This window comes from Dipteris shenzhenensis, chromosome 6 (assembly GCF_047967505.1).
Source record: "Dipteris shenzhenensis isolate YYH24624 ecotype China chromosome 6, Dip_SZ_1.0, whole genome shotgun sequence".
In the NCBI taxonomy this organism is placed as follows: domain Eukaryota; kingdom Viridiplantae; phylum Streptophyta; class Polypodiopsida; order Gleicheniales; family Dipteridaceae; genus Dipteris; species Dipteris shenzhenensis.
In genome coordinates, this window is record NC_141601.1 from 53359697 (window position 1) to 53431785 (window position 72089).

Genomic DNA, 72089 nt, shown 5'->3' on the forward strand with positions numbered 1-72089 from the left:
CCATCCCCTCACCACCAACCCTCTCTCCTACCTAGCTGGTCATGCTATTGAAGAGAAAACGATGTTTGTAAATCTCTATATATACCTTTGTAAGACTAGAATAAGTCCAATCATACAAATTTAGAAATTTTGTTATTCTAAAGATCAAAAATCTACAAAGGAAAAAAAAAAAAAAAAGAGAGAGAGAGAAAATGAAAGAGAAGAAAAAAGAGGTAAACAAAAACTTTTATGAAAAGCAAAAGGAAGACATACTAAGCAAGCAAAGCAACACTTATGTCGTCATCAGCGCCCAAGCATAAGCAGCTATACTGGGTTTCTAAAGACCCGCGGAGTCTCTTGGGCAAACCCAGTGCTTACTAATATACGTCAAATAAACAATAGAGAATGCAAACAAGAAATAAAGAAGAAACGAAGCAGGTGACTTAAGCAAAAATAAACAAGCAAGTCAAGAAACAAAAACTTCCAAAAAACTAGAAACTCTCTCTCTCTCTCTCTCTCTCTCTCTCTCTCTCTCTCTCTCTCTTATTTAAAACATAAAAAGTTAAATGGCACTTTACACTTATGTCTCGTTTCTGCAAAGAGGCAAAAATAAATTTCTAACTTAGAAAGCACAAGTATACTCAAACAAACTCTCTTTAGAAACTAAAAGAAAAACGGGCTATTCAGCTCCCCGCTTTTTGTTTTCAGCTTATGTTCAATCATTCTAAACAAGCCTAAGGCTGAAACACCATAGAAAAAAGACTTCATATCTAAGAATGTGTGAACTTTTTTCATTATTTTCCTTGGATTATACCTCTTGTGTAATAGTAAAGTGATCAAATTACTACATTGAGTGATAAAAGCCTCCTTAGTTGTACAAAGGCAGGAAAATCTATGGAATTGGGAAGAAATGACTCCATATTTTGCCAAATCAGAAATGTTTGAGTCAATGTGAGGCATTCTTATAATGTGTAAACCACTATATTCAGGTTGTTCACGTTTATCGTATATATCAACCTCTAATCCTATGGTAGATTGAGAAAGTCTAAGATCTAAGAAAATACAAGAATCCCCTCTTGAAGTGCAGTTCAGTTCACAAGAGTCACGAGGATAGATTCCTTCTCCAAAAGCTCTAGCGTCTTTGTACATAAAGTCTTGAAAGTTAGGAACATCTGGTACAAATAAATCATCTATAAAACGTCTAACTTGACTAAGCTTATGTAAAATGATAGGGCAGGTATTGATAGAAATAAGACGTTGCATAAACTCAAATTCATAAGTGAAAAGATAAAAGTTTGCTAAAAAGACAGCACAATTAGTGGCCATGGGGATTCCTATAACTTGTTGAAACAAAGAATCACCTATTGTGATGTAAAGATTATCTAAAAGAAAATCTATCCAAGAGCAAACATCTTCTACACTTACTTCCTTTATGTATCTTTTCTTTTTAGAACCTATGTCATGATCTTTATTTTTTAGCCACAAAAAGTCAAAGCATAAGGCTGTTTTCTCAACTTTTAGCACTTTGCATCTATCTTTGTCAAATCTCAGCTTGAAAACTTCAGCCACTAGCTTTTTAATTCTAAACTTCAGGTCTTCCAGCTCAAACATGTGTAAAGCGTCGTAAAATCATAGGTTTGAAGGAGAATAGGAGACTCTTTTTCCTGAATGCTTTGAGAGGAATTAAAAAATTTTACAACAGGAATCACTCCTACAGAGTCATTTAAAATCCATCTTGAGTTCGAGGGGACATCTGCCTCTTTAAATAAGTTCCTCCAAAGTTCATGGACACTAGGCAACATGGCTTTGAAGTAGTAGCTTAGCCATTTAGAGACATTCGTCAAAGTAGTCTCACAAGCAGCTGCAATAAATCTTGGCTTTTTTGGAGTTTTGTGAAACTTCCAAGCAGCACAAAGAAAAGGTATGCTTGGATTGCAAACAAACCCAGAAGACTTGCAAAAACTCTGATGTTTTGAGATCAAATCCTTTTGAGAAACTAAGGCAGGGGCGTAAGTTTTGGCATACGAGTTCACTTCTCTCAAAAGACATTCTAAGTAAAACTTTTTGCAAATAAAAACAAAGTTATTGGAACATTTGTCCACATAAGAAATGACAAAATTCCTATGGAATTTTCGAAGAAGAGTTTCATCTTCTTTAGAAAGATGGTTGCTTTTCTTCGAGCAAATAACCGAAGGGACTTCTTCTAGTTTCAAAGCAACTTTCTTCAAAATCTTCCCTTTCCATTCTGATAAGATATTTTTAACTTCTAAACATTCTTCTAATTGCAAAACAAACTTTGAGATTCCCTTATCGATAGCTTTTAAAAGGCAAGACTCTTTAAAAGAGTACAATCGAAATTTTGTGCCTTTCATGAAAAGATCTCTTAGGTTACTAGAAGGAAAAATTGAGGTATTAGTTGTGACTACATGTCCTAAATCAGCATCAATAAAGCTTTGGAATCTCTTACTTTTACAACAACAAGGTTCTTTAAGGATAGAAGATTTTGAATGCTCTGACAGCCTTTTACCTATCTCTCCATAGTTGAAAGCCTTCTGTCCTAAAGTTTTTACATACTTCCAAGCTACTACTGGATGCTTCCAAATTCTTCTCACAAAATGAGGGAGAGAATCCATTACTTCAGGAGACTTCAAAATGGGGTTTAAGCCTATCTTGTCAAGTGAAGGAGAAGTAAAAATACAAATCAAGAGTTCCTTATTTAGATAGACTTCTTTGCTTTGAAATGAAGCTTTTACTTTTAAGAAGCGATCCAACGAAGTTTTAAGTTGTATATAATGGAGCTTATTTAGATTCAAATCCTCAAAAGAGAAGTTTTCCAAGGTGTATTGAAGTTTAAAAAGAACTTTGACATTATATTTTTCAAAAAATTTCATTGAGAAAAGACCCAGTGACATTAATCTATCTAGGTAGAGTAGTCTTCTTTTATAGTCTCGAGAAGCAAAAACTCTTGGAACTGAGGAAGTGGCATGAATAGGACTAATAGAAATAGAAGTCTTGAGATGCTTGTTTCTAAGACGTCTTAGTTTATTAAGAATTCTTATGTTATTATTAGTATAATGAGTGCTAACTAATAAAGTCTTAAAGTTAGACCAATTAATGTTACCTTCCCCAAAATCATGAAGATTATTCATGTTTGACCTAGCTAAAAAGTTATACCTTTCTCTATATATGTTTCTTCTTACATTTTTGTTTTGATTTACCGTGCTAGACCCAACTAAATCACCTACCAAAGAGACAAGACCAAACTCTTTGCAAATAAAAACAAAGTTATTGGAACATTTGTCCACATAAGAAATGACAAAATTCCTATGGAATTTTCGAAGAAGAGTTTCATCTTCTTTAGAAAGATGGTTGCTTTTCTTTGAGCAAATAACCGAAGGGACTTCTTCTAGTTTCAAAGCAACTTTCTTCAAAATCTTCCCTTTCCATTCTGATAAGATATTTTTAACTCCTAAACATTCTTCTAATTGCAAAACAAACTTTGAGATTCCCTTATCGATAGCTTTTAAAAGGCAAGACTCTTTAAAAGAGTACAATCGAAATTTTGTGCCTTTCATGAAAAGATCTCTTAGGTTACTAGAAGGCAAAATTGAGGTATCAGTTGTGACTACATGTCCTAAATCAGCATCAATAAAGCTTTGGAATCTCTTACTTTTACAACAACAAGGTTCTTTAAGGATAGAAGATTTTGAATGCTCTGAAAGCCTTTTACCTATCTCTCCATAGTTGAAAGCCTTTTGTCCTAAAGTTTTTACATACTTCCAAGCTACTACTGGATGCTTCCGAATTCTTCTCACAAAATGAGGGAGAGAATCCATTACTTCAGGAGACTTCAAAATGGGGTTTAAGCCTATCTTGTCAAGTGAGGGAGAAGTAAAAATACAAATCAAGAGTTCCTTATTTAGATAGACTTCTTTGCTTTGAAATGAAGCTTTTACTTTTAAGAAGCGATCCAACGAAGTTTTAAGTTGTATATAATGGAGCTTATTTAGATTCAAATCCTCAAAAGAGAAGTTTTCCAAGGTGTATTGAAGTTTAAAAAGAACTTTGACATTATATTTTTCAAAAACTTTTATTGAAAAAAGACCCAGTGACATTAATCTATCTAGGTAGAGTAGTCTTCTTTTATAGTCTCGAGAAGCAAAAACTCTTGGAACTGAGGAAGTTAAAGGAACTAAAGGAGGAGGAAGTGGAGGAAGAGGAAGTGAGGGAGGCAACTCACGAACTACATGTGAGATTGCAGGAGAGCTAGGACAACCTCGTAACATAACTTTAGGTTTCCATGCGATGTAAGTGTATGACTATGTTGGTAATGATGAATGTTAAAGGGCTTGATATGAGTTCTCTACATCAAAGGGTTCTTTTTGGAGGTTCTTTTATTTTTACGAAGAGTTGATTTTCCTTCCAAATTAAAACCTCTTGGGAAGAAAGTGTGTAAAGTTCTCATCCAAAACAATTCACGAGGACGAGCAGCCTTGTAAAAGTCCTTGGCATTATTAAAATGGCCCTCTATGTGCTCAATGGGAAAGCAACGAAAAGATTCAAAACCAGACTTTGCCATTGCTGCATATAAGGGTTTTGAATTCTCAATTAAGGAATTCTTCCTGTAAACTTTTCTAGCTTCCCTAACATGTTCTTGAAAACGAATAAAAGCTGTCCTATAGGTTTGTCCTACATAAAGCATATTACTACTATGTATGTTATAGACAACATAAATTACTTGCGTGGCATGAATAGGACTAATAGAAATAGAAGTCTTGATATAATTATTTCTAAGACGTCTTAGTTTATTAAGAATTCTTATGTTATTATTAGTATAATGAGTGCTAACTAGTAAAGTCTTAAAGTTAGACCAATTAATGTTACCTTCCCCAAAATCATGAAGATTATTCATGTTTGACCTAGCTAAAAAGTTATACCTTTCCCTATATATGTTTCTTCTTACATTTTTGTTTTGATTTACCGTGCTAGACCCAACTAAATCACCTACCAAAGAGACAAGACCATCACTAGAATTTCCAATGTTGTTCGGTGAGGTCAAACGATCCAACATTCGGGAACTTGCTTGCACTCTCCCTGCCCATCCCAAGGCAGTTTCTCCCTTGCTATATCCCCTAACTCTAGCAGGAGCGAGACTAGTATTTAGGGGGGGGCTTGCTTGCACAGTCGTTACTCGTCCCAAGGTAACTCCTCCCTTACTACTACAAGGGAATGTCACAGGAGCCAGATGGCATCCCAGGAGATCGCAAGGTAACTCCTCCCTTACTACTACAAGGGAATGTCACAGGAGCCACATGTAAATCTCTAAACATTGAGATCCTTACTAGAGGAGTCTCAATAAAGCAAACAGCAAGGAATTCCACATTGCTTCCAAATCTTCTTGTGATACAAGGATAGGAATGATGATCTTGGATATAGTACCTCTACCATGTCAAGTACCACCACCTCGAGTAGTACCTCTAATAGTAGCTAAGGGTCCAAAGAAGCAGAGAGTAAAGAGTACACCAAGAAGCCTCACCATATGGACAATATTCAAGAATGAGGGGAGAATCTCTAAATGCAAGCACACTAGCAAGTTGAAAAAATGAGGAAGCACAAGGAAAGAGAAAAGAACAAAATTCAAGGTAGATAATAGGCCACGGCTAGCCATGTTCGAGTGCCCGTGGAGCCTCCACCAAAGGTGAAGAAGCATAACCGTGCAAAACTAGGCGCAAGGGCACTTAAAGAGATTAAAAAATTGGATTTAAGTACTGATAATTGGATCCCACGTGCTCCTTTCCAACACGTTGTACGTGAGATCACACAAAATTACACTTACCAAAATTGGAAAGAATATCACAGCGTCAAGATACAAGCCCCGATAGATAGAATATCATGATCAAGCAATTAGGTGCATACAAAATTCCCCATGCTTTCTACCCAACACACAAAGGAATCAAAATCCACTCGCTACTAAGGAATTGTGTGTTTAGCAATATTCACAGGACCTAGGTAGCCTACTAGTTAGTCCTCTCACCTCCTTGCCACTAGGCTGTAGCATTCCAGTTCCATCTTATCATGCACTGCAGTTGTGGGTAAGAGCATGCATCATGAAATGAGAGAGAGGTTCATTGATTGTAGCCTACACATTCTACTATGCACATTAAACACTACCAAGTATGATCAAATTTTCCATGCAGGGAACAATATACATACCTTCATAAGACCAGAATATATCCAATCTTACAAATCAATTTAAAATTTTATAGAAAGTATGAAGTGGTCCTTGAGTGGTAATGCATCATCAAAATGCAGATGCGAAAATCCAGCATTGCAAGCATGCGATGCTTTACGTGAAGGGTTCTTCTTCTTCCTGGCATAGACAAAACATAGTATGTAGCTTCACATTGCATTAACATAAAACAGGACTACAACAACCATGGCACTTCTGCTCACAAACATGTAATCTTCATAAACAAGCCCGTTCCCTCAAAACACCACTTCAGGAATCTTCTCAAAAGACCTACCAGAATCCTTATGTAGCACCGCTCCCCTTGCTGACGCCTGTTCCATACTGTGACATGGCCAAGGGATCCACAACTGTATATTCGTCAACAAGCCCCAAGCATCCTCCTACAACAGTCCCCTTGCAAAAAAACTTTCCTCCCCGTGTGTGTGTGTGTTACTCTCTCTTAAACACACTCGTTTTAACAGGAAAAAACCATAAGAGAACTGCTAGAACAGGTTACAGTAACCTTTTTTAGCCGCTAATTGGATCTTTTTGCAAAAGCACCCTCAATGGCATTTGCCTGGCATACAGGTTGAAGCAAGAATTGTCCACCTGCCTTGACATTTGCAAGACCTACAGCCTCTCTGGTGGCACACAACTCTTTGGAGCATGCAGACCTGCACTGGGCAAACAATATACATGCACCTGCTTGGGAAAATGGCCAAAACGGCCCATAAACAGGTTCAGGTTTGCGCTTGGCAGACCTTTGTGTTTTAGAGACGACTATGATGATGCTGAAAACAACATCCTGAGCACAATAGACGCACAGGTATTTCATCCTGACAGACAGATGCTAACACCAACCAGATTACTGGAGTAACAACACTATGCTTGCAAATTGTGACTAAGAAGAGGACAGACATATAAAAGCAAAATATGAATCACAACAGATCAAAGCAGTGATGTAACTTAAAATTTGAAAGTACGCATTGCCTCTGAAGCACAGAGAAGAGTCGACATATCTTTGCAGAAGGCAGCACGCACATAGCGTCTTCTGTAATCATACTTGTCAATGCCTCCAGTCAACATATGTAAGCCTGCAGCATCTTCAGAACTCTCACAATCCTGTCTCAAGTATTTTCCTGTTGCATGGAAGAACCCACATCCAGGTACCATAGCAATGCCGGCCGTCTCAATGAGTTCAGAAATATACTCCACCTGGATAAGTCCCAAACGAACACTACATCCTTAGACCTTCAGAAAAGTAAAAGTGGATCTCTACAATCTAAGGCCAAATCAAATCAGACAGAAATGAAGGGATATGTAATGTACATCGCTTTTTCCATATGTTTCTGGCAGTTCAGCAAAAACAAAAAATGATCCCTGAGGCCTGAACAGAATCTTAAGGCCAGCTTTATCAAGCATGGAACAGATGGTGTCTCGTCGTTTCTCATATTCCTGCAGAAGATGGGATCAACTGTAAGAGAATAAAATTTCCCAGGACCATGCAACCAATGACAGCAATATAGTTCACAAAGCATGGGCCCTTCTGAGAAAGCAAAACCAAGATAGCACCTGTCTTAAAACGTTGTAGTAATCAGCACAGCTTTGCAAGGCTGTTACAGCAGCCTCTTGAAATGGGGCAGGTGCAGAATCAGTTATCTTCACATGAATATTTTGAATTGCTGATGACAGGTTTGCTGGGGCAATGGCCCAGCCAACTCTCCAACCTATATTTGTTCTTAATCTGACATCAATAATTTCTCTTGGATTTTAAAATATTTTGCAAAGGCCAGCGAGAACAAGCAGGTTTGGAGTGGTATGCATAAATCTGCTCACAGAAAAAGATTACCCCAAAAGATGCAGTCTCAGTTTTGATAGAAACCTGTCACACTGTATGTCTTTGACAATGATGATGTGACAATTGTGCGCTCCAGCATTCCTGGGAAAGATGCAAGACTAATATGCTTAACTGATCCGAACGTGATGTGTTCATAAACCTGTCAGAAGCCATGTGAAATCAGATTTGGAGCTGTCCACAACGAAGACCAGCAAGAAAATGCAAGAGAGAGAAATAATTAACCACACCACTCCACAGAGAATACTAAAGTCTGAATTTTCTTATAAAACCTGAAACCTGTGGCATTTTGTTCATTTCCACACATAAAGCTTTCAAGCTCTGAACTCAATTCAACATGTGATTGTTAAAGTAGATCATGCTCACATTCCAACATTCCAGGCAACACTGTGTATACCTCTAAATGAATCCAGGAACTCAAATAGTGTCTTTTTAACCCCATAATAATCTGCCATCAGTCTGGCTGCCAATTTACTGTTATCCTTCTTCTGGCTTTTCTCCTCATCTTCCGAGGACTCTGCCTCTGACTCCGTCTGTGATAGATTCAACTCCAAAAAAGAGGTATCCTCTGTTTTCTTCTTCTTTTTCTTTCTATCCATCTTTCCCTATGCTGCTCGCATCCTTTCCAATCGAGCAGCCGATTCTACCACTTCATTTATATGATCCATATCCACCATTGCAGATGCATCTTCAAGATACCTTTGATCAGGTTGTCACATTGCTTTTGCAGGAGGAGAAGAGCCGTGCAAAATCGGCTGCCTCCTGAATGCAGATCAAGCCTTTGCCACTGACCATAAACATGAAGGCAAGGGGGGCAAGTACCACATCTTCTTCTAGCCAGGGTGATGGCAAGAAGAAAAAGATATTGCAGGAAGCCCGGACATGACATTTCAGGATCCAGAAAGCGCATTGCTTCAGAGAAGAGAAAAACCCACCACGACTTGTAGCTTGTTGGAAGTGAACACAGCCATGAGGCAGCAAATATTGCTCTTGATGATTGGACATTTGTTGTCACATGCCACTACGATCCATCAAGCATGGTGCAGCTTTCTCTGTGGTGGCTGATTCTATATCTGATTGGTATTTTGAAAGAGGTGCTTCCAAGCACATCACCTCCTACAAGAAACTATGTATGTCATTGGATGATTGACCTAAGGGGGGCATAGTTACACGTGCCAACAATGCATCTTATCTGGTGAGAGGCACTGGTCAAGTGGAAGTCACATCAGTCTCAGGTGATGTAGTCACTCTAGTGGGGGTTTTATATGTTCGGAGTATCCAGAAAAATCTGATTTCTATTTCAGCCATTCCTACAAATCGCTATAGAGTTATCTTTGATGGTTATCTTTGTGCCGTGTATGACTTCCAACATGATATCAATATTGTACTCACTAGAACACTTACCAAAGGGCTATATAATCTTGACTCTTATGAGATGTACACACATGTTAGCACTTAGTCTTGGCATGGCCTTGTAAGCTGCTTAGGACTACTCCTAGTTAACCAGTTGACTTTAGGGCCATATATTGGCCACTCTTGTACTTAATTCATTATACATTTGCAAGTACTTTCATTTCTTCTCAGCTGTTGTTTTCTCTCTTGCATTCCACTTCAATTCCATTGCTCCCTGCACCTAACAGTGGTATCAGAGCAATGTTCTTGACTCGTACATGCTTCCCCTGTGCTCAGTTTCAGCTCAGCTCCCCAACCAACAGCTTGTTTTTCCTGTTTAACAGCTCGTTTTTTGTGACAAAAGCTCATTTTTGTACTCCACTTGTAGATTCAGCTCCAACAACAGCTTTGCACAGTCCCACGACTATTCCCAGGCCATTTCTGCTGAGAACAACAGATGGAGCTCCAGCGGGTCAACAGTTGCTGGGAAAGAGCTCAGCTTGAGCTTGTGGCCTCGACAGCAAAAACTTGTTTTTGGAGCTAAAAAGCATTCCCATGACTGTCTTCTGAGGTTTTTCCGTTCCATTTCGAGTTTTTGGCTGTTTCTGACATGTCAATAGCTAGGTTAGTTTCTTGCTCACATTGACATGGATTTTCTGGCATTTGCATTGAAAATTGGGGCTTTTTTAAAGCCTTTTGGCTGCATACTGCAGCATTGAGCATTGGTTGACTACAGAAAATTTTGGGGCCTTTCTTCAATTTGCCCTCTTTTTAGCTCAATTTCTCATTTGCCCTCTTTTGGGTGCAATTTCCCACCCCAAATTTGTAGTGTATAGCACTCAGATTGCCTAAGTAAGGCTTTGTCCTTCAATTTCTCCCATCAAATTAACAAGAAATTTGGGCTTTTACTCCGTTGACTTGCATTGGCATTGGACTCTACTTTCACATACATTGTAGCAGTTTGTGCAGACATTTTGGTGCAGGACAGTTTTTGGGGACAATACTTTGCAGTTCGCTCAGTGTTTGGGCAGCCTCACTGGCATTTACAATTGCAGAGCTTTTGCTGTCATTTTTGGGTTGGCATTTGCAGATTTGCAATCAACTTTTGAGCAGCCAGCTCATTGCAGTGATAGCCTTGAGGCTTTTACATTTGCAGGGCATGACACTTTCTTTTTTGGGGATTTTCATTTGCAATGGCCAATATGGATTTGTTTGGCATGATTTCAGCTGAAGATAAACTTGACGGTACCAATTACCCCATGTGGTCGTACTTAGTGAGCCACTTCTTGGTACCCAATAATTTTTGGGGCATTGTATCTAGATCAAACACTAGACCTGTCTCTCAACCACAGGCACTTGTTGCCACCTCTGGCTCTACTACCATTGCTGCACCAGATTCTCTCACACTAGACCAGACCCGTTAGGATCAGAGGGATGCCCAGGCCCATGCTGTTAATTTCCATACAAGAGATTCATTATTCCTCGCATTGCTTATCTCACCAAAGTCAAGGATTTTCATGGGCAGCTTATTAATGTGGGTGAGATTGTCCCAAATGCACAGGTGATTCCCACGACACTTGATGGGCTCCATGTCTCATATCAGGTGTTTGCTATGACATTGAGATTGGTGGCTATGGGTAGCCCCAACCAATATTCCTTTCATCAACATGTTTACCTAGTTCTGCAGGAGAAGCAAAGTCGTCAAAACTGGGTTGCTGCTATTCTTGCCAGGCCTTTATCACGGATCATAGGCACAAAGGAAAAGGGGGGGAAATTGTTAGAATTATTGGTATATTCTAGGCAGTGGCCAATGTACTGTAATAAGTAGGTTAGGGGCACTTTTCCCTCATTGAGGTTTTTCCCCCTAACCACAATTAGATCCCTAACTACAGTTAGAGTGGATAGGATAAGGTTTTGTCACTTAGACAAAACCTCTCACTCTCTTGTACTTTCATACTCATCCATTCAGACGTTTTGCTCACTCTTGCATTATGCTCCCTCTTCTCTCACATTTGGTATTAGAGAAGGTTCTTCCTGCCCGTGCTTCAGCTGCTCCCGCATTCTATCTGTACAGCTCCCGTCGGAGCTCAGCTTCTGTACAACATGTCCATACCTACCCTCGTACAGCCCGTATAGTTTCGTACCATCGCCAGCCCGTTTGTACATTTGCAAGTCGCCGTACATCTGCAAATCGCCGTCTATACCAACTCGTTGTACATACGCTGACAGTTCCATATTGTCGTATCAGCTTCCGTACTATAGGCCATACACTGTACCTTGCCATACTGACAGTTCCGTACAGTTTGAAGGCGTCCATACTTCGAGCAATTTTTATTTGCAGGTGATCTTTGCAAGGCGCATTCTTGCAGACAGCCATTGTTTGGCTTAGTTTTCTCGAAGCACATTTGGGGCATCCTGCTTTGTTGCAGGCATTGTAGTCAGGTTGCAAAACCTGCTCCAAAAATTTGGGGCTTTTTGGTTTTGCTTGCAATCTTGTGGACAAAATTTGGGGCTTTTCAAATTTTGCAAATAATTGCAAAATTTGGGGCTTTTGGTTGAATTGCCCCCTTTCAAGTGCAATTTCTTGCACGAATTTGGGGCTTTTGCATTTTGGATGCAATTTGGCAGTGGAAAGATGATTGGGGAGCTTTGCAAGCAATTTTGGACTCAGTTTGAGTCATATTGCAGACATTTGCCACTTTTTGCACATATACTTTGCAGATTTTTGGGCATTTCCAGAGCATTGTGGTGCATTCCAAGCCTTTGATAGGCTGTGACAGTAATTGTCATTGTGGACAGAATTTTTGGCAGACTTTGGCTATGGGATTTTACTTGTCTAGTTTGCTGCATTTTTTAGTTTTTTGGCAGAAATGGCTCAGAACAAGCCCAATGAGGTGTTTGGAGTCCTCACACAGGAGAATAAGTTGGATGGTGACAACTACTCCTTGTGGAGTTTTCTGGTTCGCAACATCTTGGTTGGCACACATATTTGGGATTATGACATTGGATATGAGACAAGGCCAGAAACTATGGCTACACCTGTCACTCCTACAACTGGAGGCAGGGATAGAGATCAAAATGCAAGACAAGTGATTGGAGCAGCAGCTGTTACTCCAGTGGCTTCCACAACAGAGCAGAAAAGGTGGGATTCTAGGGATGCACCAGCTCTTTCAGTTATTTCCTTTTTGTCAAGAGGTTTACTATTCCTCACATTCGATCATGCAAGACCTCGAAGGTAGCTTGGGAGATTTTAGAGAGCATGTTTGCAGCAAGAAATGATGCCAAAGTTTCCTTCCTGAAGAGAGCTATTTCATATACATATGGATGAGGGAGATTGCAAGAAACGATGCCAGAGTTTCCTTCTTGAAGAGAGAGCTATTTCATACACATATGGATGAGGGAGATTCCAAATTTCCATGAATGCTCACCTCACAAAACTAGGGGATTTGAGGAAGCAGTTGTTGAATATAGATCAAGTTATTCCGGATTCAAAGATGATTACCACCACTCTGAATTCTCTTCCTGAGTCTTATCTCAGTTTTTACACGTCACGTAATTTGTCATTGAGGGGGGGCCACAATCCTCTCTTTCATGAGTTGATAGGACTCTTGTTACAAGAAGAGCAGACAAGAAAGAACATGGCAACAAGGGTTGGCGAGCAAGTTCAACCCACTGCTGCAATGCAGAATGCGGAGTTATGGCATGCCAGATATGGGCACATGAGCTATGGCAGCTTGATGACACTTCGGAAGCATGCTATGGTTGATGCATTGCCTCCTTTGGAGTCACCTCCTCCTCATGCATGTGAGGGAATCGGGATGCATCCTTGGCAAGATGCATAGATTTTCTTTTAAGAAGGATGGTGCAGTAAGAGCTATAGCTCATACACAATGATATTTGAGGTCTCATGAGGACACCTGCTTTTGGTGGTTATCTGTATTATGTTACATTCATAGATGACTACACCTATTATACTTGGGTCTATGGTTTGAAGAAAATATCAGATGTGTTTTTATATTTCAAACACTTTGTGGCCATGGTTGAAAATGAGACAGGACTCAAGGTGTAGACACTTCGCACTGATAGAGGGAGAGAGTATATGTCTCATGAATTTGAGGCATTTTCGAAGGAGAAAGGCATCACGCATCAGCTTACAATAGTTAGGCTTACACCTCAGCAAAATTGCAAAGCTGAGCGCAAAAATCGCACTCTCATGGAGATGGATAGATGCATGCTTACTAGTAAGAAGTTGCCACACAGATTTTGGCTCGAAGGTCTCATGTGTGCCAATTATGTTTTGAATTGGGATTCCACGAAGGCTTTAAAGACAATCACTCCCTATGAGGCTTGGCATGGAAGAAAGCCTTTAGTGGATCACTTCAGGGTTTTTGGTTATGTTGCATATGCCCACGTGCCTGTGGAGTTTCGACATAAGTCGTCAGATAAGGCAATTAAGTGTATCTTTGTTAGGTATAGTACACAAAGCAAAGGCTATTGTCTCTACAATCTTGCCTCTCGCAGATTTTTGTGGAGATGTTATTTTTTCAAAGAATTCAGCACACACATGCTGAATTTACTATTTCAGCTTATTCAGATGATGTATTTGAGGGGATGCTTCCTATAGCTTTGGTTCCCCAGTTGAAGCTCATGCTGAAAATCAGAATTTACAGCAACGTCCTCTTGATCCACATGCCCTGATTCAGCCACATGCTGATTTTGTTCCTCCACAGGGTGTGGATGAAGTTGTCAAGCAAGAGATTCAAGAGATACGTGCAGCCAAAATAGTTCCGAATTGGTTGCTACAAACTCTCAGGGAGAGTAGGCTTAAGGCACCTTTGCCTGGCAAGACTCGTAGTGCAGTAAGGCACGCAAGGGGGGCTCTTTTTGTTGAGACAGCATATGCAGGTACTCTTCTTGATGATGAAGAACCTGACTCTTTTAGAGAAGCCAAGGATAATGTGCTTTGGATGCATGCCATGCATAATGAATTGCAGTCCATTGAGAAAAATCAGACTTGGGATGTTATGGATTTGCCACCAAGGAAACATGCCATTGGTACCAAATGGGTTTTCAAAGTAAAAAGAAAGCCAGATGGGTCCATTGATAGGTACAAGGCACGGCAGGTTGCTAAAGGCTATGCACAAAAAAAGGGCATAGATTATGAGGAGACTTTTGCTCCTACATCCCGGATGACCACCATAACGTCAGTTGTTGCTATGGCTGCAAATTTTGTTTGAAATGTCCATCAGTTGGACATAAAAACAGCTTTCCTTAATGGCGACTTGCGGGGAGAGGTTTATGTCAAACAACCTCCTCGATTTAAACTTTCCAGCAATGCACTTCAAGTTTGCAAGCTGAATAAAGCTTTATATGGATTGAAACAGGCCCACGTGCATGGTATGCCAAGATTGATGCCTTCCTGGCAAGTAAGGGGTTACACAATAGTCCACAATCTGAGGGTACTCTTTTGAAATACACTCCCATGAGATGCCATTGTTCTCATCATGGGGGTACATTACCCCTCAAAGACAAAGTAAGAGAAGTGTGAAAATTCGGATAGAAATCTGGTAATGATGACAATGTCCTAGAAATCAGTTCCTTCTGAGGAATGACCATCTCTTTAGGAGCTACTCTTCAAAGTCGGAACTTGAGCTTTCAAATGAAACTTGAATTGTGGTATTGAAAGTTGGAAGTTGGAGGTTCAAAGTTCAATATTGAATATCGAAACTTACAAGTTGAATGTGTATCATGTATGCTGCTGAGGTCTAAACTGTCCAAACACTGTTTTGGATCTGTTCAACTTTATATCAGAATATCAAAATGTGCATCTATATGCATATATTTTGGGAAACCCAGGTACAACATTAGAGCATATATTTGACAACTTCACCATCTGGAAACTCCAAACATATTGAGCAATCACACATTCGGTAGTAACTGTGCATGATGGGCTTCAGCCTGAATGTTTCCCCTGCCTGCACTCTTCCATACAAGAACAGGACTAGCAGCCCCACATGTAGGACATGTGTATAGGTCTTTGCAAAAGCATGAGAAGCAGTTTTCAAAGACAAGACTAAGATAATGATGACAACCAGTCCGAACACTCAATACAACCTTAGAATTGGATAATTTGGTGAAACTGCCAAGGCAATTTGATAACTCTAACCCCAAAGAACCTTTTTTTCTTTTCTTTTTTTTTGGGGACATTACATTACTAAGATGATGGTTCTTCATTACGACTAATAGAGCTACACATCAAACACTGAGGTTTGATCCTTCTAGAGTGAATTTCATGTACATATGTATATATCTATGTAAGGGAAGAAGAAAAGAAAGGGAAAGAGACAAGCTAACAACAAGGCATATACAGGGAAGGAAAATGGCCTAGATGGACTGCAATTCCAAAACAAAAGAACAACAGATTTTCACATGCCCTAAAAATATAAAATCACTATCCAAGGATACATCAGTTGTTACCTCATCAGTTATGGCCAATAGGTCATGCTTATGGCAAATTGCTGCAATACCAGCAAGTTCCTGTCTGCTAAATACTTTGCCTGTAGGGTTGTGTGGGCTGCTCAAATAAATAATTAATTAATATCTGCCAATCCAATAAGCACTATCCGTCCTGTTGCATTGAGTAAATTACAATCAAAGATCCAGCAAACAGTTCTGCATGAGTTTAGATCTTCTAAATTGATAACTGAGATCCTGACACAAGATGATGAAGCAGATTGAAAGAACAAGTAACAAACACGAGGTGTTTGCATGAGGCCTTTGTAGATTGACATGTTATAACAGGGGTCTATTACTCTCCACCAAATTTTTGCATAGAAACTGAAGGCATTTTCTTGAAATTATGTCTTTGACACACTTGCCTCAATGAAGGAAACTTAAGCATATGTCTATTACATTTGTCTTCCGCAGGATTTATGTTGAATCTACAAAAGACGGAGAATTAAAACAAAAATATTATGGTACTTGGTACCTGTTTAAAATTATGGCCTTTGTGCGTGAACCAATACTTGCTTCAAGCTTATCTAGATTTAAACTCCAGCAGGGAGGCTCCATTGCTACGTAAACCTGTACAAGTCAAGGTTTCCTTACATCAACATACACACAATCAAAACCTAGCAAGTTTTGGAACAGGCGCTGGCCTTAATCAGGTCTTATGGCACTCACTGGAATCCCTCCTGCCAAAATGATGCAAGCCTCATATGTCTCATAGGCTGGGTCAAGTAGCAGCACCTCATCATTCTCGTCTACCACTAACCAATAAAAGACCACCACAGTCAAAGTCAGAAACTCATAGATACAAACTGCTTACAAAAGCTACCTAAGTCATAGCAGATTAGAAACAGTCGAAACATGAATCTATAATTTGAGTTGTCTTCAAAGGCACAAGAACAAACCAGCCAACACTGATGCAGCAAAAGCTTCTGACTGACCGCAACAAACTGTCACATTTAGAGGGTCAACTTGCACTCCCTGTGTCGCAAAGAAAACTTCTGCCACCATTTCACAAACAGCGGGTACATGCCTGAAACCCATACATATGCCATGAATTTCTAAAACTGAAAATGATACATGATAAAAATTGCAAACATCCATAAGCGGGAGATTAGTAGTCTTTACTACTAAAAACAACATCCAATGTAGACGAGCTATAAAGGTGCGCAGGAAGTAAACAGACTCAATTATGATCAGCTACTCCATTTTACAAACTGGTGTTGGCCTCTGCCTGCTCTCAGATTCCCAGAAACTAGTTGTCCATTTGTAGGTTTCCAAACAAAGGGAGCCAGGGCACGTTAAAGGCCATTTTTAAAAGCCAACTTATCATAGTGGGTAGGACATATAGTCCGGCCAGGTTGAAAGGAGGAATTGCCTACCCAGGTCACGCAGGAGACCACCATGCAGGCACCTTCACGGCTCCACCACCACCTGGCTTGTGTATGGGGAGTAGCCCCCCAATACTCCATGCACCTAACCTCCACTACAAGAGTGCACATGGATGCACATGGAGGTTGCAAGTTGTAGCCAATACTCCTGCACTGGGCAGTGGGAAGATTATGCCCAGTAAATAATGCAATGCCTAAAAATCATGTTGTCTCTAGTGCACATAAATATTACTGAGGTAGCTCACTAGATCATGCTCACGAAGTAGAATAGTCAAAACATGTAAAATATATTGCACAAATAAGGAAAACATGATACAAAATAAGGTGCACAACCTACCACCTGTGCAGCCTAAGTGTGGACTGTAGCCACTTCCATAGGGTACCTTCTACCTCCATAGAGAACCTCCAGCCTTGTCAACTGGCGTGCTCCAAGGAGCTTCAGTGGGCTGCCAAGATGATGCTCCTGTTAAAGTTAGGCAAGCTCTAGATAGTGGTAGTATTCTCCTGTAAAATATGTAGTCAGATGGAGGCAGTGCGAGGGCATAAGCCTGGGCATAGGCGTGGTTAGCCGCTGTGTTAAGGGCTGAGTTTAGGCGTGATTTAGGCCTGGTTTTGGGCCTGGTAAAGGCTCAGTTATAGCCAGGAACAGCAGCCAGATTTGGGCAAGAACCACCCTGACCAGGGTGGGGTCAACCCAACCTAACCAGGATTAGGTTAACCCAACCTGACCAGGTCGGATTGGGAGACCAGCCAACCCAAACCCAATTGGGTCAGGTCGGCCAGTCTGCAGGCTACTGCCTGTGAGAATGGTGCAGTGCAGAAGCATACATAAGAGAGAGAGAGAGAGAGAGAGAGAGAGAGAGAGAGAGAGAGAGATGAGGCAATGGTAAGTGTATATACAGCAGGGGAGTCACCCACATGAGTAGTAGTAGAAAGCTCTAGAAGATGTGTCCAGCAATGGAGGGGGAAGGGCCTTATATCGGCCTGCCATGTGGCCAATCCAGGGTCAAACAACCAACCAGATCGACCCAACCAGGTTTAGGCCCTAAAATTGCTTGGCCAGGTGGCCCTATAACCTAGGCCATGCAGCCCTCCCTATAGGCCTCTACTCAGAGGAATACCTAGCCTGAATCGGGTGGGCATGCCTACAAATCAGCCCTCACTGACTATGAGAAGCACATAACTCCAATACCCTCCCTGGAGCTCAAAGTGAGCATATAATCTGAAGAAACGAGTCTGCGAAGATGCAACCATGGACCCTCCAACACTGGCATACTAGATTCACCTTGGTGAGCACACCAAACAACTTGGATCATAAAACCAAAATGCCACCTCGAATTGAGAAGGAATCTCACTCCCCAAACCAGTCGCATTGAGTTCCTAGCAGGGTATAATGATCTGTGGTACAAACCACGACCTCTACGCTCCAGTGAACACATCACGTACAAGAACTCCGGACCTTGAATGCAGGTATACACCAGGTGCGTAGTCTCAGCACCACCAAGAAGTGAACCTTGAACTCATCCAGTCCATACCACAATGTTACCATGCCTGCCAGAATTTCAATTAATTAGGGCCAAAAGCAGCCGAACCTCCCACTCACATGCCCTCTCTGGCTGTGACCCGTGCGAGGACCTGAAGCTTGTGCTAGAGGGCTGGGGTAGTCTTTGCAACAACTGCCTTGGAACCACCAGACAAGGAAGAGAAGTCCAACTCTGAGTCCTAGTCCTTAGATTTCTTCTTGGGCCAACAATCTCTAGCCAAATGCCCTCCCTTAGTGCAATTATAACACTTGCTCCGCTTTTTCTTTTTCTTTTTTTTGGGCAGAAAAAGTGTGAATTTATGTGATAATCATAAGATTTGTACAAGATTGTCCCTATTGTTGGAAATATCATAGCCAAAGACTGTGTTGATGTGATGTATTGGTGTGTAGTACTAGGAGATCTAGTACTAGTCCTTGTGCGAGTCATGTGTGAGTGCCACCTGTCACTATGGGACTTATCCCATATGCACTTGGTGCAAGTGTGTGTGTAGCCTATATAAGGCTTGTACTTCACTGGTCTCATTTAGTAGTGTGATGAATGAATGAAAGCCTTCATGGATCCTACATTTGTCTACCATTTCTTCACTCCCTAGCTCTTTCTCTCTCACACACACACCATGTGTCTAACATGGTATCAGAGCAGGTTAACCCTGCCATAGCTGCCCTGCCACATCATCATCTCCCTAACCCTAATTCGTCTCTGGTTGCCTCCTCCTTGCTCCTACCCAATTAGGGTTTCTGCACAACCACCTCAGTCCTACCTCCGTTTCCAAACTGCCTACTACCTCTACAGCTCGCCTTCATTGCTGCCCTCATTTCGCCTTGGAGCTGAAGTCAGTGCAGTTCCTCTTTTGCCTGTTGGTCGGCACGCCATCCAATAGACGCCTGCACGTGTGGAAATTCGAGCCATTTTGGAGCTGTTTCATCCCCGTTTTTAGGGTTTGTAGGCTGTTGCAGCAGAAGTCGACCTTCAGTGAACATTTATTGCAGATTTTCGTCACTTTTGGAAGCATTTTCAACCAGTTTTGGAGCTGCTCTTGCATTTTTAATTGTTTTGGAGTTGCTGCTGCAGAATTGCCTTCAACACAATCATTTTCAGGCTGCTCCTAGCCTCTAACTCATCTAGAATACCTGATTCTTGGACTGGTGACCTGCTGGTGCATTTAAAAACTGCTATAAAAAGCAGAATGACATCATGACTGGAAAATTGCAGCAAGGTAACTATGCATCCTCTAGTAGACAGGGTGATGACAGAAATGAGCATTTGTTTATGGTGCAGCACATGACCAATTCTGTGACAAGTGCAGAAGAAAGCAATGATGTGTGGTATGTTGACTCAGGTATGTCAAACCACATGACAGGTCAAGCCAAATGGATGCAGGATGCAAGGAAAATAAAAAGACCAGGATTTGTGGAGACTGGTGATGATACTACACATCCTATTGTGCAGATTGGTAAAATTCCTTTGTCTATGTAGGATGGGAAAAAGAAATACCTATCTGATGTATTCCATGTCCCGAATATCACCAAGAACCTGGTTTTTGTTGGTCAAATGGTTGAGCACGGCTTGCAGGTCCTCGCTACCCCTCGCTCAGCCCCCCCCCCTTCGCTCAGCTCTTTTTCTATTTTTTCTTTTTCCCCCCCCTGCTTGCAACTCTGACCCTTTCCCCCCCCCCCCCTCGCTTGCAGCTCCGATCCCTTTTTTTTTTCCCCCAGCTTCGACCTCCTGCAATTCCTTCTTTGCCCCCTGCTGCCTCCCGTCCAGCCTCCCTACTCCTACATACCACTCCCCCGCCCAGATCATGCTATCCCCACCCTCAGTGCAACCTTAGCAGCCCACCTTCATTCCAACCCCTCTCGAGATCTAGTTCCCACCTGGACAAGGGCATCTTAGGCCCCCATCAGATGCTTGGGACTCCCTATTGACTGAGATACATAGCATCCGGGCCCGTCAGGCAGAGCTGACACATTACACCCAGGAGCAGGTCCGATACACCCAAGAGCAGGCCCACATTATACACGAGTAGGGCACCCTTATCCAAGGACTTAGACACGACATCACACAGCTTCGAGAGGAGCTCGGGACCCTCAGAGCAGCGCCTGGAGGGACCCCAGTCACAGAGATGGAGGCATAGATAGCCACGATACAATCGGCTATAGCAGAGACAACTAGATGGATCGACGTGGCGAAACAGGAGCTCGCAAAGGCAACCGTTTCAGTCGCCATACAGGAACAGCAGCAGAGGGCTTCGAAGGTCCTCAACATCCGGATACGAGAAATCATGCGAGACAGCACCAGCAGCACTACAACACCCATGGAGGAGGCGATCATCTTTGTAACTACAACCATGGGGGTCCCTGACCATGGCATAGAGGGAGCATGGCGTGTTGGGAGAGACCCCAACCGAGAGCAGCCCCTAGTCATTCGCTTCAGAGATTCACATGCTCGACTAGTGACACTCCAATGCCGAGCCGCCCTACGAGAGCATCCCACCCTGTCCATGGACGAGGATTTGACACCACTACATATTGAGGAGCGATGAGTTCTTCTGCAGCAGCGAGATGTTGCCTGCAAGGAGGGAAAATGGACCGTGGTCTGAGATGGTAGGCTGTTGACCGGCACCCGTCAGACTCCCACCCGTACCCCCTAGGGGGACGGGACCTATGAGACTCACGTTTATGAGACCCTAGCCTGCACCATTTGGAACTGTAATGGTACCTTATGGTCAGACCCACGGAACTTCTCGGAGTCTTATACAGACGAGACATAGTCTTTTACACAGAGACACACTAGAGCCCAGAGCATCCACTACCGATAGTGAGTGGCTATGTTGGAAAGGTCACCTCCCCATCTATAAGCCCCCATATGAGGAGAGCATGCGGGGGGTGAACCTAGGGTTTGAGGGAGTGCCACACGGGCAGCATCCTCGCTGCCATGTGGGTGCTAGTCAGACAACAAAGAGTGAATTACCTGGAGACATCAGCATGGCTGCGTTAGAAGACACCTTTGTCAAAGGGAGATGGCGGGGACAGGATGTCTTGGATCTGCCCTGGCAGAAAGGATCTGATGAGGAGCATGATTGCGTGGTGATCCAAAAGAAGAGGCGCTTGCATGACAGGGTCCTTGGCAAGGTATATGGGCAGGTCTATGGCTTGCAAGCAGGGCTGGCAGGTGGCGGGGTAAGCAGTCCTAAGGGGCTGGGCCCTGCATGGAACAAAGGACCACCAAATGGCCCTAAATAGGGTTGGATAGGCAGCCAACCAGCCAACCAACTGGTCAGTTGGTTAGGACTGCTACATACCAGCCAGTCGGCCCAATTAGGGCTGGCTGGTTGGTTGGTTCAAGGGGGCCTTGAGCCCTATAAAAGGACAGGCCTTGGGCCTCATTTCATATCCAACAGTCAGCAAGAAAAGGAGCAGATGAGCAGCCAGAAGCCACTCCCTTGGGCCTCACACTGGAGGTGAAGCAGAGTGGAAGGTGTGCTGCAGACTGAGTTCCCTAGAGGCTGGACCTTGGCTGTCTTCTAGGGCAGCAAGGTGTTGTGATCATCATGTTCTCTGGAGCAGCAGATTTACAGCAGACAGGGCTTCCTTGGGCCTTTTCCCAAGAGGTGAAGGAGACCTAAAGAGGGCTGCAGACTGAGCTAGTAAGTGCTGCCTACCTATGCTGATCTACAGGCAGTAAGGTAGAGAGAACCATTATGGACAGAAAGTCTACAGACGCTCGAGGTGGAGCACGAGGGCTCGAGTCTAGAGATAGCCAGCAAATAGGAGAAGTACCTTGTGGTAAGATCAGAGGACCACACCATTGGTGGGACTCTAGATCTATCTCTTTTGTATTGTGTCCATAGCTTTTGATGGAAATTTATTAATTTGGTGGTTTCTCTATCTGGCTGGTTCATTGTCTATTGATGAGTCTGCACATCTATGTGATGCACATTAAGTTTGTGATTCCACACCCCTCACCACACTGTGTGAGCTCCTGGGCATCACTATAAGTCTTCCGCTGTGTGTACCCTTTGTTGGGTCTTTTCTAACATGGTATCAGAGCCCAAGTAGGAGGCTCACCGGTGTGGGAGCCTGAAGGCAGAAGCTCTTGGGAATCAACTTACACGACTGGAGGATTGTGCCATTGCGAGAAGGAGGGTGACTCAGGTTTAGTCAAGTGCGTTTAAAGTTCGCGGTCTAAGTTATCTGGAGATGTACTTTTGTTGCAGACCTTGCCAAAGGAAGGACCAGTTGAAACAGACCCTTACAGCATGGTGCCTGGAAGACTCCAGGTTGTTCACTCTTTGTGAGGGGGACAATTGGAAGATCGCAAAGGCTGGGTTGCTCGAGTTCGAAGGCGAGAACGTGACTGAAGGAGGTGGTGCCAGGAGGTGCTACCAGAGATGGACCTGTGTACCAGGATGGTGTGCGGAAGCAAAACTAGACCTGGTGGAGCGGGAGCCACTAGATGGAAAGCTAGGAAGAGAACATCGTCATCGACGTGTTGGCATTCGGCCGAGATGTGTCGGTGAGAGGGGGTGTTGGAAAGGTCACCTTCCCATCTGTAAGCCCCCATATGAGGAGAGCATGGGGGGGTGAACCTAGGGTTTGAGGGAGTGCCACACGGGCAGCATCCTCGCTGCCATGTGGGTGCTAGTCAGACAACAAAGAGTGAATTACCTGGAGACATCAGCATGGCTGCGTTAAAAGACACCTTTGTGAAAGGTAGATGGCGGGGACAGGATGTCTTGGATCTCCCCTGGCAGAAAGGATCTGATGAGGAGCATGATTGCGTGGTGATCCAGAAGAAGAGGCGCTTGCATGACAGGTTCCTTGCAAAGGTATATGGGCACGTCTATGGCCTGCAAGCAGGGCTGGCAGGTGGCGGGGTAAGCAGTCCTAAGGGGCTGGGCCCTACATGGAACAAAGGACCAGCAAATGGCCCTAAATAGGGTTGGATAGGCAGCCAACCAGCCAACCAACTGGTCAGTTGGTTAGGGCTGCTACAGACCAGCCAGTCAGCCCAATTAGGGCTGGCTGGTCGGTTGGTTCAAGGGGGCCTTGAGCCCTATAAAAGGAGAGGCCTTGGGCCTCATTTCATATCCAACATTCAGCAAGAAAAGGAGCAGACAAGAGCAGCCAGAAGCCACTCCCTTGGGCTTCACACTCGGGGTGAAGGAGAGTGGAAGGTGTGCTGCAGACTGAGTTCCCTAGAGGCTGGACCGTGGCTGTCTTCTAGGGCAGCAAGGTGTTGTGATCATCATATTCTCTGGAGCAGCAGATTTACAGCAGACAAGAGCAGTAGACAGGGCTTCCTTGGGCCTTTTCCCAGGAGGTGAAGGAGACCTAAAGAGGGCTGCAGACTGAGCTAGTAAGTGCTGCCTACCTAGGCTGATCTACAGGCAGTAAGGTAGAGAGAACCATTCTGGACAGAGAGTCTACAGACGCTCGAGGTGGAGCACGCGGGCTCGAGTCCAGAGATAGCCAGCAGATAGGAGAAGTACCTTGTAAGATCAGAGGACCACACCATTGGTGGGACTCTAGATCTATCTCTTTTGTATTGTGTCCATAGCTTTGGACGGAAATATATTAATTTGGTGGTTTCTCTATCTGGCTGGTTCATGGTCTATTGATGAGTCTGCACATCTATGTGATGCACATTAAGTAAAGAAGTTTGTGATTCCACACCCCACACCACACTGTGTGAGCTCCTGGGCATTACTATAAGTCTTCCGCAGTGTGTACCCTCTATTGGGTCTTTTCTAACAGGCTACACATGGGAGCAGCCTTTAGGGATGAGACGAGGGACACAGGAGGAGTCCGAGGATCAGGCAGGGTCGCAGTATTGTACAGGTTTTCCCTCGCTGGAGCCATCTCCATTGAGAGGAAGGACGCACACTCCCGATTCATGTGGATCCGGATCCGACGCACACACCTGTGACCTTTTCATAGCAATATGCTACTACCCGCCAGACACATCCCACTTCGCTAGAGTGGCACAAGAGGAGGGTGAGACATCGCCATATGCACCCTTACATCAGGATATCCCAGACCTTTCAGCCTGTGAGGAAGTTCTCCTTGTTGAGGACTTCAACGCCAAAACGAGCACGCGCCAGGCACTACTCCTCGACTTCCAAGACGACTCTATCATGCTGCCAGACATGGACCTAGACAGAGCAAGTATGACCAAGACCTCATCGGATCGACACGGACCTGTTACACCATATGGACACGCGCTCCTTGATCTGGGCAGGATGCATGATCTCATCATCTACAACGGGCTTGCCTATGGCCCTCCTCAGGTGGTTTTACTTGCTTCCCACACGGGGGGGGGGGGGGCCACTAGTGTAGTAGATTACATCATGGGATTCCCTACCTTCACTTCATGTATCACCGACTTCACCGTAGCACCACTCCCTCCAGGAGCTTATCACACATACCTATTCTTCACTATCGCCACCCCACGCTTAGCCACACCACACACGCCACATAGGAAGCACAACACCTACCACGACATACACTTTGATCACAGCCTCTCACCGGCCTACTCTGGACACCTAAACAGACTCCTAACCTACATCGATCACATACCACTCATAGAGGACCGTGCTCACCCTGATTAGTCGCACACTCCACGAGACTACCCTCCAAATCTTTCCCCACGCCACACGGTCCACTAGACCACCACCTCTTGGTTCTGTACCTTGCAACAACTGGTACGATGCGGGATGCAAGGCTTGTCGCCGGCAGCTACGACTTGAAACCAAATGTCACCTCTCGAACACACCAGTACCGACGTCTCGTCGTACATCTAAAGAAGCAGGCATTTCTTCGTTGAATTGAGGAGGAGCTCCTGCACATCTTGTACAGCAACAACTCTAAGGATTTTCGACAGAGATTCCTTGAGCGTAGATCTCCATCACCCCCCACCGACACGAGAGTCTGGCACACGTATGATGTCCCACACCAGCCCACTCCAGATCTCATGCACACACCTCGCCCCACCACTTGCACGTTGTTCACTAGAGGGGGAGTCAAGGACGCGACATTGAAACTGCACAATGGCCGAGCTAAGGATCACGAGGGGCTATGCATTGAGTTTATCGCATATGGGATTGACACGTTAGCCCCGATCCTAGCAAAGCTATTCAATGACGTTTGCCTTGGCTTCCCTCGCACTTGGACACTCAACACCATCACCCCCATCCACAAGGCAGGGGATCCCATGGACCCGAGTAACTACAGGACTATCATGATTGAACATGTGATGTTCAAGATCTATGCAACTATATTGGATGCGTCAGTCAACTTATTCACAGAGATGAGAGGGCTCAGAGCAGAGGGTCAGGCCGGTTTCAGGCGAGACCACGGGACTATGGATCACATACTCACACTCAGGAGTGTCATTGAGGAGGCCACATCACGGAAGGAGAGGGTATATTGTTGCTTTGTGGATTTCCGCAAAGCCTTTGACACAGTACCTCGAGCTCATCTCATCACACGCCTATAGACACTGGGATTTGATCAGGAGATCATCTGGGCAGTCATGGCACTTTATGAGAGAGTCTCAAGCCGAGTTCGAACAGGCGCAGATTGGACAGATGAGACCTTGAGTACCATAGGGGTCAAACAGGGTTGTCTCTTATTACTAATCCTGTTTGGCCTCTACATCGATGAGCTTGAGACTTTCATGGGGGCATTCGGAGGGACCGGTTGCTCACTTGCCGGGATCATCATCAAGATTCTTCTTTATGCAAATGATGTGGCACTCTTGTCGTCCACACCCGAGGGGCTCCAACGACACCTGGATGCACTGCGGGCTTTTTGTTTATCCCATGATTTGGAGGTCAACCTTGGCAAGACCAAGGTCATGATCTTTAACACCTCTCGAGCAAACATGCAACAGAAGCAGTTCACTTTCGGTAGGCCACCAGTTGACATCGTATCCTCATACACTTACTTGGGAGTCATCTTCTCCGGCCCGATCTTCACGATGAGACCAAAGATGCAGGCCAGACTGAGTAGGGGATACGCCTCACTAGCTCAGCTAGAGAGACAATGCTTCCACTCCCACTTCCAGGACCCTCGGACCAAGGCTCTTCTCTTCGACTCCTTGGTCCGACCAGCCGCCGGTATGTATGGCAGTCCTTGTTGGGGGCTTGACATGTCAGCTATAGAGTGGACACGGGTGGAGCGCCTGCAGATCCTCATGCTCTCACGGATGATCCGAGGGAAACCGTCTATACCACATCACATCATTCAAGCCGAGTTTGGTGCTTCTCCACTCCAGCTACATGCAGCCTTTCAGACCATCACATATCTACATCGGGTTAGATCATATGGAGACTGCACATCAGGGAGACAGAGGTTGCCATGGTTGGCTCTCGATTCCTCCATGAGATTGGCAGCAGAGGGAGACGAGCGATGCTGGTATGCACGGACTCATAGATGGTTTGTGAGACTAGGGTTTCACATCGATAAGATACCTCCTTTTCACTACAGTTTAGATGCCCCTCTGGTACTCCCACCCACCATCTCGATCGGGCCAAACACCAACCAGGTCATTCGAGAGGATCTCTTGCAGCTACACACCTTTAGGACCTGGTTGGAGTCGAGGGAGCTTCCAATGAAGCTGAGTTTCTACAGAGATTACTGTCTTCGTATTTCGGAGGAGAGATTCATCACACCACCGGGGTACATTGAGTTTCATATGACTCACTCACTACGGATCTCCATCGGACAGTTTCGGGTATCATCACACCACCTCTGCATAGAGAGCGGCAAAGCCGAGGGGATTTCTAGGGAGCATCGCTTATGCATATTGTGCGACTGTCAGGAGGTCAAGTCGAAGGAGCATTTTATTTTCAGGTGCCTAGTGTACTACGAGATCCGAGGTCGCTACCACTGCCTCTTCAGAGACGGCTCCGGGCTCCTTTCCAAATTCCTCACCTAGATCAGAGATGCCTCGCGGCCTTCATTCACGAGGGGGTCCAACACAGAGAGTACTTACTCAAGCGATGGGGCTTGGTCTCAGAGCAGGATCACAGAGTTCTTCCCATCAAGTGATATTGATCGTCCAATCTCTAGCCGCAGACATGACGAAGACCCTGACCCGACGACCGTAGCACGACACACGAGACATCGAGGGAACACACAGATCACTCTGGGGGACCTCCCATCATTGTTTAGACCCGAGATACGTCCCACGGGAGTCTCGGTGGCTCTGGTCTTGCATCGAGCCTCGTCCAGGAGACCGAGACGCATGGGACCCCTTGACGGGCGCCAACGTCCCATCACCAGCTATGCACCAGGCAGGGTGACATGACATACGGAGAATTCTGCTCCGCTCCAGTCCTTTTTCTTTTCATTGTTACATCCAAATGTATTTGATTATGTATGATCAAACTTAGGATTCAGCACGGGTGATGATGCTCGTTTCAACAGCTCCACCCTTACTGTGATTTGTATCAGGTTTTCTTTCAATCTCATAGACCCATCGGTCTTCCGAAGACTCTAATAAAATTTTTCTTTCTTTCTTTTTTCTCCCCAAAGAGAAGATCTGTACGTCTCGAAGTAGCAATCATACCTAAGTAGGTAGTCAAATTTTTCTTATGAACAAATTGATTATCAACAATCTTAGTCACCAAGCAGTTGTTCTTTAACAAGGAAGAGTGAGGGAATGACTTGGGTCTGCAGATTCTGGATAGTTTTGCTGCAGCTGCTGAAGATCCTCTGGTGATCCTCAACTTCCTCCACTAACTGAGACAGTTCAGCATTGTAGTTAAAAATATCCAGTCCAAGCAGCCATTTAGTAGCCTGAGGCAGATCGGAACTGCATAGAACTTGGGATGGGTTCTGAGACATGGAGGTGCATGCAGGTACTCTTTCCATGCCCATGATCAACATCTCTTCTTGGAGGCAACTGTTAAGGCATATCAGCGAACACATCAGCAAATTCTGAGAGCAATTTCTGCATATCACAATCCTCAACATGGGGAATGCTGCCCTCCTTAGATACTGACACATTTAACACATAGATGGCACACCCCCTCTTGAGCTCTCTGGCCAGCTGCCTTGCTGAAATGACCTGCAACTTAGGGGTTACAATACTGTGCAATGTTACAGATCTACCCCTGTGGACAAAGCTGAGTGACAAAGCATTTAGGTCCATGCTAATTTTGCCCAATGATTTCAACCAATCACAGCCCAGGACAGCATCTATTGGGCCAAGAGATCACCTGTACATTCATAATCATCAGAGAACTTGATTCGTGCACCCTAGCAAACGGATATGTTGATCATCTGCTGTCCATTTGCCAGCTCTACTCTCAGCCCATGATCTATTTCAGTAGCAACCAGTCCCACCTTCTATAAGGTTTTGTAATTAATAAAACTGAGAGTGCTACCGCTGTCCACCAACACGGGAGCAGTCCTCCCGTTAATCATCCCTTTCAATCTAATAGTTTCAGCACTTTTGGCACCCATCAAGGCATGAAAAGAGATAGCATGAATCAAGTGGGCTGAATGTCAAGTGATTGCATATCATGAACATCATGATCAGTAGCACCACCCGGATCAAAATGAAATCAGTTCCCTCATGGCTTCAGTGTCAAGAGCCTCGTCCGCATCTCATCGTGAGAGGCATCCAAGGACTCTATGGCATCAACTAAATCCTCATCATCAAAGAGTTCAATGATCATGCTACGCTTGGCTGAACCAGTGTTCCGCATCTTACACACATCCTCGTGCTTAGGGGTCCATTTCTTGCCGCACTTAAAGCACAAGTTTGCTTTCTTCCTGTTGTCCATTATGGCCCTGGTATACTGCTGAATTGCTGATTTTTCATTTCGGAAACCGTGGAAAAGGTGCTGCTGCAGATTTCTTATCATTCCAATCAGTCCCCTTATAGGCTTCTTCTCAGCCTCATTTACATTCCTATATGCGCAGCCCGCTGCCATCTTATACTTGCTGGCATATTTGGGCTCAAACACCTCTACCAGTTGGGCTGCACGCTCAATTGTTTGAGGGTTATGTGCCCTCACATCTGCAGCCAAAGAAGGATGCAACCCTTGGATAAAACGCAGCAGCTTTCCCTTCTCAGAAATGTCCTGCACAAGCAAGGATAGTCTCCAAAAGCGCTGCAAATAGTCCTTGACCGTTCCGGTTTGCTGCAATGCATAAGACTCAGCCAGATATTGCTCCAATATGAGCAAGGATGTCTCGTTGTATGTGCTCACTGGCGGAGCAATAGATGCATGAGCCCCTGGTTGGGTCTCTCTACCAAATGCATCTCTCCAAAATGATGGCATGCCAAAGGCCTAAGAAGAGGACTGACCTCTCTCCGAAGGGTGTGGATTGCCATATAAACCAAAACCAGCTCCAAGCATACTCGCTGGTGCGGTGAAAGGAGCACTAATCAAATGCATACCAACGGGTCGGTCCGAAAGAGATGGCTCAATCTACATACATGTAGAAAATTGTGAGCCAAAAGATGGCCTAACATCCTGCAATAAGGTGCTCTACAGCACAGAGAATGCATCATCCAAGTCCAAATAATCCCCATGTTGGGGTACATGTAACGGTCTAGAAGACTGATGCTCATAGGCACAACGGGCATCTGCCATTAAAACCCATGCATGGAGCAGAGAAAACAACGTGACTGCCTGAATGGTCCCCTTGCTGGGGTGCAAGCTGCTTGCCCTTGTCCTGCATAGCCTGGCCAATCTGCTGCTCAAGCTGCTATCCCACCTAGGCAAGAGCCGTATCTTGCATAGCCAAGGCCGTGGTAAGCTGCTGGCTGAGCTCCTATTCCATTTAGTGGAAAGCACCTTGGAGCATAGAAGTAAGGCTATCCAAAATCTCTGCCTACACTTCTCGAGATGCAGGAGAGAGATATCACGAGGGATACCCTTGGGTGCCATGGGAGAGAGAAGCTCGAATGCAGGCAAGAAAAATGAAGCTGAATCCGAGAAATAGACAACAAAACCCTGCTGTAATGAGCACCTGATATAGTGTGTAAACCACTCTCAGGTCGATGGCAAAGCTCGAGAGGACAATCGATGAAGAGGCTTCAAAATGGAGTCGCAATGGCTCCAAAGGGGCTGTGAAAGGCCACTTTAAAAAAATTTTGATTTTTTTTTTCGTTTTTTCTTTGTTTTCATTACTTTTTTTTGGGGGGGGGGGGAGGGGGGGTTCCTAAGTCACCTAGGACAGTTAGTACGACATTAGCCTAAGATCCCTAGGATTGTTAGGACACTGTCTTAGGCCAACCTAACCCAACATTTAACCCTAGTTGGCACTAACCTAACCTCGCTCCAAACTAACTAAACCTAACCCAAGTAACTAACCCAACCAAAACCTAACTAAACAACTAAACCTAACTAGCTAACTAACCCAATCCTAAACCACCTCAGTCAAAACTAACCTACAGGACCTTAGGCTGAGCCATGGCGAGGACAAACGAGACGTGCACGATGGCTGCTTGATGGACTCTTCCGGTAGTTCTTCGTTGATTTATATCAACATTGATTCTCCTTCAAAGCCTACATTAAGTTCATTTAATGGCTTGCCCTTCAGTGATTCAACCATTGCCAATGATTCTAAAAATTCAATGAGCGAGCTCCTCTTGAATTTTTCTTTGTTCTGCTTCATCCTCAGTGAATCCCTTTGCAAACACCATCTTCGGCTCCTCTTCATCAACTGCCATCTGTGTTGCCATTCTCATGACATCAATTGTAGCTATGGCACAATATTCATTGCAAGTCACTTTTGTTCTATAACCATGGCATATGCTTCCTCCACTTCTAAAATTTTGGCTTGCACTCCTTTGTGACTCTACTCTTTGCCATTGCTATTTGTACCTCCTTGCCTTCATTCTCATTCATGGATGTATCATTTCCCCGATTGTGCACAACTTTGGCCCCTTCAACCATGGGCCTAACAACATTAGGTATCCTTGCTCACGAAGAAAGCACTGATTTACTTTATATATTTGCCTTGTTCTTGTAGATGTGGCCCTACATGCTTGTGTTTGTGAGGGCATAGACAATCTCAACAAATTAGTGACCATTGGACTGATCATGTCCCGAAGGTTAAGAAGATGGTAGGAGCATCTTCCACAATGGAGACTAATTTCATGGAGTAAAAGTTTGTAACTATTGAGTTGCATTACCTCACATACATGACTATAAATAGATGGAGAGAGAGACACCCATATTAAGAGAGAAAACTTAGGAGAAATATGTAATTCAACCTCCATTCTTGACCCTTAGTATTACTCTTCTTGGAGCTTATTAGATTCAAATCTATAAAAACATATTCAAAAGTCTTTACAACTGATAAGACTCACGTTTTTCCAAGGTATGCCAAAATTCAATCCTACCACTCTTACTCTACGATTATTAATTGCCACTCCAGAGAAGCCCGAGATAGTGCAAAGATGTTCCTCAGGATGTGGGATAGTGGCATCTTCTTCAATTTGTTGCATCTGAATCTGAACCATCGTTGCTTGCTTCCACACATGATGTATGCTCTTGATTTTCCATGATCAGGTTGAGTTTTACCTTCCCTCATTAGGTATATACTAAGACACGTTATTTGAGCCTTGCTCATGAATTTGATTTTGTTTTCTCAGAGTAGTCAAGTGTCACTTTACAAAATTATAAACTGCAAGATGCCAAACACAACTGTGATAGACCATAAGCATTCACTATCTGAAGCGAATTCTCCGTTAAATTACTTTCAAAGCTTGAAGATACATATGCAGAATGTATCCACCATATTTACTCTTATAATGATAGAGTACATGCAGAGGGAACAGTTGCATTGTTACACCTAATTGGTGGTGCTTTTGGATGAACATGAAACCCAACACTTTACTTAGATAAGAAAACGGTATTCATACTATCCATGAGACGTTTTTTCAAAATAGAGGCTAAGGGATAATCAGATACGCACTGATAGTAGGCTGGTAAAACATCAGCAATCATGTGTACATGCTGCATGCACTTTCAATGCTTGTGAATGACTTCCACATCCTTGCTCGGATGTGCACACTTTCCGAGCAAAAACCTACGAGCAGAAAAGTCCGAGCGATAATTTTTGACACCAACCATGCTTATATATTTCTCAAAGGAATATATAATTCTTTCTTAATTTCTCATTTATGGAACCATATACTTACTTATTTTTCATTATAACCCTCATTTTAGAGAACATCATCTATATATGAACAAATAGTGAACGCTTTAGAAACTCCTATAAATACCTCCCTACCATACTCTCTTTTGAGGATTATGGTAATTAAATCAATTTAAAAGAGTTTCCCTAATCTTTAGCAATCCCATATTTGAAGCTCTCATATAACAATGTATACCATATTCCTTAGATAAGTAGGAAAAAGATATTGGAAACTTCATACTTGAGGCCATTATAATCGATCATAAATTAATCTCTAATACATTATCAAATATGGGAAGGCAAGGAACGAATTTTCAAAATATTCCCAATTCTCCAAACCTAAGTACTTTTAAGGAAATGCGGTCTCTATTGAACTCCTTCCTACATAATATGAATTAGGGAGAAGTTGTAACTCTCATATACATCTTGAAATTTTTACTTTTTATCTTTTATAACTATCAAAAGTATAATTTTAAGCCTACCATTGCATAGATCATGAAATTTTGAACATTTTCCTTTTTACAGCTCCTCAATCTGAGATAAACAGCAAAAGTTATGACCCCTTCTGCGCAGGCTCTCCAAGGGTATTCCGTCGGCGGAATAGGGTTGGGGGACAAGCTCTTCAAACCATATTCCTATGAAAAAAATACACTTAGAGGGTCTATTAGAAAAAAATAAAATTATTTTCTTAGCTCATCCTGAGGAACTATAAAGAGGATATTTGCTCAAAATTTCATGATCCAACCAACGGTGAAAGAAAAAGAAAGGATTCTTGAAAGTGATAAAATAAGTCACCACTTGGACATTATATATGTATATTATATAAAGGTATATTTATATCGATATCTATTTATTAGTATTTCATATTTACTTACATATTCCTTGAAATAATTTGGATTCTTTTGCTCCCCAAAAATGACTTGAGCCTATATATTTTGACCCCTCCTACCTTTTGTCCACTCGTCGCTCGGGGGTAATGGAAACCCCCTCCTTGCCCAGAGTATAGAAAAAATAGAGCTATCATCACAACTCCAAAAGAAGATCAGTAGCTTTATATGGGCCTCAAACCATTTGTGTCCTGGGTTCAACCGTGTCTAGCTATTTCAAATTGCAATTTCTTCTCCTTATAAAAACCTCTAGCCATACAAACTGCAGCCATGATGATGACAAACCTTGAAATCAAGATTGATTCTATAGAGAAGAAGAAAACTGAAGTTCGATAGAATGAGACTTTCTGTTGAATCAAAATCGTTTACAATCACAATACTCCATGTACGAAGCTCGAACCGCCCGACCACCGCCGAGCTATTCTCACTCTCACTCTCACTCGCATCAGATTTCTCACTCTCACTCACACCAAGATGTTTCAATGAATCTCACTCTCACTCAAGATGATACAATCATAGATGAAAGAAGAATCTCTCTCTCACTCGCACTCTCACTCTCAATCTTGGAGCTTCTGAAATATATTGTCTTATTGCCTCTATGTATTCTGAGTTTTCGACTTAATAGATCATGGAATTAGATCTCGATCTCTTCTGTAAAGTTGTACATCGCAATCTCAGCTTTCGAACAAAAAAAAGAGCTCCTCAATCCGAGTTCGGAATCAAAAGTTCAGTTACCGACCAATTTGAAATAGGCAGAAATGGAGGCATGGCTTTAACGTGGAGGAGGATCAAGATGCGTTTGAGAACATTTGCTGTTCGAGAACATGAGCACAAATAATCTGCTGGACTGCTTGAGGTAGTCTACAATATTCCCCAAAGTCCAAAGTCGAAACCAAAGTTGAAATGATGGATTGTGTCACTTGGATTGCCGTCACCAATACTCCCCAGAGTCGAAACAAAAAGATGCCAGCGAAAGTGGGTCTTACTCTTTCCTTAGCCCATAATCCTCTATTTCGCAAGTCTGTTTGATCACGCAGATTTGTGCTGGCCGTGTGCTTTTCTGAAGGCCGCTAAGATCATCAAATGAGCCATGAACGGCTTGCTGGATCCCACTACATCCTGTCGATGCATTTCCTATCTCCGCCAATGGGTTCTACAAAACAATGCTAGAAGGCAAGGACTTCTTTCAAGCATCACACAGGCCATGACAGCAGTTGACGTTTCTCTGGTATTGGAAACAAGCACTCTCTCTCAGTTGCATTGTGTGTCCCTTGGACAGAAGACGGGTTGGATAACTTCTTCTTGCGACGCTCTAGTTACTGAACACAAACGCTTCAAAGGAAGTATGAGGCTTTGGTCGCATGCTCATTGTTCCCAAAAACATTACATGTCAGAATTCCTTTGCTCTGTCTGTGCATCCGACTGAAGATTCCAATACTTTTGCTGGAAGCCAACGTCATTCGTTTTGTAGAATAGAGAGGAGAGTAGGATTCCAGCTTTCATTCATTTTGTAGAATGGAGAGTCGGATTCGAGCTTTCATCACTATTACTAATTTCCTATGTAAACTTTTTTCCTTAATCGTACATTGAAAATAAGTATGCCCACTAATGCTGTACCTGTATTGATTGAAGTCACGAGAAATGGCATCAACCGCAGCTCCTTTAATGTGTTGAGGAGCAGGAAAGTCGGGGAATCCTACAGGCAGGCATGCAAACAATTATCAGCATGAATAGAGAGCGGGGTAGGGTGCAAAAGTGAAAGAAAGAATAACTATAGAGCTTGTCAAGATGCAAGAGCGGGGCATACCTTCAGCAAGGTTGATAGCATTTCTGCGTTGGGCGAGGCGGGAAAGCTGCTGGATGGGGGAAGGTCCAAAGGAGAAGGTGCGACGGGCGAGGAAGGATCGAGCTGATGTTGAGGATTCCATGCAGTTCCTACACTGATATGATAACTCAAGGCTCCTCCCCTTACACGTAGTGCTTTTGGTACCCCCAAGAGTACCTCATAATAGGCCAATTGATCTAACGGCTTAGAATGTGCCACATGGCTTCAGAATGTGCCAAGGATTTTAGAGTTTCATAAAATGCTCTAAGTAAAAATGCTATTAAAGCATAAGAGAGGAGGGATGTGGGGGAGGGGAGGGATAAAGCTAATTTGCCCCGTGTCCTTTCGAGACTTTTTTGCATCGCCTTGAAAAATGATACACACCTACGGCCCCGTCATCACCACCACCAGCCTCAACATGCCCTTGCTCTTCCTTGTACTCTCCCTACATCCCATTGCTTTCGTTTTCTTCGCCATAGAACCTTGTCAAAAGACCCACCGTGCCACCTCTCCGGAAAGCCAGGGGTGGCACATAGGTGCCTCATAGCTGTTGATAGCCAAGGGTGGTGAGGCGAAGGCTTCGCGGAGGGCAGCATCCAAAAAGCACCCAACCCCTACTTGCCAAAACATCCAGAGTGTAGTCTTTCCAATAGCGCTCTCATGTTGGCCTGCTACACGATGAACTCAAAAATCAAGCACAAGACTATTGCGGTGCCAGGGATGCAATAGCAACATCAATTAAAGGTTAGGCGTAGATGTATGAGAAACAAGACTGGGGGGTGATCGACAATGAGCAGAGCAGGGGCAGAGAGATGCATCGGCAAGGTAGAGCGCAGAGAGGTAGAGGGTGGCGAGATGGAGGGGGAGGTAGGATTAATTAAATTAAATAGATTAGGTCAGGGGGTTAATTAAATTATTTAGGTTAGACTAAATGAACTATTAGCAATTAATTTTTTTCATTGAATCTTGCAAATTCTTGGACCTGGAATCCTTGAATCCTTGGACTTTGGGGTGGACTTTGGGTATTTGGAGATCAAACTCCTTGAGTTTGAGCCATACTCCTTCCATATGCACATTGCTTGTTATCACTGGCCTTGGGGTATTTGGGGGTCAAACTCCTTGAGCTTGTCCGTTGAAGTAGATCATGCGGCCTAGTCACCTTTAATCACTAATTACCTGCATTCGGCGATTGTACTCTGTGGATGTTAACATGCCCCCTTTCATGTTGCTAATCCGTCCCCTCGGGTCCAACTGCGCTGGAGGAGGTTGGTGGTGAGGACTGTCTGTAGGATGGTGTAGTGGTCCAGTTGTCATGAAGTGAGGCGAGCAAGGTACGAGCGGTACTTCCAAAAATAGGTGGCATGCATATCCTCGTACATGCGGATGTGATGTCCATGGAGATTATGGATGCGGAGGTAGAGGCGGAGGTCCTAGAATTGCGTCGAATCGATGTCAAGATTGAAGACAATCTGGTTGTTCAGATTGTGGAGGTGATCGTCGATGGGGCGACTATGGGCGGGAAGATTGCGGAGGAGCAAGAGGAAGAGGCAGTTGAAATGTACTGCTACAATGACGACAGGATCTGGCATTGAGCCGTACGTGTCATTGAATGATTGGAGACAGAAGCAAAATCCCTCCTGAGTCATCTCTTTAGGGAAGTTGTACTTGGGAAAGTTGTACAACACATTTGGGTCCTTCTGCTGGAGGTCTCGAAATGCGGCCCAAGTCCATCGTCGTTCGATGGGCATATAGAGTGGATGGACTCGACGATCGATGGGTGCATTGTGGTAGTAGCACCAAAATTTCTCCAACTTCAAGAAGGGGAGCCACCATTGTGGCTATAGACCAGCATCAGCATCGATCGCGAGTACTGGAGCGTCGGGGGCGAGGCTATATCCTCCTCTCGTATGCTTTGGATGCATGCAAAGCTAGTCGTTGAAGGACTACGTGATGAACTGGGTGAGGGGACACACCTCAAGAATTTCATAGAGATGGAGGTGGGAGCTCTCGAGCTAGCGCTTCCAATGGTGCATTAGCACGTTATCTGGCAGTTCCTAGAAGGACTGTAAGTCCGGGCACCAGTGGACATCTTCAGTGGGGAAATTGGCGAGAATGGCGGAGCGTCATCATCTACAAGTGGCATGGGCTCCGGCTGTGCTGTGCCTAGAGGCGTTGATGCATCGGCTTCTTGTACAAAATTGGCTACTTTGAGCAGCATGTTGAAGGCTTCATCACAAGAAGGTTGATCGGAGCGTTCGAGAAGATGGACGCGGAGGGCCCGTGCTATGCGATGGTGGTGTTAAAGGCATAGACGAGTACTCGGGTAGTGTTGTCCGAGGGAGGGGAGGGTGGCTGGCTTGTTGGGTGGGTAGGGCGGGATCTAGAGGAGGCGGTAGTGGAATTTTTATAGGGGGCGGTGGTATTAAAGAGGGTGATTGCTTCGTTTCCCTCTTCCTCGGTGACTTCCTTTGGGTAGGCTACGTGAATTGTTTCAAAATTGCTCACCAAGGACTCAAGTGAGTCTTGGAGAGCCTGTAGCACCCTATTGAAGAGGATTAGTATGCCAAGGGGGTGATAGGTTGTGGACTGGTAGGCCGCAAGGTGCCCTTGAGATTGGATGGCTGAGGCTCGGCTGTAGGTCTACATCCAATTGATGTCTGCATGCAGACTTGCAGGTGTGCAAACCCACGGCGTGAGTTCCTTGGGCTTTGCGAGTTGCATCACTTCATCGTCCATAGGATAATTAAGGGACTTAATGATGATGTGGCACCAAGCTTGAAAATTGAGGAGGATGGGATGGGCGGACAATTTTTGGAGATTAGAGGGGCGGAGAAGAGATAGAGAAGTGGGTTGGAGATCTAGGGAGAAGTATGACATGGCTAAGATGGGGCGGCAATGGTCGGGGTTACGCGATGAAGGATAATCTGAAGGGTGTTAGGAGGAAGTGGAGTAGTGAGGTTTAGGTGGAAGATGAGATTTTGTGCACAGAGTGCATCAAAGTGCATTTGGAGGGTTTGGGGGATGGTGCGTGGTGCAAGTGTGCATGTGGCTAATTGTGTGGAGACCTCCCTATACACCCAGAACTCCTATTGCTCTTGGTCTTCCAATCCTAACTCCTCGGATTGGTTGGTGGCGCGTTAGCATTCGTTTTCTTCTTAGAGGGAGACCGTTAGGTTCCTCTATTGTGCCAAGAGATCCTGTAAAGATTGGATCTATTGTTCGTGGTACTCCTATGATAGAGCGTACCGCTCCTCTGTCTTTGCCTGTTGTTCCAGCATTGTGCATAGATTTGAATTCACCTTGTCAGCCTAGTCCATGAGCATCTGGACCAAGGATTCACTTGTGGTGAGGTCGCCTTTGAGCCTTTTAAGAGTAAGCTCAAGCTCCTCAGCTTTGGCGTCAACTCTATGTACTGCGCCATGGCCTGTTGCTAGGGATGCAACCATTGTCGATTGGCTTTCATGCGCAGAGAGCTGGGCTTGAATGAGACTAGCGGAGAGTTGTGAGGCTTGTTCCTGCCTCCTCTATACAATTGTGCGGGCAACTTGTGGAAGCTATGCCATGGCTTCAAAGAGGTTTAGTTCCATCAGGTCCACATGTGACAACTGCTCTGCCGACATGTGGCTATAGCCACTTGATGCCCTGTATTGGGGCGCGCTGCAAAATTGTAAGGCCTCCATTAGGCCTGCCCATAAAGTGAAAGTGGTGCCGGTGGCGAAGGATGTGGTCTCTTGAGGGGTTGTGGAGACAAAGACATAGGGTGCAATGGGGTGGTCAGCATAGCTCCGGCTCCTGTATGGAGAATGATCTCGATTGTCTCATTGCCCTGGAGGTCTTCAATGAGAATGGGCTCCTCTTAAACCCATTTGCCCTTGCTTTGAGGATCCACCTGCCGCTAGAGGCACAGTTGTTGGCACATGAATTCGTGCAACTGGCGGTCCTCATATTGTACAAGGAGTTGACTTGTGTCTAGTTGCACATGAACTGCCGGGGTGACACGCATTGTCCTTGCTCCCTTTGGCTTGACCTCCGTTTCTTCTGGCTCGGTCTGTATTGGGTCGGTGGCAGATTTCTTTGCCAGGCCGAAGGCAACTGGTGGATGCTGACTCTTTAAGTTGTAGAGGACCGACATGTATAGCATGGGATTACCGATAACATCCTTGTGGGTGCCGAGGTCGTCCCTCATTTGGCTGCAGAAGGAGTCAGCCCAGTTGGTTTCCTAAAGCTCCACCATCCGCAGTAGGATATTTGGCACAACAGACTAATGGTGGTCCATGTGCTTGACTTGAGTGAGCCATTGCAAGGCTCTTGCTAGTCGTTCCACCTCGAGTTTGTGGATGGTTGCGAACTAGATGTGGCCCTTGCACTTGTGGAGTCATAGTGATAGACCATTTTGAGGGCGTCGAGCTTTTTCTTTTTGGAGTATTTCTCACCGACCATCGGTAGGTTGAAGGCTGCCCATACCACATCTTGATTGATTTGGTAGGGGTGGGGATTGCTTGCTGCATCTCGAAGGACGCCAACATTGGTGTTGTTGTTGTATGCCTTGAGGAATTCTGCCAGGAGTGTCATGTCCAAGTGGCATGGGAGACGTGCGGCTACTCTGCTCAAGCTTGCAAAGTTGAGTGCCTCCTCCACTGCTGGATCCTGGAAAGCTACGTATGCTGTTGCTATATGGTAGTGGAGGGTGTAGTCGTGGCCCTTGTAGGCAAAGCGCAAGTGTATGACGCAAGCGTCTAGTTCTTAGAGCCATGTTTCTCCAAGTGGTGAGTGTGCTTGGGAGGGCACGACCTTGTACTCAACTGCTGTTGGCATCAAGGTGTGCTTTCTTGACCTCGAGGGAGGAATGCATGTGCCACGGTTGGATCCTCTTAACTGGCCTGCTTGGTGGATGTTTCTTTGTCTTGCAAGTCTTCCCAGGGGATCTTTGAAGGCATGCGGATCATGGCAGATGGAGTGCTTTGGGAGTTTGATGAGCCAGTGGCCTCTGGGATAGGGTGAGGGTGGAGTCCCAGGTCTATTTCGAACTCAAAGAACTCTTGTTCGGGATCCATTGGAAACAGGGATGGCAATTGAGGGAGTCGACGGATGAGGAAAAGCAGGAGGACATAAAAGGCTTTTCAGGTTGTAGTGGAAGGGGGTAGGAAACTGTCAGAATTCTGGGAAAATTTTGCAAGAGTTTGGGGGCAACTTCTATGGCGATGACCCGATGGGATAAGCCTGTTTACATAGATTTCCCATCCCCCCGATTGGCGAGATACAAATATGGCGATGGTCGGTGTGGTAAATAGATAGTGACGGGTGGCGAGATGTGGCCAAGACCGCGATCGACAGGTTTTGAGATGATGACGGGCGGTGCGATATGGAATGGCGGCGATCGGTGGGATACTTCGTTGGCGATGATCGATGCGATTTGTCGATGGCGATGGCGACGATCGGTGGGATGTTGGGATCGCAATGGGTGGCAGGATACTTGTTGGCGATGATTGACACGATTTGTCGATGGCGATGATCAGCAGGATGTTGCGATCATGACGGGCAGCAAGATACTTTGTTGGTGATGACCGAAGTGATTTGTCGATGGCAATGGTGATGGTCGGCAGGATGTTGGGATCGCGATGATTGGCGGGATACCATTGTGCAGGATACTGACTATGTAAAAGAGCAAAAGAAAGAGAGAGTGGTATGTGTGGGGGGGAAAAGGGTGAGAGTAGAGTGCACTTGTGCGGTGTGGGCATGATTGTGAGGTCAACGTGCAAGATTATGAAAAATTGCAAAAATGGATCCTAATCACCTGGTGCTGACCGTGTGTGTGCATGTGGTGTGTTTGACAAGGACTAGTGGGCTGGGGTGTGTCTAGTGAGATGCCAACCATACTAACTCACCTAGACTTGGACTTGATGATTATAAAATGAATGTGGTGTAGGCGAACGCCGTACTGCGCCATAGCGGGTAAGGAGCCATGTAGAGTAAGTGTCCAGCTTGTTTTTAACCTTGGATGCGAGGGGCACATTTGTGCTAGACTTTGTTGTTGTGGCGTGGTCCATCTTCTTGGGAGAAGCGAGTTTTTGTGAGTCTGCATGGGGCCGACCCTTGCTTTCGTGAGTAGGATGGTACCATCGGAGGGGGTACATTCGCCATTACCTTCGAGTGTTCGTCCCCAAAGGGAGGTTCTTGTGTAACTCTATGTGGGAGGGAAATCGGTTCCTGTGGGGTCCCTTGACTGGTTGTGGTGATACTTGTGTTGGGTCGAACCATCCATGGTACTAGTGTGTATTCAATACCCACGTATTCGGTACCTTAGGGCTGGCCGGCTTCGTTCGGTTCGTCGGCAAGTTCTTGTGGTGCTGTATCTCGGGGAGACACAAGTTCTTGTGGTGCTACCTTTGACACCTTCAGGGTTTGCACGGTCGACTTCTGGACTCAGAAGACTTTCTTACCTTGGCCACCTAAGCGGGTGGTGCGGATCAAGTTGTTGGCGGTGTGTGGCGGTGGATGAGGTGGGGGTGCGGGTGGGTGGTGCGGCTTTCTTCTTGTAATGGATGGGTTCAAAAGAGGTTTTCTTTGGGCAATCAGGGCTCTCATTGCTGCTTTGACATTTGCTCGGAGTCGGGTCCGATTGAAGTGACGTTGGGCACAGAGGAAAGCATCTTGTACTTGCAGCTCACGGATTTCTTGGGCAAAGGATGGTGGCGTCAGTCAAGCGGGAAATGGAATTGGTTTATCATTGCAGTTAGGTTTCTTCCCCTTTCGAGCTGGGACCATGAACTAGGACTATAGGTGGGGTGCTAGTGCGGGATGGGGCTTCCGGTCTGCCCTACTGTGTAGCTTCATTATCGTGGATCGAAGAGGGCGAAGCTGAAGAGGGGGGGCTTGGTTGACACATCGGAACTACCACCATTTGGCCACCATTGGTGAGCGAAGCAGCTCGGGCGTGCCAGTCGATTTGACAATTTACGGCATAGCACCAGGTTTTTCCTAGCATAATTTGTTCTTTAGTTGCTTCTGTGGGGAGAACATAAAATCGTATATCCACTGCTTGGCGAACAATCGCTAAACTTAAATTCACAAAACCCAAAGTTTGTAGGAGTTGGCCGTTTATAGCTCTTATTGAAGTGATGGTGAGGGTTAGGGATACTTGTAGCTTTTCCCATACCTCGAGAGAGAGGAAGTTGTGGCTTGCTCCTGAATTCACGAGTGCTTTGATGCGCATACACGGGACTTGTAGTACGGGACTTGTAGTTGAACAAGCAACCTACCGGTACAAGCAAACTTTGGCATGAAAGATTCGACCACATCGGATTTGTAGTGCTGAAGGAGATGCAGAAGCAAGGTATGGTTGCTCACTTACCTGCAGTCACAAAAATCAAAGAACCATGTGAAGCTTGCATGATGGGCAAGCAATGAGAAAGGCATTCCCACAAGAAAGCAAGAATAGAGTAAATGCTCCTCTAGAGTTGGTGCATGTTGACTTGTGTGGTAAGATGCCTACACAAGCCTTGGGAGGATCTTCCTATTTTTTATTAATTGTCGACGACTATAATAGGAAGATGTGGGTGTACTTTCTTCGCAAAAAGGCTCAAGCTTTTGGTAAATTTAAAGAATGGATACAGCTTGTTGAAAATGAAACAAGGAGGAAAGTGAAGAAAATCAGATCGGATGGTGGTGGTGACTTTGTTTCTACAGAGCTTGGAGATTTTTGCAAGAGCAAAGGGATCAAGCGACAAACGATGACACCACATACGACTCAACAAAATTCGGTTACTGAATGCCAAATGCGAGACACGGTGGAGATGGGGAGGTGTATGTTGAAAGGTGCTGGGCTGCCAAACCACTTTTGGACTGAGGCTATCAATACTGTGGTTTACATCCTTAATCGCAGCTATACAAAGGCACTCAAAGGTAAAACACCACATGAGGCTTATAGCAATAAGAAGCCATCTGTCTCCCACTTCAGAATGGATGTGTTGTAATATTTGTAATAGTGGTGTTGTGCTTGTTTTTTGGGACTTATATATATTTATTATTGCAATGCTAATTTTGTTAGTTGTTTGTATTATGGTTAAAAGGCATTCACAACTGTCATTATATGCTTATTCTGTTGTTAGTAGGTTGATGCTATGTTTGATGTATGTTGTGATGCCAATGCCAGTTAATGTTGAGATGGATTGAAAGCCTAGTAAAGGTAAGTTATTTGATTGATTTGTGTGTGTTTCTTTGGAGGCATATAATCATTGCATTAAACAAGCTCATGCAAGCTAGTAGGTCTTTTGCAAGTAATTCTGTAGAACTTATGTTTAGCCTTTGTATGTTGAACTTTGTATTTTTAGAGTCGTCGAAGTCATCTAAACCCATCAGTATGTGGTGTTTAGATGGTGTTTCTTGTAAGATGAGCGGCTCTACTTTGATATGTTTTTGTTCTACATTGGATAGTAAGTAAAGGTTGTTGGGGTCACGCATACTGGAAAGTGCAGTGTCACAAGACCATGGCCCTTGATGTTGGATGGATCAAATGCAAGGTAGTCCATTGAGAGCCCTTATGAACAATGTATTGTTTATTGCATACTGTGTTAAGATGGTTCCTTCCAATTTGGAACTCACTTTGAACTTGAAGTATTGGGATTGATGATAGTGATGTGTTGAGGCTGTGTTTTGATTGTAAAGAAATTTATGTTGAGAATGAGTGTTTTGCCCTGTCTTGTTATCATAGAATTCAACCCACACAATGAAGGGTTCAATGTCTGTCCTTGATCGTTTGAATATGCCATCTGCTGCATTGACAATTCCATCTCTAATGTCTAGGTGTCTCGAGTAGATATCCACTATTATCCGTGGCTTTAGTCTCTCTTATCCATGTAAACTTGCTGTGGTTTTTGAATCATTTGGGATCGTGGTCATCTTGGTGCAAGTCTTGTGTTGAACATCCTTCGCCTTCAGAATGCGTGTTGGGGTTATTAGCATTTTGAAAACATAGTCATTGGAGAGTCATTGTGCTTGTCCTTCATGGCATTTGTGTAAAATAGGTGTGGAATTGTGTGCTTTTTTTTTTAGTACACATGTATAGCTGGTTTAGTATACGTTAACATCAGAATTGGTATGGGATGTGATTGTCATTCTGTTTAGTATGTCAATGAATTCTTTGTTGTCTTGGTGTGCATTGGTTTTTATAACTCGTACTATTGTACCTTATTTCACCAGAAGGGAGGTATCATTCTTGATGAACTTCTTTGGTCACAGAAAATTTAGGAGTCCTTCATCGGGGTCCCTTGGCACAAGTCTTCACAAAGCACAACATCAACTCCTCTGAATGGCTCGAGGTGGTTACGCTTTATCTAAGGCATTTGCATATTTGTAGTGATGAAAGTGTTTAACCCAATTAAGGACACCTCATCCAATACTATGATGTCAGGTGTTTATATAGGACTGATAGTGTTTGAATCTTGTCTATGGAGAGGGCTGTGTACATAGATGTCATTAGGTGGAGATGTAGAGCTGAATGGATTATTGTAACACTGATATGACATGCAACTTTTCCAATGTATGCCATTAGCAAAGCCCTTGGGTTTTCTATGTTTACATAATCATGGTGAAAGTAAGAATGTAGCAACGCTTTGTATAAGAAGCAACAATGTGAAGGTTTTGCCTGTGCCAACATTTCTTGATAAGAAGAAAAGTAGCTTCCTTGTTGGAATACAACTAGCTTCCTTGTTGGATGTATTCTTTTTTTAAGCATGGTATCCTCTATGATGATTTGTTGCTATGAGTTAAGGTTTCATATCTTTGCATAGTATATTTTGTTAGGCATCATATGTATCATGTGACAGTTTTTTATCAAGGATTGGAATTGAGTGACTATGTAGATATTTCTATGCCGAGGTCATATCTATCACCTGTTTTGTTAAAGTTGTGGTTGCTTGAGGTTGTTAATGTATGGCATGTATTGTTTGTTGCTATAGCTAGATACAAGATGATCTTATGGTAGTTTTCTTGGTTTTTGTAATAGTGCCTTTGTAATGATTGTACATGTCAAGGTAGATCATTCTTCAAACAGTGTTCATTTGAATGAAAAGGTAGATAAAGCAAGCAAAGTTCTCTATAGTGGTTCTCAGGGTCCTTGTTTTTATTATAATTGTTGAATCAGATTATTTTTTCTCTTTTTCATTCTTGTTCATTGTTCTTAGTAGTTTCATAAAGGTTTGTGAAGCTTGCAAGTCAAATATGTTGCAATGTTGGTTTGTGTTTCATGTACTTGCAAATAACGTCATTAAAGAATATATTAGTGATTAGGGGTCAAGTTACTTTAATTGTGCTTAACACTTTAGTAGGAAATTACGCTCATCAAATGCACTCTTGTTTATGTAAACAAACTCTCTTGTTGCACCCCTGGTGTACTTGTCAATGGTAGCAACAAAGTTAAATAAATTGCTTGTTGTGCACTGATATGTTGCATGTTTCAAATAGTAGTTTTGACTTTTCTTATTCATTCCTTTACAGATGCATTTGTTTCCAAGCTCTGTTTTAAGGAGAACTGAAAAACGTTGTTCGTTTCTTTATTATTTTTTGTAATGTATGATATCTTGAATTGAATATCTATATTTGCTCCCCAAATCTTAGAAATAGTGGGGTTGAAATTGTTTGTGTATATGTCTTTAGGGTGCCTCTACAAAAAGACTGTTGGTTGACAAATAGAAGAACAAAGCGAGGGTATGTGCTCTTCTTCAAACATGTCTACTTCATTGAAGAAACTATCCAAGATGAGTGTTTGTGAGCTTTCTTGTGCTAGTAATGTTGAGACGTGCTTGTATTTTTCCTTGTAAATGTTTGATGTTATGGAGGGAGGAAATGGTGTAAGAATTAAGGTTTCTCTCATTGGAAGTCATGGGACATCAAACCTACATGTTTTTGTCATTCTTTCACATGTCTTCCTATTGTTAGTTTGGATGCATTTGTGGTGATATATTTATCAACATATGCTTGGATCTCCTCGATCACATACATTGGTGCATTGTGGGTCCAGAGAAGCCCATGGTCATGTTCGCTCCCCTTGTGCTAGAATTTAGTGTGATGAAGAAGAAGTCATTTACAACCCAAGAATAGTGGCATCCTACTTCAATAATGTCTTCATGGCGTGGAATCTATGTACATAGTATTGATCGATTGTAACAGGATTGGATTAGAACAAATTAATTGGTGAATCCCATTTGGATCACATCGTAGGCTATTGTCAGGCAATGTGTTTTGCAATCCTTGCAAGCATGTCACTAATGGATCCCATAACTTCTCCGCTGCCATTGAGAATGTGCGGAAGAAAGTTGGAGTGCCTAGTCGCCTTACCCTTGCAATGACATTCTTCTCCAAGTCTTTGCTTGTAGTCAGCAAATGTGCAAAGATAAATAATGTCTTTGTATCGAATCTTAGATTGGAGCAATTTCTCTATGTTCGTGTCTTGGACTAAATCTTTTGCCTGCAAAGATGTGCCTCTTAATTGTCCTTTTTCATAAATGAACCCATGTTGATGAAAGAACTTGTCAGACTAGAGCTTTCATTGTTTTGAAGAAATGATTCTCTATACTTAGCGTGAATCTTCTATCTTTATTTGTTTGTTCCCATCTGACTATATCTTGATAGTTTGTTCTTGATGGTATCTTATATGTACATGGGTGACCATAGAATAATGTCATAAATGCAAGCTCTTCACAATATTTGTCTTTGAATATACTTAGTGGTGAGAATCCTACTGACATAGCAACAACTAGAGGTCGATCTTGGAAGTCGACAACTTGTTGGCTAGTGTATATACCATGTATCAAAGGTTAGAGGATCATCTTCTAAGATGTCAAGACTGTTTCCTTCATGTAGGATTGCTCCTTTGCTCCTTTGAATGCTGCAATGTTAGAATGTGGTCCATCCATAGTCAGTTTAGTTGAACCTTGTTCTGTTCATACAACAGGGTATGTAGTACTTCCTGCATTGCACCCATTGTCAGTGTAGGGTGGATGCTTCCACTCATGTAGTTGTGAGCATATCCCATCCTTCATTTTATAGCTATGATGACCATTGCATTGTTTGTCAAGAAATCAGGTAAGATATGTTGTGCTCTACTAACATTTGCAAAGACATTTATGACACTTCCATGTAATTCATATTGCCCTTCATATGTCAATTCACTGATTTGTGCAAATGGTATTCTTGTTTAGACCAGCCATTACTCCACTTTGTTCAAAAGGCCTGTGTACTTTGTTCTTGTTGCCATGGGCATTTTCTTCATGCAAAATATAGGAATGTACTACCTCTTTAATTAGCAGTGGCATAGTCTGCAGAGGCATCATTGTTTGTGTGTACTTTACTCAGGATTAATATCATGTTCATGCAAGAACTTTGTGATCGTTATGTTCAATTTTTCTTATTTTGATATGAAAGTTATTGTACTGCAATAAATGCACAAGACTTTAGGTGAGCCTTTCATTTTCTTATTGCATAGAGTTTGAGGATCACGGGGGTTTTGTTTTCTCTTTCATGTTCTTGTGGTCTAACTATGTTCAAGATAGTTTTGGTTGGTTTCTTTCATCGGTAGCTTGTCTGTTGTTTAAATTGGAATTAGGGGAAGAATTGTGATGTGCTTCCTGCATGATATGCCCATGTCTTGATTTTGAATCTTAATACAAATTTCTTGAATGGAATTCCTTCCATGGGAGTACTAGCTATTAAATAGGACAACAGGCTCTTTCACAGACATTTCCTCTGCATTAACTAGAAGGTTGACTAGTTGTGTTTCTTCTTCTCTCATCCATGTGATGTATGCATGTTTCTATCAATGGAGTGATTGTGGTTGGGAACATGCATTCATTTAAGAACGTTGTGTGGTTGTTTTGTGGATTTGAGCAACATACTTTGAGAATTTTGACTATGGTCATGCCTTGATATGACAACATGCCAAAAGAGTTTGCAAATGTGTTTGATAACCTTGTCAAGTAGTCACAACAAGCAATGATCGTGAATTGGATGAATTACGTAGGTCTCAAAAAATGTTCTCGAAACATGATCTTGCATTCATAATGTGAACAAAAAGAGAAATATTCATCTTCAAATGGACCACAAAAGGAGGCAAAGAAGTCCTTTGAAGAAAAAAAGAGCACACCAAAATGTATTTATTCATAAGGAAGATGCAAAAATCAATACAACTATGTAGACTCCTCGAAGTGAGTCATGAGTCCAAAGTTATTGATAGTAAACTAGCTTGAGGACATCATACCCATGACTAGGTTGCATGTAGCAACAATACTAAGAGCATGGTAATCAATGAACAAAAAATGAAGCTAATCCAAATGGCTGCCTCAAACTTCCACATCAAGCTGGGACTTGCGTCTTGGAGTAGAATATGACCCTTCAATGAAGGGATGGGCAATATGTTGGATGAGATATTATTGATGCATATGCCAGTGGACGGTGTTTATGCTTAAGTCATTTGACACTTATTGTTGTGATTAATATATGAGTAGAACAGGTAGAACATGAAACTATGAGAAGGACTCCTTTTACAATTATCAAAGGTAGAAAATCTAACAAGTTGGGAAAAGCCAAGACACCTATTGAGGAGGGAAACATCAAAGGAAAGGAACTCAATTCAATAGAAAGAGAGAAAATAAGGATGTTGAGAGGCTTTGCATTATCTTCGTAGAACAGCTCAGTAAGTTTCAAGAAGAAAAGAAATAAAAACACTTCCCAATGATGCAAGACAACTTATCCTTCTTGAGTATCAATGTTCAGGGTTTAACAAACAACCTCAAACCTACTATTTTTAAAAGGTGGCTAGGATAAAAAACCCTTAGACTGGATTTTATAGCCTTACATGAGGTTAAAGTATCAGAGGCTAAGCTTCGCTGCCTGCTGGCAGCTCAGTCAAATAGATGACAAAAGATAGTGGTATTACACCAACCATGAAGAAGGGAGAGGTGGAGCAATTCTGGGGATAACAACTCATCTCACCCAGGCAATCACACACCCTCTACCCATTTTTGAAACTTTCATGATAGGAGTTGAGTTTTGCCATCCTTAGCTAAATTGTAGACTCAGCTCTATGCTACAAGAGTGAAGCCCTTGTTTCTCTTCCCTTCTCTGAGCATAAACCAATCCTAATTTCTCTGGATAAAAGTCAGTGTAAGAGAAGGGGTTCAAAGCTAATCCATTTTTCTTTTGCTTACCCTACGTGCAACGAAAGATAATCAAAATTTGGGAAAAAGCTTTTGAGGGCATGGCTAGTGTTATTGAAAAATGGATCAGGGCTACAAAAAGAACATGCTTTTTCCTTAAAGCCATCAAAAAAGCGAGTAGATACTACTAGAGCTGATAGACACAATCTCCTTGAGGAACAAATCAAACACTAGGAGGAGGACGAGTCACCCCAGAGATAGAAAAAGCTCAAATCTTTCAGAGACAAGTTGAGAGTAGAAGCGGTCATTGAGGCAGCCAAATCCAAAGTCTACACAAGAGAATGGTCGACACAAAAATGCGACAGACCCAATGAAGATATGTTTTGCTGCCTTAGGAAAAAATAGGCTCAGGAATCAATTGAGTTCTTTGACACGAGGACTGCCTAATCCATGATCCAAAAGAGATAGGATAGGTTGTCGCAGAGCAGTTTCAGAGAATACTTGGGAACCTAGAGATCCTCACCATGGAGAAAATCAGAGCGAGAGAAAAATGCAAGATGGTCAGGAGGAAGATGGTTCAATGTTTTAACTCCATCTTCTTGGATAGAGATCTTTCCCTCGAGGAACTAAAAGTCACTGTCACCTCTATGGCGAAAGGCAAAACCCCAGGCAAGGATGGTCTCCCAATTGAATTTTACCAAATTTTTGGGATACAGTTGGCCCCTATCTTCTTCTTCTTTGGCAAGAATCCAAAACAAAGGGGTTCCTGGACCCATGGATCAACACAAGCATGATCAAGCTTATTCCCAAAGGTGGTCCTAAGGAAGTCTTAAAGAACTAGAGACCACTAACTATGCTCAATACCAGCTACAAAATTTTCACCAAAGCACTAGCTATTAGACTCAAATTCAAAATGAAAGATTGGATAAGGGAAGAACAAAATGGATTCATTCAAGGAAGACACATTCTAGAGGCCATTCTGACCCTATGGGAAGGCTTAAAGCATGCAAAAGAGACAAACTAGGATATCTACTTTCTAAAAGTTGATTTTGACAAAGCTTATGATAGAATGGAGTGGGGCTTTGTACTATCTTCTCTTTAAGACATGGGAGCAGGTACAGGTTTTATTTCTTTTGTAGGTACTCTCCTCTATCAAGCTAGAGCTAAGGTGGAGGTGAATGGATCAATCTCCCCCTCATTCTCCCTTAAAAGATCCATCAGGTAGGGGTGCCCCTTAGCTCCGCTCCTTTTTGCCATTGCGACTGATGCTTTAGGTTGGCTTATCAAGGATGAAGAAAATAATGGGAGTATTAGTCCAACCTTACCCCACGTAATGATGATAGGTCAATTGAAAGCATCCTAAAGTGCTTGGATATCTTTTGCACAGCATCGAGATCCAAAATCAACCACGAAAAAATAGGAGTTTTTGGCACTAAATCTGCTCCCCCCCAAATCATCCTTGACAAAGGGTGTAAGATCCCCAAAGAGGGAGAGGTTTTCCATCTCCTCGGGATCTCGATGGGCTTTAGATGCAATCAAAGATAGGTGGGAATGGGTCATGGATAAGTTAAGAGATGAAATCAATAGGTGGCAAGGCCTTCAACCATCCCTAGCCAGAAGGAAATTCGTTCTGAACCACATCTACCCCTTCACCTTGTATTTTATAGCCTATTGGCTACCTTTAAAAAAACACATTAAGCAACTTAGCATACTTTTCCAAACATTCTTGTGGGAAGGTTCCTCAGATTAGATTAAAAGCTTTAAGGTAAGATGGAAATTTTGTACTCTACCTAAGTCCAGGTCTAGGGGTGTTAGATATTGAAAAATCCTCAGTACGCTTTATGGTGAAATGGATTCTAAAAGCTTATCAAGAGCCTGAATCAGTCTGGGCCACTCTTATTTTTAAAAATCTGGGGGAAGTCAAGCTGGCCCGATGCAAATATTGGAAAGATCTACCCATAGGCTCTATCTTTTTTGGTCAAGAAACCTATGTTGCAAAAGGATCGGAACTGTGGAAGGGCATGTGGAGAGCTTGGGAAATTATGAGATCGTATATTAAGTGGAATGGTTTTTTTAGAAAAATAGGCACATTCAACAGTAAGGACTCAATTTGGTTTTTGGTTATCTATAGCTCTAACCCGCTAAGAGAAGATGAACTTAAACTAGCCATCAAATTCAGTAAGAGAGGGATCAAGGTATGGGGAGATCTATGGGACTGTGGTCAAGGCAAGTGGTATGATGACAACACCATCTTGAACACATACAGATTAAATAGATTCAACCTGCTCTTAGTCAAGGAATGGCAAGGACTTTGGGCTAGAGAAAACCTTCCATGGCTAGGTGGGTGCCTCCTTCCTACTATGAGGGAATTTAGGGGGGTGGTTCCACTAATCCATGAGGGCCAAGAGGAAATGATCACCCACCTCAACAAAATGTGGTTCAGGAGAGATGATGAGAGACTGTGGTCTCAAAGGTCTGCTAAAGTCTAGGACTACAATGTCCTGGAGAAACATTCTTGTCTTCTCTAGCTCATCCTCCACTGGGGCATTTGGACGGCCACCAAAGCCAAAAAGGTTGGCTATTGAAACAGATGGTATGAATGATGCAACAAAGCATGGGAGGACATCCCACATATTTTTCTCAATTGTGTGTTCTCTAGAGAACTCTAGGATCTAGTTCATAGACATCTCACTCCCTTTCCCTTTAGTTACTCAGCTATCCTACTCAAAGATTCTTCTAATAGGGCACCTAAAAAATGGAACGCCATCAGATCTGCGACTCTTTGGTCAGTCTAGACCCAAAGATGTAATAAGGCATTTAATAATGTTCTAATGGATACTTAAAGTTTATTTGAATCTGTATGCTTGACTACAGGAACGAATAGCTAATAATAAAAACATCGGTCGACTCCACCACCAACTCCAGGAGTGCTTGGCCACTGAGGAGAGACTTGCAAATGAAGAAACAACTCTACTGGATCAAGCGATGGCTCTGGTAGAGCTTGTGGAAGCAAAAAAAGAAGATTCTTTTTGGAGCAATTACACCTTGGCCTCACCTCCACTCCAACCCCCGCTTTCACTCTGACCCCACTTGCATTTTCCCCAATACCCCCTCTTTAGTACTTATTTCCTCTATGGGCCTTGCCATTGTCCACCAGCTCTCGACACCTGTGGCCACCCAATTGGACACCCCCCCTATGCCCGCCCCTTCAAGAGGCCTGTTTCACAAGCAGACCCATCCAGTGTATGTTATAAAGTCCATCCGGAATCAATGTTTGCAGAAGATTTTATGGGAGCATCTGTGCAACCCTTTTGCTTCTCTAGCTCCTACTGTTCCCACTCCTATAGTTAAAGATGAACCATTCTAAGCCAATGAACGTGTTCCTATTATCCCTGTTTCTACTGCTCCCATTGTGAGAGATTGAGAGATAGAGAGTCCTTTCATTCCGTTGATGAAAGATTTATGTTCATTCATTTGAGAGAGACATTTCCGTTCATTGAATGTTCAATTCCTTTCCATTCTCTGCTCATGTGAGAGTGTGCCTCATGAAAGAGATAGAGGTTCATTTTGAGAGATTCTTTGAGAAACAAAGAGTCTCATTTCTTTTTTGCATTAGATTTCACTTTTGAGAATCCCTTCTGTGTGAGAGAGAGAAATAGGGAGTCGGAGTCTAGTACATCTTATTAACTAAGAGAGCATGTCCTTGTTATCCTACTCTATCCTCCTCTATTAAGGCAAGCTTGCAAGGTCCTCAACAATGACCAATGACCTTCAAGCACTACATGACTTGGATCAACAAACCTAGCTTTGATGAGATCACCTCAATGAGCGGCCCATACGCAACTAGCAAATGAGCCCACACAATGAGCAAGCCATGTAGCCTAACTTCTAATGATTGGATCTCTACCTACAGTAGCACCTCTAGCTAGCCAACATAAGAAACTATTACTCATAGCTAGCATCTCCAAATGCAGTAGCAAAAATGACCCTCCATAAAATTCAAAAGCAACAAATGACGCTCCAAGACACTCCATTTTTTACGACGCTGAAGTAGCTCTACTTCTATGCCACAAGGCCAAAACTGTGTGCTTGTATGTTCGCATCAAGAGTTTTGGCCACAAGGCCAAAATGCTTACACAACCTTATGGCCAAAACTCTCTGCCTGTATCTTGCCATCAAAAGTTTTGGCAACAAGGCCAAAACTCTATGCTTGTATGTTTCCATTAAAAGTTTTGGCCACAAGGCCATAATGGTGGGCTTCTATGTTTGCATCAAGAGTTTTGGCACAAGCCCAACTCCTACATCTATGACACATGGTCATGATGACCTCAAAAATAACAAAGCTTGCAAGTCCGACTACAACGATCAGATCCATCCACAACCAAGCACCAACCTATCCATCCACAGCTAGCCACCATCAACCAAAAGATGACCACTCACCTTCCACACCAATGCTCAAGCCAACAATGATTCAGCTCATAGGCAACCTCAACATCGACGCTTTGATGACCGGCTCTAGTGACGGTCGACCACAGAAGCTACAACGAATGGAGCACCAACATTGTGAGCTCTAAATCCTCTCCAATCAAATCAAGTCCTTGATGAAATGACAGCTACACATGCAACTCACGAGCTGCCCGATGCAAATATGAGATGGTGACCTAGAAGATGAAATCTTTAATAGAATCTTTTAGATTTTGATAAAATCTATAAGATTCTAGTGGCCCTCAAGCCCTTGGTCTATTCTCAACTTTATCCCAAGGGACTTGGTCAAGAACTTGACATGTGGCAGAAGGTCATGTCAGCCTTATCTGCCATGTCACATCTGCCATGCAAGCACCCACATCAGTTGCCACATACATGATCACGACTATCCAGTAGCCACATCATCATCAACCTACAAAGTGCCACATCATCCGTTATCTACCATGTGGTAGATCTTATCCTATTGCCACATTAACACAATTGGCCTTGTGCCATGTCACCATCGACTACCACATCATCGGTCCACATCATCATTGACCAGCTACCATGTCATCCATGCTACATCAACTGTCATGTCAACATTGCCAACTCATTTGCCACATCAACTACTCCACATCGCCAGTCCGCATCAGCACTCCCATGTCATCTTGCCAAGTCATCACTGCCATGTGGCATAGCCCTTGCTATGCACAGTTTCTTGCTAAGCATACTGTGCATGCTGCATATGCACCCAACTTCCACCGCACAGATAGTGCTTCACATGCACACCCCTTGTCCCAGGCACAGTCTTTTCATGTGAACACAGCTACCACATCAAAGTGCCACATCATCATTTTCACCCTTTTTGGCCCCTCCACCTAGATCAAGCTGTATCTCTTAATCCAAGAAGAATTTGAGGCTGCTCTAAAAAGGAAAAACACTTGATTATTTATGATCTACGTACTTGTTCATCATGTGCACATTTTAGTGCATGTATCACACAATTTTTAGCCTCGACATCAAGCCTCTACATCAAAATGAACAAAAGAAAATGAATTACTGATTGTTTTGCATCACTTAATGGTTGGTCTAAATCTAGATCAAAGTGCATTAGTTCATCCATAGAGGAGAGAAATCCAAAGCAACCAATCAAAGCCGTGCCCAAAATTCCCAAATAGTTCCTACTCGGGGTCCATTCCTATGATCACATAAGGTTTCACATCATCACATGTTTTGAAACCTGGTCTTCTATAGTTGAGTGAGAAGACTTTAGTGTTTTCAGAGGCATTGGATGATTGCTGAGTGGGAAGACTGCACATTATTTGATTTTGCACTCACATGCAAACACCATTATAAAGCCTTATAGGCTATTTTTTGGCATTTGTGCACATTATTTCAAGCCTTGTAAACCTCTTGGCTATTCCTGGAATCATTTACCACAAGCCTTGTAACAGATTCGGATATATTATAGTTGTATCTTCATCGATAGTTCATATTGCACTTGATACAATGTTTTGCAGTTGATTCAGACAGTAATTTTCCCATGCACTTTGAGTATATTTCTTGCACCATGTCTATGACTAGCAATCTCAATTTGGAGGCATCTGCTAAGTTAGATAATTCCAACTATGGCACATGGAAATACCGAATGGAGACCATCCTTGTTCTTCAAGACAAATGGGAGTATGTCGATGGGTCTACACCTAGACCATCTAACAGTCCAGTAGCAACTCCCACCATTTGCGCATCACACCTAGAAGGTTCTACACCTGCATCAATGATGTCCACATATGCTATAGATCTTGCCATTGCCCAAGCATAGGTAGAATGGGACAAGAAAGACAAATATGCATATCATTCGATCAAACAAAATGTGCAAGATGTCATGCTTGGACAACTTAACAAAGTGAAGACATCCAACGAAGCATGGAATATGTTCATGGCTCTTTATGTGTCTAAGAACACATCCAGTATTCTCACACTGAGAAACTGGATCAACCAAAGTTTTTGCCATAGCAATGAAACTGGTCATGCTTATGTACTCAAGATCTAGGATTACAACAATCAACTCACAGCAGCAGGACAGACTATGAATTCCATAGAAATGGTTTTGAATGGACTAGGAGAGCGATACAAGAATCTAGTCTAGACTATTGCCATTCAACAGCAAATCATTGGAAGAGTTACAACCAGTGTTACTTGGTGAAGAATTTAGGATTTGGGCCATTTAAGCATGCAAAGGTCATTCCAATGATCAAGCATTCATAGCTTCAGACAGAGGTAAAGGTAGAGGTAGAGGTAAAGGTAGAGCATCTTAGAGAAGTGATCATCATCATCAGCATCAAAGTCAGCATCAGCAGCAGCATCTAAGAGGAAATCATTCCAATAGAGGAAGATTTCAAGGATGAGGGAATGCATCCACCATGTAAAACATTCAGTGCAACTATTGTCATAAGTTTGGACACTATGAAAGAGATTGTTGCAAGAAGCAATATGACTAAGGAGGTCAATCCAACAACAATCGGGGGAATTTCCATGGAAGAGGAAATTATCGCGGTGGACATTCAAGTCATAATCATTATGCTAATGAACCTTAAAATATGTATCTTGCAAGTAAGGATATGCAAGACTGATACATTATACATTGACATTAGTTACAATTTAAAAGGGGAATGTATTTATCAAGTTGATCAAGTAGATCTAGATCCCTAGTATATCAACACCGATGCATCATCACACATGACAGAGCATTAGGAATGGTTCACAGAGATGAAACCATTAGAAGGACCAAAAAACGTTATCTACACCGCAGATAACACACAAAACCCAGTTCAAGGGAAAATAATTGCCCCTATGAACAATTTAACTAGTACAAAAGGATTGGTGAAAGATGTACTCTATGTTTCAAAGTTCAGTGAGAACCTCCTGTCAATTGGGCAAATGACAGAACGCAACTATCGAGTCATCTTTGATGGAGATGAATGTATGATCAGAGACAAATCCAGAGGATACTAGTTAGTAGGAGAAGCACAAGGAAGGATGCTTTGTTAGATATCAATGCTCCACTCTCGTGTAACTACGCGAGAACTAGTTAACTCTACTTGTAAGCCCCCCATATGAGGAGAAGGCATTTGAGTAGCTTGGTTATTTGGTAGGTCCTAGTTTGGACACCAAATGGGGCCCATGTGTGGCCTGATGGCTGGACGGCTTCAGATAGAGTTGGCACACCACCAACTAGGCTACATACAAGTGTGGGAAGGCATCCCATGACTGACCGCACTAAGGGTAGATGGAGCATTTCCCTGGGCAGCCCACTCTCGGGTTGCGGGGCTTGTTTGGAGCCCCAAATGATCCCGGATGGCTCTAGGCCGTATGTAGTTGCTCTGTTTTGTGCCATGGTTCTATCATTGGTCGGTGGCCTATTTCAGGGTCGACCCCTAGTCAACCGTTTTGGGCAGACTGGGTCGATCACCCAATTGGGTCTAACTAACTACGAGTGGTGGCTATATAAGAGCAAGCTCGTGAATCCCATTATCATCACTGGCTATAGCAACCTTGATTCCTTAGCATCCAGCCTCCGTCCTCTATTGTTTCCAGTAGGCCATCGAAGCTTCTCACATAGGAGCGCACGACTAGGAGGTAGCGCCATCTATTGTATCAGTTTTATAGTAATCAAATTTTTGATTCTCTATACTATCTGCTTTTCTCTCTTGCATACGAGATCCTGTTATCTGTTGAGCACAGACGTTGTATTGTTTTCTTACATGGTATCAAAGCCTGGACTCTAGCAAGAAGATTCGGTAGTGTGTTTCTATTTGCAAGCAGATTGTGAGAGATGGCCCAGCCCACAAGACTACGAATCCCACCATTCGATGAAAGAGAAAAGTTGGACGGCACTAACTATCCACTTTGGAAGTTCAAGATGAAGACCATCCTAAGCGCATACAAGCTTTGGGATACTGCTACTGGGGTGGACGTGAAGCCGGTTGCGAGACCGAATCCAGCCAATGCAGGACAACAAATAGTACCAACTGTGGATGAGATTCTCAGGTGGATAAGAAGAAATGTAGATGCATTGTGTTCTATTGTCTGCAGTGTAAGTGATTCTATCATGGCATTAATTCAACATGTCACCACAGTAGAGGAGGCATGGACGCGGTCTTGAAAAATTAGTATGAGACCATGAATCAGACGCGGATTCAGAATGTGGAGACTCAACTCACGAATGAGAAATTGTCTGAGTTTGAAGCGATAGAGAAGTTCATCACCAAGGTGAAGAATCTGTGCCATCAGATGGCTACGATTGGCACACCAACGAGAATCTAGCACAAAGGTGCATACGGATTCTCCCACCAAAGTACGACGGTCTTATTACGGTGCTGAATATGCAAGACAGAAATCCGCCCCTCAACTTTGAGGATTTTAGTGCGATGCTTCTGGAGGAGGAGATGTGTTAAAAGATGAGGACTGGAGAAGATTCGCCTTTCTCGGCTGGATCAAAGAAAGGTAAGGGTAAGGACTCTGGCAACTCTTCTTCTAATGATAAAAAGAGAAAGAAGAAGATTAAGTGCTTCTATTGCAACAAGGCAGGGCACAAGCAGAATGAGTGCCGAAAGAAGATTGCAGATGAGAAGAACGGAGTAAAGAAAGAGTCTAGCAATAGCACACAGGCAGTACCAGTAGAGCTGTTTGTAGCAATTGAGGAGATTTGCATGGAGGCAGTTCATGTACCTGCGGAAGAACCCTGGCTTATTGACAGTGGTGCATCGTGCCACATGACCAGTCAGAAGGATTGGTATACCTCTCTACATCCAGTAGGGAATGACATCCTGGTAGCAGTCGGCAATGATGCAAAATATCCAGCAAAAGGAAAAGGTACAATTGCTCTCAAGTCAGATGGAGTTGTAAAACAATTGTCCGATGTTCTTTATGTGCTAGATATCAAGAGGAACTTGTTGTCCATTTCTGTGATCACGGATTGGGACCTCAAAGATCACTTCGATAAGAATGGCACACAAATTTTGGATCTTCAAGGGAAGGTCATTGGTAAAGGTACACGGCGCAACAACATCTACGAACTCTTAGCTTTCAGTGCTCGAGCCAATGTGAGCAACACTAAGGTGTGGCATGAGAGGTTTGGTCATCTAAACCTTAGTTCTTTAAAGGAGATGCATAAAAGTGGAATGATTGCAGACCTACCAGAAATTACAGATCTGCCTGATGTATGTGAAGCTTACATGATGGGCAAGCAGCATCGGCAGCCCTTTCCTAAAGAGGCCAACAGGGCAAAGGCTCCTCTAGAGCTCATTCACATGGACCTCTGTGAAAAGATGGAGATGGAAGCTTTGGGTAGTTCCTACTACTTCATGACGCTGATCGATGACTATAGTAGAAGGATATGGATATACTTCCTGAAGGCTAAAGATGAGGCTTTTAGTAAGTTCAAAGAATGGCATGTAATGGTCGAGAAAGAAATGGGGAGGAAGGTGAAGAAGTTAAGATCAGACAGAGGTGGTGAGTTCACATCAAGTGAATTCGAAAGTTACTGGAAAAGTCACGGGATCAAGAGATAGAAACCCCCGCCACATACACCATAGCAAAATGGAGTAGCAGAGCGCAAGATGCACATCATCTACGAAATGGGCAGGAGTATGATGAAAGGGAAAGATTTGCCAAAGACTTTCTGGGCTGAAGCATGTAACATGGCAGTTTACATTCTGAATCATAGCTACATGAAGGCTGTGAACGGGATGACTCCACTGCAGGCCTTTTCTGGTAAGAAGCCTTTAGTTGCACATTTCAGAGTTTTTGGATGTGACTATTTTGTGCATGTCCCCGATGCTAACAGAACAAAATGGGAACTGAAGAGATGGAAGTGTATTTTCTTGGGCTATAGTGAAGAGGCAAAGGGTTACTATCTCTATAATCCTGTTACCAAGAAGGTAATAGAAAGTCGCGATGTGGTCTTCTCAGAATAGCCGCATCAATTGGAGGAGGATGCTTCCTTCCCAAACAACCAGGACTAGGATATCCATCTAGTACAACCACCAATAGTAGACCAAACTCCCCCAACGGTGCTTGGGAGGATTCAAGATAAAGAAGAGAAAGAAGAGCTTGCAAAACCACAATGGCAACGGCCATTCCTGAAGTGGGTAAAGTAGCTTTTGGATGGGAAAGAACCTCTAGCCATTAAGGAGGAACCATCTGACCACCGGTCCAAGAGATTAGAGGAGCAAAGAAGGGCACATGAACACTTGGTCAACTATGCTTTGATGATAGAGGTGATCCGTGCTGACGAACCCAAGTGTCTTGTAGAGGCACAGGGTGATGATAGGTGGATGGAGGCTATGTAGTCAGAGTATGGCTCCATAATGAAGAACAACACTTGGGACCTTGTGGATCGACCACCAAAATGCAAGGTAATCGGCACCAAGTGGGTGTACAAGACCAAGTACAAGTCTGACGGCATGTTGGATAGGTACAAGGCTCGGCTCGTGGCAAAAGGATTCGCACAAGTACATGGTTTTGATTATCAGGATACTTTTGCTCCCACAGCTCGACTAACCACAATTCGCAGTGTTTTGGCTTTAGCAGCCTAGGGAAGTTGGCCCGTGTTTCAGATGGATGTAAAATCCACCTTTCTGAATGGAGATCTCAAGGAGGAGGTATACGTGGAACAACCACCAGGTTTTGTGATCCTTGATTCAGAAGGTAAAGTCTGTAAACTGAAGAAGGCACTTTATGGGCTGAAACAGGCCCCACGAGTGTGGTACCAGTGGATTGATGCCTACTTTCTGCAAAACGGGTTCCCATTTGATGCAAATTTGTATATCTTCAGAGAAGGAGGCAAGTGTATGATCGTGGTCCTTTATGTGGACGACCTTGTCATAATAGGGAACCATGAAGAGAAGATCTCACAGACAAAGCATTTGCTAGGAAGAGAGTTTGAATTGATAGACCTCGGACTGATGCATTTCTGTTTGGGGATTGAAGTTTGGCAAGAGCCAAAACAGATCTTCATCTCACAGCTGAAGTATGTTGGAGAGATACTAAAGGCATTTGGCATGGCTGAGTGCAAGATAGTTGGCACCCCTAAGGAGGTTGACATGAAGCTCTCAAATGAGGATTCATCACCACTCGTGGATGAAGCAAAGTATAGAAGGCTTGTGGGCAGCTTGATTTACTTGTGCAACACGTGGTCGGACATCAGCTTTGTGACTGGTGTACTAAGCAGGTTTTCCAATAAGCCTCCATTGGAGGGCAGGGATGCAGGTGCTAAAATACATCAAAGGCACAGTTTATTATGGCATCACCTATACCAAGGGCAACATCTTGATCGGATTCTGTGACTCGGATTGTGCAGGAGACGTGGACATCAGGAGATCAGTGACAGGTTACTGTTTCTCACTTGGATCTAGAGCTATGTCATGGGTCAGCAAGAAGCAACCCACAGTTGCTCTTTCTTCTACCAAGGCTGAGTACAAATCAGCATGTTTTGCTTTTTGTGAGGCAGTGTGGTTGAGGAGGATTTTAAGGGACATGGGTGCAGTGCAGAAAAAGCCTACGCAGTTATCATGTGACAATCAGAGTTGCATGGCAATTGCAAAGAACCCTGTGTTCCACGCTCGCACAAAACACATTGAGATTGAATATCACTTTGTATGCGAGCTCATCATGGATGGAGAGGTCGACTTGGTGTATTGTCTAACTACAGAGAATGCTGCGGACATTTTTATGAAGGCTCTTAGAGGAGACTTGCTGGAGAGGCATCTTCATCGACTTCGCATTGGGCCGAAAAAGTAAGTTCACTTGCAGGTGGACATTGAGGGGGGGTGTTAGATATCAATGCTCCACTTGCATAAATACGCAGGAACTAGATAACTCTACTTGTAAGCCCCCCATATGAGGAGACGGCATTTGAGTAGCTCGGTTATCTGGTAGGTCCTGGTTTGGACACTAGATGGGGGCCATGTGTGGCCTCATGGCTGGACAGCTTTAGATAGAGTTGGCACACCACCAACTAGGCTACATGCAAGTGCGGGAAGGCATCCCATGACTAACCGCATTGAGGGTAGATGGAGCATTTACTGGGGCAGCCCACTCTCGGGTTGCGGGCCCTGTTTGGAGCCCTAGATGAGCCCAGATGGCTCTAGGCTAAACGGAGACCGTACGTCAGTTGCTCTATTTTGTGCCACGGTTCTATCATGTGGTCGGTGGCCTATTTTGGGACCGACCCCCTGTGAAGATAGTGGGAGAGAGGGAAGGAGTCTCACTTGCGGCTTTCTCACATACACAATGGGGGAATACACACATAGGTGGAGGCTGAAAACAGTTTTCCTCTTCTTTGTTGTGAAAGCCAAAAGAACTCTAGTATAAAGAAATAGAAGAACCCTATATGTGGGTCTCAAACCAAACTCAACTAACTAAGGTGGCATACTAACTGAGCCACAAACTAGAGTAGATAAGGATAGCTGTCATCCAGCTATTATTCGTGGGCGGTGTACCAACCGCATCTGCAGCTAACAAGTCAGTGACATAAATACATAACAGTCACCCTGGCATATCACGAGTGGAGCTCGATATCTCAACACTCCCCCTCGAGCTCAATCCCAATTCTTGCACACCAAGCAGGTCTCTGAACTTGCGCAGCGTCTCTGCGCCCAATGCCTTCATGAATATGTCAGCGACCTAATCCTTTGTGCTAACATAAACTAGATCAATAAGACATAGTAAAACCTTCTCCCACACATAGTGATAATGCACCTCAATGTGCTTTGTTCTAGCATGATAGACTGGGTTATTTGCCAAGTGTATAGTGCTCATGTTATCACAATAAATGACAACTGGCCCATTTGTAGACTGATGCATATCATAAAGTAGCTTACGCAACCAAGCTACCTCACATGCAACCATTGCTGCACCCCTGTACTCAGCCTTTGTGCTCGACAAGGCAACTGTAGGCTGTTTCTTGCTGCTCCAGGTGACTGCAGCACTCCCAAAAGAGAACACATATCCACTAGTAGATCGTCTATCAGAAGTACTACCAACCCAATCAGCATCAGTGTATCCATGCAATTGTATCTGAACCCCAGCCTCATAAAATAGTCCATACTGCAATGTGGACTTCACATACCTGAGTATGCGTTTAGCCGCATCCAAATGCACTTTCCTTGGAGCCTGCATAAACTGACTTACCAATCCAATAGCATATCTTAAATCTAGCTTGGTAATAATCATATAAATCAAACTTCCTACTATGCGTCTGAACATAGTAGGGTCTTCCAGAAGCTCACCTGCATCTGTGCTCAGCTTCACATTCTGCTTCAAAGGAACTGAAATAGGCTTATAGCCTGTCATTCCATATTTGGACAGCATGTCCAATCCATACTGCCTCTACAAGAGCTGTATCCCACTTGGTGATCTAATCACCTCAATGCCCAAGAAATAATGCAGCTCTCCCAAATCCTTCATCTCAAACTTCTGCTTCAATAACATTTTCACATGAAGGATATCTTCATCACTATCACTTGTGATGATCAAATCATCAACATAAATGACAAGCAGCATAATACCTTTCTTTGTCTTTCTCACATAGAGTGAGAAATCTGCCTTGGAAATCTGAAAGGCAATACTGACAAGATACTGTCCTATCTTGTTAGACCATGCTGTAAGTGCTTGCTTCAAGCCATACAAGGCTTTCTTCAACCTGCAGACAAACTCAAGCTGAATAGCATGAACATAACCTGGTGGCTGCTCCATAAAGACCTCTTCTTGCAAATCACCATGCAAGAAGGCATTCTTTACATCCATCTGATGTAAAAACCATCCCTTTGATGTAGCCATAGTAATGACTGCTCTTACAGTTGCCATCCTTGCAATTGGACTGAAAGTTTCTTCATAATCAATGCCATATGTCTATGCATACCCCTTGACAACTAATCTTGCCTTGTATCTATTCATAGAACCATCTACATTGTGCTTGATCTTATAAACCCACTTACAGCCAATTGCATTCTTGTCTTTAGGCAAAGGCACCAATTCCCATGTAGGATTTGCTTCCAAGGCATCCATTTCTTCATCCATGGCTTTCTCCCATTTTTCATTTCCCATGGCTTGTCAAAAGAAGTGGGTTCTAGTTCGTGTATCACTTTGACCATATAGGCATAGTGAATGGCTGTAAATTTATCATATTTCAGCCTATCCACAGGATACCTAGCTCTGGTAGACCTGTGCAAAATAGGCTCACTTCTAGGTGCTCTCAAAACATCCCTTGTCTTTCTTACTCCAGGTGTAACAACAGAAGGAATACCCAACTCATCATCAATGCTCTGTTCTGAGCCACTGGATTCACCATCCACATAAGAGTGACCTACATTCACATCAAACATGGGCTGATCTACCTTCTCTTTTCCTTTTTGTGATACCTGTGTACCACTATCTGCATTGCTTTGAGGAGATTCTCCTGATCTCAATCTACCTGTCCATGGCGAAGTATCTGAAACAGTGCTAGAGGACACTGTAGGTCCACTGATATTTTGTGATTGCTGCTATGAATTCTGTGCAGCATTACCATTTTGTGCATCTACATCAATCATCACATTACGTCAGAGGAGAGGTATACTGGTAGGAAACCAGATATTTCTCATTTGAAAGTTTTTGGTTGCATTGCCTATGTTCATGTGCTAGATGAGTTGAGATCCAAGTTGGATCCAAAAGTTGAGAAGTGCATCTTTATTGGTTATTCTCTGCAGCAAAAAGGGTATAGATGCTATAACCCTTCTACTCGTAAGTTCACAGTGAGCAGAAATGTTGTTTTTGATGAGATGAGTAGCTGGTATAAGCCAGTAAATGTGATTGATGATGAGCTGCACAAAATGGTAATGCTGCACAGAATTCACAGTAGTAATCACAAAATATTAGTGGACCTGTAGTGTCCTCTAGCAGTGGTTCACATACTTTGCCATGGATAGACAGACTGAGATCAGGAGAATCTCTTCAAAGCAATGTAGATAGTGGTATGCAAGTATCACGAAAGGGAAAAGAGAAAGTAGATCAGCTCAAGGTTGATGTGAATGCAGGTCACTCTTATGTGGATGGTGAATCCAGTGGCTCAGAACAGAGCCTTGATGATGAGTTGGGTATCCCTTCTATTGTTACACCTGGAGTAAGGAAGACAAGGGATGTTTTGAGAGCACCTGGTAGTGAGCCTATTTTGCATAGGTCCACCAGAGTTAAGTATCCTGTGGATAGGCTAAAATATGATGGATTTATAGTGATTTACTATGCCTATATGGTCAAAGTGATACATGAACCAGAGCCCACTTCTTTTGAGCAAGCCATGGGAAAAGAAAAATGGGAGAAAGCCATGGATGAAGAAATGGATGCCTTGGAAGCAAATGCTACATGGGAATTGGTGCCTTTGCCTAAAGACAAGAATGCAATTGGCTACAAGTGGGTTTATAAGGTGAAGCACAATGCAGATGGTTCTGTGAGCAGATACAAGGCAAGATTAGTTGTCAAGGGGTATGCACAAACATATGGCATTGATTATGAAGAAACATTCAGTCCGGTTGCAAGGATGGCAACTGTAAGAGCAATCATTGCTATGGCTGCATCAAAGGGATGGTCTTTACATTAGATGGATGTAAAGAATGCCTTCTTGCATGGTGATTTGCAAGAAGAGGTCTATATGGAGCACCCACTAGGCTATGTGCATGTTGTTCATACTGAGTTTGTTTGCAGGTTGAAGAAAGCCTTGTATGGCTTGAAGCAAGCACTCAGAGCATGGTCTGACAAGATAGGACAGTATCTTGTCACTATTGGCTTTCAGATTTCCACGGCAGATTTCTCACTTTATGTGAGAAAAACAGAGAAAGGCACTATGCTGCTTGTCATTTATGTTGATGTTTTGATCATCACACGTGATAGGGATGAAGATATCCTTCATGTGAAAATGCTATTGAAGCAAAAGTTTGAGATGAAGGATTTGGGAGAGCTGCTTGGGCATTGAGGTGATTAGATCCACAAGTGGGATATGGCTCTTGCAGAGGCAGTATGGATTGGACATGCTATCCAAATATGGGATGACAAGCTATAACCGACTTGTTAGCTGTAGATGCGGTTGGTACACCAACTTGTTAGTTGCAGATGCGGCTGGTACACTGCCCATGAATAATAGCTGGATGATAGCTATCTTTATGTACTCTAGTTAGTGGCTTAGTTAGTATGCCACCTAGGTTAGCTGAGTTTGGTTTGAGACCCACATACAGGGTTCACCTATTCCTTTTGTACTAAGAGAGATTCTTTTGGCTTTTACAACTAAGAAGAGGAAAACTGTCTTCAACCTCCACCTTTATGTGTATTCCCCCATTGTGTATGTGAGAAAGCTACAAGTGAGACTCCTTACTTCTCTCCCACTCTCTTCACAGGTACATGGAGGACCCATGCCACCTTATCATTGTGAAGAGAGTGGGAGAGAGGTAAGGAGTCACTTGCAACTTTCTCACATACACAATGGGGGAATACACTCAAAGGTGGAGGCTGAAAATAGTTTTCCTCTTCTTAGTTGTGAAAGCCAAAAACTCTCTCTCTTACAAAAAGAAATAGATGAACCCTATATGTGGGTCTCAAACCAAACTCAACTAACCTAGGTGGCATACTAACTGAGCCACTAACTAGAGTACATAAAGATAGCTGTCATCCAGCTATTCTTCATGGGCGGTGTACCAACCGCATCTGCAGCTAACAAGTTGGTGACATAAATGGACAACGGTCACCCTGGCATATCACGAGTGGAGCTCGATATCTCAACACTCCCCCTCGAGTTCAATCCCAATTCTTGCACACCAAGCAGGTCTCTGAACTTGCGTAGCTTCTCTGCGCCCAATGCCTTCGTGAATATGTCAGCTACCTGATCCTCTGTGCTGACATAAACTAGATCAATAAAACCTACTAGAACCTTCTCCCACACATAGTGGTAATGTGCCTCAATGTGCTTTGTTCTAGCATGATAGACTGGGTTATTTGCCAAGTGTATACTGCTCATGTTGTCACAATAAATGACAGCTAGCCCATCTATAGATTGATGCATATCATAAAGCAGCTTATGCAACCAAGCTGCCTCACATGCAGCCATTGCTGCACCCCTGTATTCAGCCTCTGTGCTCAACAAGGCGACTGTAGGCTATTTCTTGCTGCTCCAAGTGACTGCACCACTCCCAAAAGAAAACACATATCCACTAGTAAATCGTCTATCAGAAATACTACCAGCCCAATCAGCATCAGTGTATCGATGCAACTGTATCTGAACCCCAGTCTCATAAAATAGTCCATACTGCAATGTGGACTTCACATACCTCAGTATGCATCTAGCCACATCCAAATGCAGTTTCCTTGGAGCCTGCATAAACTGACTTACCAACCCAACAGCATAGCTCAAATTTGGCCTGGTAATAGTCATATAAATCAAACTTCCTACTATGCATCTGTACATAGTAGGATCTTCTAGAAGCTCACGTGCATCTGCACTCAGCTTCACATTCTGCTCCAAAGGAACTGAAATAGGCTTACAGCCTATCATCCCATATTTGGACAGCATGTCCAATCCATACTACCTCTGCAAGAGCCATATCCCACTTGTGGATCTAATCACCTCAATGCCCAAGAAGAAATGCAGCTCTCCCAAATCCTTCATCTCAAACTTCTACTTCAATAGCATTTTCACATGAAGGATATCTTCATCACTATCACCTGTGATGATTAAATCAACATAAATCACAAGCAGCATAATACCTTTCTCTATTTTTCTCACATAAAGTGAGAAATCTGTCGTCGAAATCTGAAAGCCAATAGTGACAAGATATTGTCCCATCTTGTCAGACCATGCTCTGAGTGCTTGCTTCAAGCCATACAAGGCTTTCTTCAACCTGCAAACAAACTCAGGATGAACAGCATGCACATAACCTGGTGGCTGCTCCATATAGACCTCTTCTTGCAAATCACCATGCAAGAAGGCATTCTTTACATCCATCTGATGTAAAGACCATCCCTTCGATGCAACCATAGCAATGACTGATCTTACAGTTGCCATCCTTGCAACCGGACTGAATGTTTCTTCATAATCAATGCCATATGTCTGTGCATACCCCTTGACAACTAATCTTGCCTTGTACTTGCTCACAGAACCATCTGCATTGTGCTTCACCTTATAGACCCACTTGCAACCAATTGCATTCTTGTCTTTAGGCAAAGGCACCAATGCCCATGTAGCATTTACTTCCAAGGCATCCATTTCTTCATCCATGGCTTTCTCCCATTTTTCTTTTCCCATGGCTTGCTCAAAAGAAGTGGGTTCTTGTTCTTGTATCACTTTAACCATATAGGCATAGTGAATGGCTGTAAATCCATCATATTTCAGCCTATCCACAGGATACTTGACTCTGGTAGACCTGCACAAAATAGGCTCACTACCAGGTGCTCTCAAAACATCCCTGGTCTTCCTTACTCCAGGTGTAAGAACAAAAGGAATACCCAACTCATCATCAATGCTATGTTCTGAGCCACTGGATTCACCATCCACATAAGAGTGACCTGCATTCACATCAACCATGGGCTGATCTACTTTCTCTTTTCCTTTTCGTGATACCTGCATACCACTGTCTGCATTGCTTTGAGGAGATTCTCCTGATCTCAATCTGCCTGTCCATGGTGAAGTATGTGAACCACTGCTAAAGGACACTATAGGTCCACTAATATTTTGTGATTACTGCTGTGAATTCTGTGCAGCATAACCGTTTTGTGCATCTACATCATCAACCACATTTACTGGTTTATACCAGCTGCTCATCTCATAAAAAACTACATCTCTACTCACTGTAAACTTACGAGTAGAAGGGTTATAGCATCTATACCCTTTCTGCTGTAGAGAATAACCAATAAAGATGCACTTCTCAGCTTTTGGATCCAACTTGGACCTCAACTCATCTGGCACATGAACATAGGCAATGCAACCAAAAATTTTGAAATGAGAAATGTCTGGTTTCCTACCAGTATACATCTCCTCTGGCGTTATGCATTGTATTGCTGCAATGGGAGCCCTGTTCATTATGTAAACTGATGTAGCAACTGCTTCAGCCCAATAATAATCTGGTAGATCTTTTTCATTTAGCATGGCCCGAGATACCTCTCCAATATGCCTGTTTTTCCTTTCTGCAAGTCCATTTTGCTGTGGGGTATGACTGCATGAATATAGCTGCTTTATGGCATGCTCTTGCAGGAACCTTGCAAACTCATTTGAGAGGCTCTCCCCCTCCATCTGACCTTAGGCATTTGATTTGCAGGCCTGTTTCTTTTTCAACCATAGCTTTAAAAGCTTTGAAGTGCCCAAACACTTCACTTTTCTTTTTCAAAAAATACACCCAAACTTTTTTGCTGAAGTCATCGATAAAAGTGACAAAATAGTGACAGCCTCCAATAGATGCAACTTTAGTAGTCCACACATCAGAGTGGATTAATTCCAGTGGCTTTTTACTCTCTTGAACATGCCTAGGAAATGGTTTCCTTGCCTGTTTTCCAAATTGACAGGCTTCAGAAACCTTATGCATTTCTGCAACCTTGAATTTAGGCAATCCTGCAACAATATTTTGGGCTTGCATTGATTTAAGTCGCTGTATATTAACATGACCAATGCGTTTATGCCAGATATCAATATCTGCAACTACACCGGTCCCATGTGCAAACATTGCTGCACTCAATTCAGGCATGTCCGCATCCAACATAAACATCCTGCCTTTCTTCTTTCCTTTTGCTATCAAGCGACCGTTGTTTTTCATATCCTCAACAAAGCATCCATGAGGATTAAATCTGACCTGCAAGCCCTGCTCAACCATTTGACCAACAGAAACCAGGTTCATGGTGATGTTTGGGACATGAAATAAATCAGACAGGTATTTCTTTTTCCCATCCTGCATAGACAAAGGAATTTTACCAATCTGCACAATAGGATGTGCAGTATCATCACTAGTCTCCACAAATCCTAGTTTTTCCATTTCCCTTGCATCCTGCATCTACTCTGCATGACCTGTCATGTGGTTTGATGCACCTGAGTCAACATACCACACATCATTTTGTTCTTTTTCACTTGTCACAGGATTGGTCATGTGCTGCACCATAAATAGATGCTCATTTCTGTCATCACCCTGTCTACTGGAAGATGCATAATTGCCTTGCTGCAATTTTCCATTCATAATGTCATTCTGCTTTTTGCAGCAGTCCTTAGCCATATGACCCATTTTACCACAGTAGTAGCATTCAACATTGTTGTTTGCATTTTGGCCTCTCTGCCATCCACCACGTCCTCTTTAGCTCCCCCTGCCTCTAGAGTTACCACGTCCTCCTCCATAGGACTGGTTTTCTTGAGTTTGCTGCATATTCTGATTTCTACCATGGCCTGCAGATCGGCCTCCTCTACCTCTGCCTCTACCTCTTCCAGCATTTGAGTAGAAGACAGTTTCTTTTGAAGTTCCTCCTGAGGAAGATGTACCCCCATTTCTCTGCTCTTTAGAAATTAGAAGAGCAAACAACTCTTCAAAATCAGGAAACTTTTCACGGACGGCAATGGATGTCTGGAACTGTGCATAATCCTTTCCTAGACCATTCAAGGTCACAGAAACTATATCATCATCTTCCACTGGTGACCCAATGGAAGCAAGTGCATCTGTAATTTTCTTCACCTTCATGTGGTAGTCATTGATGCTCAAATTTTTTCTCTGCACATTGTGCAACTCCTGTTTGAGCTGCATTTTCCTGGCTTGCATATTTGTGCTGTACATTTTTTCCAAAGTATCCCATGCCTCCTTTGGCGTACTTGCATCCTGAATATGCACAATCATAGAATCCGAAATACTGATAGACAGCCAGTACATAACTTTTCTGGCTCTCTCATCCATCCTTTAAATGCCTGCATTTCCTGTTGATTGGGAACATTAGGAAGAACTGGTTCTTCTTCATTTCCTATAATGAACTCCCAATAGCCTTTCCTCATAAGGAAATTCGTCATTCTAAACTTCCATGCCTGGAAGTTGTTCTTGTTAAGCTTTTCAGTGACAATCTGTGAAAGAGAATCAGACGCCATTATAGAATACTGCAAAATATTCTGTCACTGCAAAAAAACACAGCTTTTGCCTCACACGGGCAGATCTGCAAAACTGACAAAAGTGGTATTTGACCACACAGTCACTATAGAGAAACCATAGGGTTTGCAGTGGAGCGATCAGAAAATAGACAATACTCAGATACAACTGAAGAACAGAACTCAGAAAACATAGTGCCTGTCGGTAATATGAAAAAACTGAATACAAGAACCTCAAGCCGTCGTGTCTGAAGGACCGTGGCTGAGGTGAATCAGAAAGATGATTCCATGTAGAGAGACAGTAGAAAAGATAACAGCAGAGGGAGCGTAACGTAGTCCTCCGTGTAGCTCAATGATGACAAGGATGATGGGAGCTGGAGCTGCCCTAGGAAATGGCTGAAACCAGCATGCTCTGAGAAAGGAACCTTCAGGCTATCTGGAATAGCAATATGATGAAGAAAAGGAGCTGATCTGGGGCAGAAGGAGCTGATCTGTAGCAGAGGAGCAGAAGGGGACAGATCTGGAGTAGGATGGGACAGATCTGGAGTAGAAGGAGCTGATCTGGAGAAGAGG

The 72089-nt window shown here is 43.4% G+C and overlaps 1 protein-coding gene across 1 annotated transcript; it reads right to left on the reverse strand.

Annotated features, from left to right (window-relative positions):
• Positions 1 to 7174: 7174 nt before the first annotated feature.
• Positions 7175 to 35888, reverse strand: LOC147901341 (uncharacterized). Its single transcript, XM_087376473.1, has 10 exons — positions 35757 to 35888; positions 35567 to 35645; positions 16868 to 16995; positions 16638 to 16723; positions 16444 to 16538; positions 15933 to 16029; positions 8091 to 8205; positions 7781 to 7935; positions 7538 to 7663; positions 7175 to 7423 (listed from the first exon to the last, which is right to left on the reverse strand). The coding sequence occupies exons 1-10, from the start codon at positions 35875 to 35877 to the stop codon at positions 7175 to 7177; spliced, it is 1251 nt and encodes a 416-aa protein (XP_087232599.1). The 5' UTR covers positions 35878 to 35888.
• Between the last annotated feature and the right edge of the window lie 36201 nt (positions 35889 to 72089).

What these genes read in the sequence shown, in the direction of transcription:
- LOC147901341 (XM_087376473.1), bottom strand. Translation starts at nt 35,877, where the DNA reads ATGGAATCCTCAACATCAGCTCGATCCTTCCTCGCCCGTCGCACCTTC. An exon ending in TGCTGCATCAGTGTTGGCTG is followed by an intron (nt 16,724 to 16,867) that starts GTTTGTTCTTGT and finishes TTTATTGGTTAG; the next exon opens with TGGTAGACGAGAATGATGAG. An exon ending in TTTTGGCAGGAGGGATTCCA is followed by an intron (nt 16,539 to 16,637) that starts GTGAGTGCCATA and finishes TGACTTGTACAG; the next exon opens with GTTTACGTAGCAATGGAGCC.